The following is a 72089-nucleotide window of genomic DNA, read 5'->3' on the forward strand; positions in this document are numbered from 1 at the left end:
AGGTGACATGCAATCTGAGTAAAAGGGCTGTAAACAATGGCTGAAGCTGTTACTGGTAGGGGCCAGGCCTTGATAACTTCTTCCAGCAGGAGACCTCCTGCTTCTGGAAGATTTATGTTGGCATCTGAAACTACAGAGACACTTACCCACTCCAATCTCCTTTAAAGAGTGAGCCTTCCACGGGACTAGCAAGAGCCTGGAGGAAGATGTGGAAGGTAACAGATTCTTGGAATATGGAGATTAGATACCATGGTGATAAATGCTATGTACAAAATTAAGGTGGGGTGGGAGCTCCACATACAGCTACTATGGAGTTTAAGGAGAAAAATCTCTAGTGAAATTCAGACAATTTCTCCATAATCTGTTCCAGAGACACACATGTGTGTGTGTGTGTGTGTGTGTGTGTGTGTGTGTGTGTGTGTGTGTGTGTGTGTGTGTGTGTGTGTGTGTGTGTGTGTGTGAGAGAGAGAGAGAGAGAGAGAGAGAGAGAGAGCGCACGTGTGAGGGTGGGAGGGAGACGCACATGCGCACACACATCCGGATACACACAGGACTTTTTCCATGAAGGGCCCTCAACTCTAGAAAACTCAAGACTTCTTTGTGTTTTCGTTATTCTTTATATAGCACTGTAATGGGGTATGCTCACCTCTCGCGAGCGCCCCTGGTCAAGTGTATGCATGCCTGCAATTTTTCTCAATTTCCTTTGCTCATAGTGTCCCGTCGGCTGCTGTGCTCATCAGGCGGATCTTCGGTGACTCAGCCCTCCGGCCAAGTAACACACTGTCCATTTGTGAAACAAACAAACCCCTTCCAGGGCACACAGTCCAAAATGTCCTCAATGTCCTGCAGCCCTCCCTAGGCTCACTCTTCTAAAACAGTCGAACAGGGTCCATCACGGAACCCTCGCTTGGTTCGGCTAGATTGCAAGGCTCCTTCTCTGGAACTGAGCAGCGCCCCAAGGGCTTCTTCCCTGGGGACTCCTTGCCTCTACTTGAGTCTTCAACGACCCCAGCCTTCCTGCTGAGCCACCCTCTTGGGCTCAGTTTGCGGACCATAGTTCCCCGCTGAGTCAGTCCCAGTAACTACCTGCTTAGTCCCTTGCAGGGGTCCTGCATCCAGCGCTGCTAGCAGCTGCTCTGTCCAGCCTTACAGCTCCAGCAGCCAGCCAGGAGCAATTTTTGCTCCCCCGATCCCTGCAAGCAGACTGAATTCACTCTGGCCCAGCAGCTCCTTTCATATGAGCCTGTTGGGCCCTGACCCGGTGGCTCCTTGCAGCCCCTCTCCTTGGCTGTATCCCACACAGCTGCTCTAAGCAGCTTGGAGGACCTCTCTATTGCTCTTTTCTGGGGCAGGGTGAGGCGGGGCTGTGAGGCCTCCAGCAGGGGGCCTCCAGACCTAGTCCACCCCATCATAAGCAACCAAAATTGTACAAGAGGCCCTACAGCAGGGGTCGGCAACCTTTCAGAAGTGGTGTGCTGAGTCTTCCTTTATTCACTCTAATTTAAGGTTTCGCGTGCCAGTAATACATTTCAACGTTTTTAGAAGGTCTCTTTCTATAAGTCTATAATATATAACTAAACTATTGCTGTATGTAAAGTAAATAAGGTTTATAAAATGTTTAAGAAGCTTCAATTAAAAATTAAAATTAAAATGCAGAGGCCCCCGGACCAGCGGTCAGGACCCGGGCAGTGAGAGTGCCACTGAAAAAATCAGCTCGCGTGCCGCCTTTGGCACGTGTGCCATAGGTTGCCTACCCTTGCCCTACAGCCTTAAGAAAGGCTTCTGTCTCAGAGAGTTACATATAAGCCCTTTCGTTGTTCCCTTTTCAAATTTGTGATTTTTCACATGGGGCTGTTTATATATTGTATCTTCCAGGTGTGGTTGGGCATTACTCTCTCATGGTTTCAGATCTAAAGCATTTAGGCACATTGCCCTATTTATGATCTTACATTCAGACATTACTTTCCACCCAGCTGGATCCCAAAATCTTCAGAAACTTTACTAACTGTACAATCTAGGAACAGGAGTCAGTCCACCCACTAGTCAACTACAGCCACTTCTGGGATAGAATGCAGCAACAGCACTACACAGCAGTTTAGGACATGATAACGCATCCAAAAGAAACTTCACAGGAAAATGCTTGGGTGCTCCATAAATAACAATAAAAAATACCTCTGGAGGTCTTGGAGTGTTTCAGAGTCGAGGGCCCTCCACAGAGAAAGTCCTGAGCGTGTTAGGATGTGCATCTCTCTCACACATGACTAAGGGTAGGTTAGGTGACTCTGAATCCCCATACAAATGGTCAATATATCGCTACTGCTTTTTGTTTTTGCAAACTTAGCATCCTTTCCATATAACGTCTCTAGGGAGCATGCAAGCCTCAGGATCATTGTGAGGACAGATGAAGAGGAAAGTTGTAAATGTGAACAAGGCACACCTGACACCTTTTAAAGAGTGAGGCTGGAGGTGAAAATAGCAAAGGGCTAAAATAGATGATATCACAGAACCAAGAGGCCATTAGAATACCTGCAGGGGACCTAGCCAGGGCAACAGCAAGGAGCATTTACCTTACTGCAGTCAAAAGCAAGGCCTTTCAGCTTCAGGCTTCAGCATGAGCACAGAGGTATCTAGGAGAAGGTGGGTATAAATCATTGATTAGAAGGAAGTACGTCCAGTGGCTAGAGAAGGAGAGACTGGCAACTAAAAGTACTCTGCTCTCTTACTTGCCTTCTCCTTAGCCAAGTCACTCCACCTTCCGGACTCAGCTTCCCTACCTGGAAAATTGGGATCAAAAGACTTACTTTCAAAAGTGACCTGAGACTTTTGGGTGAAAAGGTGCCATCTAAATATTGTTATTTATTACAAGAGAGTAAATTCCAGCGCTCAAGGCCCTCCACTGAGAATATCCTATGCCTGCCATCAGTGCTTTAAAATCTTTATCAGTTTTCAGGCAACTACAGATGGCAGGCCTCTTCCATTTCTATTAAGTCTCTCTTTTCATCCAGTTCAGCACTGGCCCCTTCAATATATTCCCAAGAGCCTTGATTTGTAACAATAGCGGGATATTTTAGGTAACTATCATGCACAGGCCACACTGCTCATTGCGTCAATGCTGCTATTGTAGTGCCACACTTCTCCTCCTCTTGTAAAGCATGTGGGCAGATACTTAGGGGATGCAACATCCCTAACTCAGGAAGGCAAGAACAATGCTATTCTATAGACCAATGCATCAGGATTCTCCAATTTGAGGGAACAGCAATAAGGAAGTGAAATAAATCTCGCCTCCATTACAAAGGCTTGGTAAACTGGAATCTTAGGCCACTAATGCAGCAGTCTGATACCTGGAAGAGATATTTTGTTAAATGTGCATCATGAGAACAAATCTGTTGATGCAAGAGAACCCTGAGCTTCTTAAAGATTAAAGTTCCTAAATTAAAAAAATCTACTGCAACAATATAATTGGGTCACAGCTACAATACATGGGAGCGTGCAGTACGGTACCAAAAGATGCACCGAGAAATTTAGATGCCTTCTTTTAGGGAGGGCATCTAGCCTCCTGCAATAGCAGCAATGGACGAGACAATCTGTTGCTGCAAGGTCTCTCTCACCACCTATTTCTCGCCCCTATTAACATGCATACCTGCCATACCAGCTTGGCCTGCAGCCATTCACCATGTGCAGCGATCCAGTCAGCTCTCAGCAGGGTCAGGCTGCATCAGTACATGAATGGGGGAATTGTAACAAAACACTTCTATGCAGCGGAAGATAGTTCTGGTGGTTTAACAGGTAACATTTTACCTTCTGTAAACGCACTGATCCACTGCCCTAATGGGGATACTAGAAATCGAAAGTGCTGTCTTTCAGATGAGCCCTAAAACTGAGTTCTGATCCCTTCTGCTCACGAAAAGATCCCACGGGGTTTTTGTTTATTTGCTTGCTTTGCAAGAACAGGGGTATTAACACTGGTCTCCTAATAAATGTACCCCTGAACTGAAGTTCTCCTTGCAATTTAAATTGAGTAAAGCCATCCTTACCTTCTGTCTTCCGTCGTTATGTAATGTTAGTGTGGAGATTTTTTCCAAAGGCAAAGGTATCTCCAGGTGCCCAGCTCTCACTGAAAGTCAATGGGAATCGGATGCAATACGCCAGCTTGCATCTTTGAAAGTCTCCTCTTGAAAAGTAGGCTTTCTACATATGCTTGGCGTAGGGCTAGAATCCTCTTCTGTCCTATCATGCAAGTTGTTGACGTTTAACCAGGAATGATTTTTCAGCCTAACGTGATCCTATCTTTTATATATAACTCGAATCCTTTTTCCATGAAAAACAAAACTAATAATGAAGACAGGAAGTCCTCAATCACTCTATATAAAACTGGAGTCATAATTAAACAGGTTATGATACACGTGCAGAAAAATAGAAAGTTAGCAAACCGAAAGCAGCAGTTGTATTTGACTAATAACATAATAAAAAGATGCAAAGAAATATAGGAAATAATTTCACTAGGTTTTTCCTTCTAGTGCCTCTTGATGCAGAACCTGGTTTATTATATTAATTCTTTAGTGATAACAAGCTTTTTGGAAAGAAGTTAATCCAAATTAAATATTTAAACTAAAAAGAAATTAGCTAAAAACTATGAATGGTAAACCTGTTTATCTGGGCTAAGGCAACTACAAGGGGAAAAGCCAGTTTATTAACATTTGTCCCAACAATCTTTTTACAAAAGTGGTCTAAAAACAAACTACATCATGTACACGGGCACAGAAACAATGCATACCAGGTAGAAAACAATCCATTGCTGTAAAGTTATTATTAAGTTCAATGAAGTGATTGTTCCTGAATATGCAAAGCACTCACACACATTGCTGTAAAGTGCTGGTTCTCAACCTTCTCCATATCATAACCTGATGTTAAAACAGAAACAAGTTTTGAGCCATCCCCCACACCTTATTATCATCTTGCCATAAAGAAAGAGCACTCCCTATAAAGAAACAACTGCAAAAAAGGCAAGAGAAATTAAGGGAAAAGACAGGTTTTGCAAAATCATGCCAACATTTTTCATCAGGACAAATTCATCATAAGCTAATTCTGATTATTTTTTAAACCTTGCTTTTTCACACTGAGGCAGAGCTAGCTTACAGGGAAACATGCTCAAACTGGGACAAATCCACAAAGCACTTACACATGTGCTTAAGTGCATTGTTGAATGTGGACAGATTTAGGCATGTGCTTAAGTGCTTTATTGGATGGGGACAGCTGTTTGTTCAAAGTACCCGCAGCATTTTGTGATTATCCAAGACTGCAAGAATTTGGGGGCAGGGATTTCTTTTTTATTATCCCATGTTTGTATAACACCCAGCACCAAGCGGTCCTGCTGCTGAGGCCTTTAGAGGCTTTCACAATACAGATAATAGACACTGAAATAATTATCTCATCCATCTTTAGTGCCTTCGATTTGATTTCACGTAGCACCGTAAATGCTCCCTGCTCCAAGGAGCTTACCCTCCAAGCTTAGAGATGGCATAAGAAGTGAGAGCAAACACGGTATAAGGGGAGAAGGCAGGAAATAGAGTTGGGGGGCAGAGGATAAAGGTAATAAAGATCCCAATGTTATTAAGTTTACCTCATGCATGTCATTTATTTGTATCTTTTGCTCTAATTGCCATTTACCTCTGCCCTTGTTATTTGTTGTCCTGATGAAAGCAGTGGATCTTTCAGATGGATGCAGGTGTGGAGTGGGAAGGATTATGAGATTGTTCTGCCCACAGGAGGTGGCCTGGCAGTAGGGATCAGAATGGAAATGCTTGGGCGGGCATTCAGGCTGGCATCACAAGAGCAGGCCCACGTTTCCAAGACAAGGCAGGCAGGATCAGAGAACGAAACATGAACAGCATTTCACCAGGCCCCCACAAGCTGTTCTTAGCATCTTGGTAAACATCCAGCATCCTGTGACCCTGAGAGGATTTGGGGGAGGGAGCTGAAGTAGAAGAATAATTTTTTTTAACCTCTCACTGAAGTTATTAAGAGAACCTTAGCAGCCAGAATTACCAGCCAGCCTACACGGAAGCAAACAGCAGCCTCTGCTAATGCACAGGAGCTGGGCTGGAGAGCCAGACCTCCTGACACAGCTCCACTCTGCAGCTAAGCTTCACAAGGAGGTGGCGCTTCCTCCTCTGAACTGGGGGCATGATTTGCATCATCATTTCATGGCTGCTGTTGCCTCAGTAACCGTGACAGTGCGCGCACACAGACAACAGCGTAGAGCACAGAACAGAACGTTTCCCTCTCACTATCTGATGGGGTTGTTTTTTTTTTTTTAAAAAACAGGATGGCTCAGGCTGTTCCTGTCTTTTAAGCAGCTCCACTCATTCATCCATTTTAACTGGGTCACCGTTTGCATAAGTTGAATGACCTCTAATTAGAAACAAAACACATTCCCTGTTGTCTCTGCACCCCAGCCTGCCATTAATTTTTATTTCCTTCCAATTTGCTTGGGTTATATTAATCATGCCAGCGCTTATGTATTTGAATATGGATACAGCTGTCTCGGACACACCCAGGCATTTGAACTGTTATTCCTACATTCCCCCCTCCACCGCCACCACCAACCTGCCACACAAAGTGCAAGTAACAGAGGTGCCGTTTCTGTAGAATTGTTTGCTGTCTGAAAAATGCTCTCAGCTCCCAGATTTATATCACAATAATAACCCTTTACACTCCCCTTGCACCTCTCATCCAAGGATCTTAAAGTTCTTTACAAACATTAAGCCTCCAGGCACCCCAGTGAAGCAAGGATAAGAAATTGGCACTAACAACATGTGGCATATAGATGCTGAGGGTGCAAGAGTTTCTCTTACTAAATGCGGCACTGGAATTTTGCTTTTTTTACTTGCCTTATTTTCGACCCCATTTTAGCCGTGCTGGTGATGGGATGTCTCCGTCAGTACTGCAGTGTCAAGTTCTGCTACATCAGCTATTCTCACATCTTTAGCACACGCCCCTTTCTTTATCTGGTCTTCAGCCTGGAAGATTTTCTAGGGTAACAGCTAGTCTGTCTACTGGTGTCACAAGGGGTTTGCTTCTGCCTTTTTAACATGTCGACATGTGAAGGTGAGGGGCAGATCATGATGAAATCTGCAGCAAGCATCTTCCGACCTAAGCACAGAGCTTCCTTCCTCCCACCACTCCCTGAGCGTGTTTGTTTCAGGAATGAAAAAGTCCTGCAGAGGCTCCCAGCCCTGCTATTGGCTCTGCCAGATACACCTCTGCATTCTTATTTGCTGAGCAAAGAAAAGGAAAAGGGAGGGGGGGGGAATAAAGATATCATCTCTAAATGGTCTTAGATTCAAAACAAACCCAGGTTCCAAGGAGCAGACATTCTCAAAGACATCAATAGAGAATCTGGAACTAAAAATAAAGATATCCAAAGCTCTCTTGCATGGTGTCAAGTATCAGGGGGTAGCCGTGTTAGTCTGTATCCACAAAAACGAGTCCGGTGGCACCTTAAAGACTAACACATTTATTTGGGCATAAGCTTTCATGGATGCATCTGAAGAAGTGAGGTTTTTTACCCACAAAAGCTTATGCCCAAATAAATCTGTTAGTCTTTAAGGTGCCACCAGACTCGTTTTCAAAAGATCTGTCTCTCTCACACACACAAGAAAATAATCTGATCTTAGGTCTGTGCTCCCAAGAGGATGTTGTGTTTGTGGATTATGAAACTACTACTCCACATTGCACCAAATTGTTGGGAGGGCACGCCGCAAACTCTCTGCATGGGCAGGCATTTTTTAAAAAGTATTTTGAGCTTAAACTCAAAGGACAGCAGTGGAAAGACATGAGCTGCCGCTCAGTGAATGTAGTCTAAATCAGTGTCTCTCAGCTTTTCCAGACTACCATACCCCTTCCAGGAGTCTGATTTTTCTTGCGTACCCCAAGTTTCACCTCACTTAAAAACTACTTGCTTACAAAAATCAGACATAAAAATACAAAAGTGTCACAGCACACTGCTCCTGAAAATTGCTTACTTTCTCATTTTTACCTTATAATTATAAAATAAATCAACTGGAATATAAATATTATATTTACATTTCAGTGTATAGTATATAAAGCAGCATAAACATGTCATTGTATGAAATTATAGTTTGTATTGACTTTGCTAGTGCTTTTTATGTAGCCTGTTGTAAAACTAGGCAAATATCTAGATGAGTTGATGTACCCCGGCATTGAAAACCACTGGTATATGATAACAACACTTAGCTCTTTTCATTCGTAGAGCTCAAAGTGCTTTAAAAGGAAGCTAGTTGTCATTATTCCCATTTGCAGGTGGGGAAGACAAAGCCCAGGGAAATGAACTGACTTGCCCAAGGTCATCCAATAGGTCAGGGAAAGAGCCAGGAATAGAACCCAGGGCTCCTGGATTCCCAACCACGGCACTACACTCTCTTCAACACACACACACAAATTACAGCAGAACCTCAGAGTTATGAACTGACCGATCAACCACACACCTCATTTGGAACCGGAAGTACGCAACGAGGCAGCAGCAGCGACAAAACAAAAGTAAATACAGTACAGTACGGTGTTAAACGTAAACTACTAAAAAAAAAAAAAGTTAAAAAAAAAAGATTTGACAAGTAAGGAAACAGTTTCTCTGTATTTCATGTAAATTAAAATGGTTAAAAGCAGCATTTTTCTTCTGCATAGTGAAGTTTCAAAACTGTATTAAGCCAAGGTTCTGCTGTAAACTTTTGAAAGAACCACCATAATGTTTTATGCGGATTTCCCTCTGACCAAACCACATGGTGTGTCATGGGAGTCACATGACTGTGCACATTACAGGGACATGTAGTCTGGCCAGGCAGGGAACTTGGCCTAATGGGGAGCATGGAGGTATCAGCTAGGGTGACCAGACAGCAAATGTGAAAAATCGGGATGAGGGTGGGGGGTAACAGGATCCCCATATAAGAGAAAGACCCCAAAATCGGGACTGTCCCTATAAAATAGGGACCTCTGGTCACCCTAGATCAGCTTCCGAACTACAACTCCTACCGGGAGTGAGCCATTAGGGGAAAATGAAGTTTAATATTAATCTAGCTCAAAAGATCGGTTCAAGAAACCAAAATGAAAAATTTCAATTTCTGAAACTTTTCAATATTTCTAAATTTTTCTTTTAATTTCTGTTCTGCAAAACATCTTGATTGAGAATGAAAACAAATGTTTAAGTGTCATAATACTGTCGCATGGGAAATTCTGAATTTTGCACTGCTCTAGTACTATGGTATATATAGAGTCATACCAAGAGTAGGGTTATGTATACAAGAGCGTATGGCTGTATGCATACAGAGGAGCAAGCCCTTCTGGGTAAATCTCATAGAATTTAATATGGATGAAACCCATAAGGTTCTGAGAAAATTACTCAAAGCCCTCTAGAACTGAAGAAACAATGAAATCCATTCTGGAACCATTCTAAAGAAAACAGTAGCAGGGATAGCAGGCTATTCATGACTCTTAAAGTTGATTTTAAAATTCTGTTTCTAAGATTACCACTGTCTTCAGTTCTATAAATTTCATCTATTGATGTAGATGGATGTCAGTGGATCTCAAAGCGCTTCTCAATCACTAATGGGATTTCTCCTCACAGTCCCTTATGGTAGGGAAACATCATCACCCCGTTTAAAGATGGAGAACGGAGGCACAGGGTAGGTATAGTGATTTATCCAATATCACAAAGGCAGTCTGTGGCTGAGCTGGGAAGTGAACTTAGAGTGCCAGGTCCACTAGACCAAGAGGAAGGATGGCCCGGCGGTTAGGGCACTATCCTAGGACTTGGGGAAACCTGGATACAATACCCTTCTCCGCCACAGATTTCCTGTGTGACCTTGGGTGAGTCACTTGGCATTCCTCTGTCTCAGTTACCCATCTGTAAAAACAGAGATGATAATACTTCCCACTCTCACAGGGTGTTGGGAGGATAAATACATTGTGAAGAGCTTTGAGATCTACAGATGAAAAGCATTATACAAGAGCCAGGTATTACTGTTATTCCTACTGCATCATTTCCATAAGGGTAGCTATGTATTGGAGGACAGTATTCATATATGGATGTATCACTTAACATAGTATTCATTGGTCTCCACACAGTCGGCATCACAGGCTGGTGTAGCCAAGCATGCATTAGCATGGACACCTACATTCATGACAAGCATGGGTGCCAGCATAGCTGAGTGCAGGGAGACATGCTGATGTGGCTGAATGCTCCTCTGCTCACAGATACCGGATAAGCATTGCATATGGAAGCAGAGAGATCAGTGGAAATTTCCCAGAGGAGTCGGCCTAAGAGGAATGAAGCAGCAGCTTCTACCTTTATGAAGCAACCAATGGGCACTCTTGGCATTTCAGCAGTGAGCCTTTGCAGAGGATAAACTGGAGGAAGGAGAAGGGTAACCACCAGTACTGAGCTAAAGAGGGAGACCATTGCACCTGCCCCACCCTCCACTCTATACCCTGAGCTCTTTGCATGCACCGTCAATAGCAAGGCAATCATGCATATGAGGCATTTTTTCAGCCTGGCACATACTAATCTGAATTGGACCAGCCTGCCCCAGGCAGTAACCTGCTGCTGGGCTGGACTGGACTGCGCACTGGATTTCTGCACTGTTACAAACACCACAACAAACTCTAGAATCTGAAATAATTAAAACAAAAAATGCAACCCAATCTAATTTACTGTGTGTCATTTGTGTTTTATGCATTTGCATTTTCAAGCTGTTTGAACTGTGAAATCAGATTACTTAGTTTCACTTGGTTGGTGCTTAAATGCAAAGATGATATATAAGGTTTGTTTATACTCAAGACTAGAGCAGGGATGTTAAAAAGAGCCCAGTGAAGTTAAGCATCCAGCTCCTATTGAATTCAATAAAATCTGGGCCCTTAATTAGGGTTACCATATGTCCTCTTTTTCCCGGACATGTCCGGCTTTTCGGCAGTCAAACCCCCGTCCGGGGGGAATTACCAAAAAGCCGAACATGTCCGGGAAAATGACGGCTCTGCTCCTCCCCGACTCTTCGGCTCTGTTTAAGAGCCGGGCTGCCCGAGCGCTACCGGCTTCGGGCAGCCCCGTGCCTCCAGACCCTGCGCCGCCAGAGCCCGGGAGGGGAAGTGCCCGGCTGGGGGCACAGGGTCCGGAGGCATAGGGGCTGCCCAAAGCCCGAGCGCTACCGGCTTCACGGTTTGCCAGGCAGCCTCCAGACCCTGCGCCCCCGGCTGGGCGCTTCCCCTCCCCAGCTCCAGCTGCGCTGGGGAAGCGCCAGCTGGGGACGCAGGGTCTGGGGGCTGCCCGGCAAACCCTGAAGCCGGTAGCACTGGGTCAGCCCTTTCCCCCTGGCTGGGAGTGGAAGGGAGGAGGGGGCGGAGTTAGGGTGGGGAAGGGGCGGAGTTGGGGCGGGGCTATGGGTGGGAAATGGGCGGGGCCAGGGCCCGTGGAGGGTCCTCTTTTTTTATTTATGAGATATGGTAACCCTACCCTTATTTCCTCCTGGAGAATTCTCTGAAAACCCCAGCCCTAGTTCCTGCATGCCAGGGCTCAATGCTATTGCCTCCAACACAGGCAACTCCTTTTCTAAACCTGTTAATTTATTTTTCTTTAAAAACAAAGATTTCTATTCATGATGCAACAAAACCATAAACCCTTAATGTCTGTTCCCTTTAGCACAACTAGAAAGAACATAAATTATGTTGCACAACAAACAAAAGTATCTGAATCATTTTCCTGTAATTGGCTACTAAGAACTTGTACCACTAATTAATCTATTAATTAGGCATCTTATCATCTTCAACATGTTAGCAAGTTGCCAAAGCAGGAACTAGCCTCTGGGGCAGGCAGGTGATAAGGAAAGCAGAAAGATTCAATATATTTTTTTTTTTTTAGTTGTTTGTAAAGTAGGAAAAAAGTGCCTCAAGTTAGAGACCCAGAAATAGGTAATAAATATAAGTGAAGTTCCTGAAACATCTCAAACTAATTTACAAGAATAAAAATAGAACCTAAAAATGAATGTATCAGGTGCATCAGCAGGTTCCTGTAAGGTATCTTGCACTAGAAAATAAGAGGTGCACAGAGTCTACAGAGACATATCCTATAACCATTTCCATGATCTGAGCACAAGGCTACGTTTCTGTAACAACTAAGCACCTGATCCAATCCACTTTAAGTGAATGGGAGATATTTCCTCAGTGGGAGTAGGACTGTGCTTCGAGTGAATTTCATAAATGCCAACGTTTGACACATTTTAGGCTATGCTGGAATGCTTAAGAGCATGGATGGATGGATGGAGTTAAAATAGGAACTTTCCCTGGGTGACTTCCATAGCAGTTCCTGCTCATGAAAGGAGCTGGCTTGATGACCCTGTCGACTGAATTTCACTTTATCCATAACAACACACTGGCTAAGAGCGAGTCTGCTCTTTGGTATCTAATCCACAGCGAAAAGAGCCTACCAGTGCTGCCAGCTAAGGGAGTTATACAGTAGAACCTCAGAGTTACAGACTGACCAGTCAACCACACCCCTTATTTGGAACCAGAAGTACACAATCAGGCAGCCTCAGAGATGACCAAAACAAAAAAAAAAATTATATATATATATATATATATATATATACACACACACACACACACACACAGTTCAGTACTGTGTTAAACGTAAACTACTAAAACAATAAAGGGAAAGCAGCATTTTAATTCTGCATAGTAAAGTTTCAAAGCTGTATTAAGTCACTGTTCAGTTGTAAACTTTTGAAAGAACCATAACGTTTTGTTCAGAGTTATGAACATTTCTGAGTTACGAACAATCTCCATTCCCAAGGTGTTCGTAACGGAGATTCTACTGTACTCATAAATGGAAAGACTCTCACTGCCTTCAGTGACAATTGGCTCAGGCCCTATCAGAACAAAATTAAAATATATTTCAGAATAGCTACAGGAGTTTGAGGAGTTTTACAGCAGTTATGGTGGGAATATGGAAGGGTCCATTGCCTTGCAACATACCAATCTCAACAGTATAGTCTCAGATAGTGGAGACTGCCTAGGAAAAGTCATGTCCCCTGGGAAAAATCTAAGGAGTTATAGATAAATTAAATTCTGGGAAGTCACTGGGCCTAAATGACTTTGCCATGCAGAGTCAAAACAACTTGCTATTTGTTGACTCCAGTTTATTTATGACTCTCTGTACTTTGCCTGCAGCAAACACCTGTTTCAGGTAACTTTTGCCATCCAAGGATATAAGGTTGAGATTAGTTTGCTGAATTATGGGTAAAGAACTTGTAGAAATCAAGGATTTAATTCCAATCTGTAGGATTTTATCCTTGGTTGAGCTCCTTGATGGCATCTATTTGGTTACCTAGCAAAAACCTATCACTATAGGCTAGACCTCCTTTGAAATCCTGCTCTAGTTCTATCTAATTCCGTTAGCCTGGGCAAATTCTGTTACTATGTGTTTTATGTAACTGACATTTTATTTTTAAATCTCTCATCAAGTTGCCTACTTTAGAGCTGTATCTACACTAGGGACATTTTTTTCAAATATGTTAGTGCCAGTTCATTGCCATTGATGTTAGTAACACTGGGAGCCCTAATCTATTTAGTCTCTAGTCCTCCAAGGAGTCATTCAGAAAAAAAGCAGGGGAGGGCAAGACATGTCTGATATTTCTAACATAAAAAAACCAAAGCAAAAAATTCGCCTTGGAAAAAAAAAAAAAAAAGGCCTTTGCGGGCCTTCTTTCTATACAGTAAAGAAGCAAAAAGGGACACTTCTTTCTGTCTTTGTGGGTCACCTTTAAATAATTTCTCCAGAGGATCCAAAATGGGAAGGGAAGGATATTGCAGAGACTCAGTGACTTGAGTTTAAGGGAAAAGGTCAAACCCACTATAAGCAGAACGAAAGAAATTGCATTGCTAAAGTATCAGCCCCGAGGGACTTCTGGAAGGTTGAGAGAACAATGTAAGTTTCAGATGAGATAACGAGTGATGGAGATGTGTCTGCTCAGTCTCAAAGGCCTGGTCTACATTAGGAAATTAGGTCAGTGTAACTACCTTGCTTGGGAGCGTGAAAAATCCACACCCCTGAGCGACACCGAATTCTCCCATCAACCTTGCTACTGCCTGTCAGGGAGGTGGAAAACAACCCCCCCGCCCCAAATAGCGTTTCCACTTGCAACAGTCTGCAGCCATCTGGCTACTGCTACTTTTGACATAAAAGCTTTGATTTGTAAAAGCCTAACTTATCCTACTGCTGCTAAAATGGAGATTACTTACCTGTAACTGGTGGTTCTTTGAGATGTATGATGCCTATCTGTATTCCACACATTGGATAAACATGCACAATACATGCCAGAGTCCAGAATTTTTTGCAAGCAGCATCCGTTGGCCCACCTATGCACCGTAACTCTCCTCGTGCTCTGAACCAAGGGCGTAAAAAGCAGTGGGGGCTGACATCTCTCCAATTTCCCATTCTTACCGCAGTTCAAACAATCCACAGCAGAGAGGACACAGGGTGGGTAGTGGAATACAAATAGGGACCACATCTTGATGAACCTCCAGTTATAGGCAAGTAACCTCTTTCTTCTTCAAATGATGGTCCCTATGTTAATTCCACATGTGAAAGATTAACAAGCAGTAGTCAGACAGGAGATGGGTGCAAAGACACAGATGCAATACCGGACTGTAGTACAACTGGACCAGAGCATATCATCTTGTGAACGTATGCAAGGAGTTCCAAGTAGCTGCCCTATGTATCTCCCGGGGGGGGGGGGGGGGGGGGTGTCAAAGCTGCAGCCAAAGTAGTTTGCCCTTTAGTGAAATGATCCCTCATCTCCTCCAGAAGGGGAACATTAGCTACTTAGTAAGAAAGGGTAATACCACCCGAGATCCATTTTGAAAGTCTCTGCGTTGATATAGCTTGACCTCTGGATCGCTCTGCTATGGGAACAAATAGCTAGGGGTCTTTCTAAAATCCCTTGTTCTCTGTAGTTAAAAGCCTTTCAGACATCTAGAGAACACAGCCATCTCTCTTTATCTGAAGCATGGAAAAAATACTGCTAAGTGAATTGCCTGACTCTCATGAAACTCAGAAATTACTTCAGAAATTAATCTAGGGTAGGGTCGTAATACGATCTTTTCTTTATAAAAGTTAGTATATGTTATGTCTGTTGTGAGTGCTCCCAGCTCACTGACTCTTCTGACTGACATTATGGCTATTAGAAAGGCCACGTTCATGGATACATTGGCCATAGAGCCTTTGGGTGCTATTCCTTGGACTGCTCTGTAACCGCCTGCACCACCAGGGAATTTGGCGGAGGGTGAGACAACAAAAACTCTCCCCTCTGGGATGGAACAAAATACCACTTCATGGCCCTTTTAGGGGTGGGAGAACGAGAAGCAGGAATGTTCCAAATTGTCTTCGTTGGGTCCACGATGGCCTCATTGATGGGCAGGGCAACTCAACTGGAACCGGAAGACTGCAGAACATCTAGTAAACTGTGCTGAGGTTCCTGAACTTCCTCAAGCTGATTCTGTAGCTCTGCAGCCACTCTGTGAATGAGCTTTAGATATTGTTTAAAGTCACCTGGAAGAAATGGAGAAGAGGAAGGAACTACCTCATCCGGTGAAGCTGACGAGATTGCTCCCGGAACCATCAGCTCCAGCATACCTTCCAAAGGGGCCGAGTGCGGCTATCTGGGCAATGGCAAATAGGACACCTGCACCGATTCTGGGTGTCCAGAGTAGGTCTCCCATGGTCCCAAATATTGCCAGTAGGATGAATCAACTGGCAAAAGAGGACCCCAAGGTATAGGGTACCACCTTCTCTTGGGCAATTGTAACTAGTCAAAGGCCAGAACCCTGATTTTCTGGGGCTCCTGTCTGATGCTGCAGAGACTACTGTGGGGCCCATGTTCCTAAGCTTGTGTTCAGAGGGACGCTGCCTGCATGTGGAGAATCTGACTGGGGCTTCACTACCGTCTCCTGAGATGTTTTCTGAGTCTCAGTTCCCAATCATCACAAGTTCTCGGGGGCCAGGGGGAAGAGCAGCAGATGCTGCACTCAGCAGAAATATGTACCTCGCCAAGGCAGCAGAGGGCAGCACTGCTGTTCGTCACTCACCAAAAAGGAGCAAGGGCAGGAAACACAATTTTTGAACCTGGCACAATCTCAATCTTCTCAGGGGGAAAAAGTCCCTGGGTGGGGAAGAAAATGGGGACACCACTTTCTAACTATTCTATGTAGACTATACTATCAAGACTACCAAAACGATGTATATACAATATCTTACAGCAATGACTCAGCAAAAAAGGAGCTGAGGATACTGAAGATTCCGACTCAGACCCATGCAGCAGTAAGAAGGAAATGGAGAAGCATTGGCCAGCACCACCTTTAATTCCCTTGGTTTGGAGTACAAGTAGAGATATGACATGTGTAGGCCAAAGGACACTGCTTGCAAAAAAATTCCAGACATAGGCACATGGCGCATATGCATATCCCACACGCAGAATACACAGGTGCAATACACATACGGACCATAACTTGAAGAAGAATGAGCCTTTACATATGTTTTCATCCCCAGGTTTAAATCGAGGCCATATTAACATGTTTGTAGAACCCAGTTTCTCAGCTCTCATTTTTGAAAGCTTATCTCAAGGGACAGATAATCTCATTTACCTCTGCTACCACAAATCAAAGCACCAGCAAATGAAATAGATTTGCAGTCTAAGATTAAAGAGCTAGAATTAGAACTCTTGCAACGAGCAGATAATGAAAACAATTTTAAATATAATATTTCTGGGGGGGGGACCCCACACAAATGTTTTTGTCTTTACCTGGAAAATAAAGGGGAATATATAATTACAGGTAGATTGATTACACACATACACACTACACCCCGTGCTTGTCCAACAGTTAAGAAAAAAGAGGAGAATAGGAAAAGAAACCTATTTTTGAATGCTGCCAATTATCTATTATGGTAAACATTTTATCCATTTAGATATTAAACAGGTTGTTGGATGACTCTGAATAAACACAATATTACAGACCTAAGTATACAGTTGGGTGGGATAAAGGGGGATTCAATGAGGAAATTGTTCAAGCTTAAATTTATTTGCAGGCTTCCAAGCAGGGGAAAATTCCCCAAGCCAGAGAACAACCCATCCTTCAAATCAATGCTTTGCTAGTTTAACTTTTCTTTTCGGCACCGTTACAGTTTCCATTCACCTTAGGTTTGTCTAATATAATATAATATGTGAGTGTGTATTTCACTTTGAGCAAAAGGTGCAAGGATCCCTGAGCTCGTAGGACATATACAAACATTCTATAATAGAAGGTTATATACACTGAGGGTATTCCTGGCCCTAATGAAATCAGTAGGAAAAGTCCCATTGACTTCACTAGGGCCAGGCTTTCACCCTAAAGAGTCAGGAGGATTGGTTTTGTCCAAGAAGACTAAAACTCAATAGCAGAATGACACAAGCAAAGGAAAACTTAGACTGACTATCTGGAAGCCATGAGAGGCAGGTACTGCTACCTCAGCAGTTAAATGACTTGCCCAGTGTCACACAGAGTCAGTCTCTGAGAACAGAGGGGTGAAATCTAGGCCTTGTTCAAATCAATGGCCATTGACTTCAGTCAGGCCAGGATTTGACCCCCGGAGTACCACTTGATCTCTCCAGTTCTGGTCTCCAGATTGGTGTGTGACTTGGGAGGGAGTACAATTTTGGAAAAAGAGAAGCTTTACAAGCAAACAAGAAGAGGACTGTTGCATTAATGGACCCCTGATTTGAATGTTCCCCAATTCCTGTAGTTTGTGTCACTAAGGCCCCTGTGTTTATCACATATTTTAATGTTTCTAACATTAGAGAGACATCTGTTGGCTTGGTTGCCATGGTCACTGAAATTTAACATCATATCCCCAATCAACGACCACTACACGAAACTCAAACTGCTTCTGATGGGAGTCACAGCTCTGTATAAATATTGTAGCCTGAAGAGAAGTATTAAATCTGTATTAGCCAAGTAAAACCAGCAGGTGGCAGCCCTGTTACACATAATCTATCCCGAGCTACTCATGCTTCAAGGGTACATGGATATCTGAATCTCCATCCATTTTATTTTAGGTAGCTGATTATTTAAGGAAATTAATTCAACTGCATTTCTAAGCACAAAAGAAACAATGCACATGATACAGTGAATAAATCTAATAACTTAGGTTAAGATTGCCAATGCATTCCAGGGAATTTAGACACATACACATCATCTTGTTAATTGTAATGGCAGGTATCTAAAATTTCCATTTAAAAAATTCAAAGAAACAAGAACGTTTTTCATTTGCACTGAAATTTTTCAAAGAATTGTTTTTTGGGGGGTGGAGGGGTCAAAAAAAAAAAAAATCAGAAAACTTCTGATTTTGATAAATAACAAAAAAAATCTGGTTTCAGTTGTTGAAAACCAACATTTTTTGGCAGTTTTCTAAAATGATAGACACGTTCTAATGAAAATTCCCATTTAGTCAAAAAACATTTTTTTTGTCAAGAAAAATGTTTTGACAGAAATTTTACGCCAGCTGTACTCTAGATGGCTTTGAAAATCTATATACACCCTCTTTCTTCTTTCTTGGGCTTTACAAATTAATTTGGCAATGAACTGAAGTCCATCCTCTCTGATGGCTCAGTGTGAAATTACCAGATGGTCCATGCCTAAAGGAGATGTGTCCACATCATACTTGCTACCAGCAGGACTGGCACTAAATGGCAACTTCGGGGGCATCATCAGAGATGCTGGGGATTGAATGGACCATTGAGATTTTAGCATCACTCAATAGAGAGCAAATTGGAGCGGTTGCTGATATTCTATTACAGTGGTTCTCAAACTGTAGGTCGGGACCCCAAACTGGGTCATGACCCGATTTTAATGGGGTCACCATGGCTGGCTTAGACTTGCTGGGGCCTGGGGTGGAAGTCAAAGCCTGAGCCCCACCACCTGGGGCCAAAGCCAAAGCCCAAGGGCTTCAGCCCTGGACAGCGGGGCTCAGGTTATAGGCTCCCTGTTCTATTGCATCTGTTTGAAGGCCACTGAAAAGCAGTTTGCTGTTAAACTAGATTGTATAAATCCTATGTTTATAGAGCGCCCTTCAGGAAGAAATGTCCAAAAATACTTTGCATTTAATCAAAGGTGATTCAAGAGCAAATCCACAGATAAACTATCCTAAGTTTCAGGGTGGAGGGTGACAACTGACCCGATCTTTTCTCTCTAATAGGTGAGCCAATCTGGTTCCTCAAAAACTTTGAATCGGAACTCTAATCCACCTTTGCACATTGTAACTCTCTCTCTCTCTCCCTCCAAGTTGTACACATTGATCACTTCACCCATCACTGAAATGCAGACACTTTAGGCTGGAACGTGGCAGCTAATTAACAGCTTATAGCTACAGTGCATTTTATAAAGTTATTAAACCTCTCCGGAGCACGTGATGGTGAGAGGTACACCCAACTATTTGAGACTGGACTGAAGACCTCTGATCTCATACCTCAGTCACAACACACCCCTTCATGTTGGGGTATTTCGCCCTACATGGAATTACTGCACCCCACTTTAACACCTTAATTGCCTAGCAGACTAACTGGCATGTAGCTGATGCAATAAATGAGCTTCAGTTCTCTCCAGTCTCTACATTATTGCATCTGAAACCATACTCCCTCAAATTCACATCAAATGTCCCAGTGGTTCCAAATGCCTAAGTGCTTTTAATTGGGCACTCACAGAAAGGACTGGGGTTGAAACATCTTATGAGGGACCAGCTGAGACAGGTCACCAGAACATCTGCTACAGGATGAGCTCTCATCCCACATCGATATCTGAGGGAAAAACAATGGGTACCAGTCATGTGGCCACATAGCTTTCAGCTGCCAAGCAAAGGGTCTGTGCTTTCCAGCACCAAGACATTAGCTCCATTGTGAGAGGCAGATGTGGGAAGTACCTGGGGCTCTCCAGGTGCAAAATGAGAGACCTGATCCCACTCTCACAGCTGAGCCCGATTCAAAACCCAGTAGTTAATATCACATGCCCCTAAGAAGGTGCCCTTCATCTTAGAATCTGATGGAGCATAAACAAAGGTCCCATCCTCACATCTCATCCCACTTGGACTGCTGAAGGGTGAAGTTAGGACCTATGGGAAACAGTTCACAAGAACAGTGGAAAGTGGAGCAGCAGAGAAGCCAGAGAGAGATGAGGAACTGTTTTTAAGTTAGCTGTCAGCTCTTCTTGCCAAAAGGCAGTAAAAACATCAACTCATTTCAGCCTTTCACTCTGTGGGTGGGCAGAACTGAATGGAGCCTTAAGGTAAGGCCAGAACAAGGACTGCAGGCAGCATGGAAACATTTACCATCAGCTTGTTATTTTCTTAAGGGAAACCTCATATCCCCACACACACCAGCCAGGGGAGGGTTGTTTGTGGCTGAATTAATTAGTTCCAGGCTGGAGAGAATGCAAGACACCATTTCGTCAGTCTCTCACACATACAAGCATGCCCTGGTTCACTCCCTGGTGTGTCAGCCAAGACTGTGGCCAGCTCATAAGGATAAAACTGAGTGCCAGGAACCAAGACTTCTAACCCCAGGTCTGTCAACAATGCCCTCTGCAACTACAAGCAAATAATTTAAACACTGCCTCAGTTAAAGTGGAAGTAGTAATGCTTACTTAACTAAATTCTCCTACCTCCATCCCAGTTAATATTTATGTGATATACTTATTAAGTGTTTTATGTCCCACTGCAATGGTTGGTCCACAGAAGAGGATAATGCTGAGATCACAAAGACCCAGGACACTGTGGCAGGCTGAATGCAAGATTGCAGTACAGCAGTCTTCGAGATCAAAACCATGACTCAGATCCCCAAAATCACGAGATTGGCCCCATGACCCATGAGATTTTAAAATCACCATCAAGCCTGGTCTGTCTTTTGACTTTTAACTCCACTCTACTCTTCTGGCAGTGTGTGCGTAGGATAATTTCACCCTTTAATGCACACAAAAAATGCATGCCTCTCCCCAACCGCTCAGAAGGAGACGGCACTTGCCTTCTCCTCACCCCACAGACAAGGGAAATGCCATCCATTTCCCATTACGCTCATGACTCCCTCACTCACCTTCCCCGGACAGGGCAGCACCATCTCCCCAACTCCCCTTATCCACCACCCACCCCAGGCTGGGGGAGCGCCCATCTATCACCTCCCTCTTTCCCCCACACCCTCTGCACCTCCCCTCAGCCTCCCCCAAGCCCTCAAATCCCCCTACACACTCCCACCTGCCCCCATATCCCCCTGCCCCTTTCAGCCTCCCACATCCCCCAACCTGCCCCTTCAGCCTCCCTCCTCCCACACCCCAGTGCTTACTCCCCCTCATTCTCCCCAGCCACCTTTCACAGGGTCTCTGCTGCTCCTCACAGTCCCTGAGTCCTGTGCAGCCCCAAGAACCATACAGTGGCTGGCAGCCATGTTGCCTGGGGACGTGGCTTTCAAGCACATTGAGACTAGGGGAGGAGTCAGACATCTTTCTTAAGGGCAGCCTGCCTGCCTCTGCAAGAGACAGAGGGGAAAATGGCAGCCATCTTGCTGGCTTCAGCCCTGCTGCGAGTAATGGCCGATGGCGGCCATTTTGAATAAGGGAAAATTCCTGAGCTGGTGCCTTGCATCATGTTTACATGAGACAAGTGAAAAAACACCCCAAAATCGCAATACTGCAATTAACACCACAGATAAAGGCACATTACTTCTGCCAGCTAAGGGACATTATTCCTTTGGCTCAAGTAATTGAGGCTTATGCTTTGGAGTGGGCAGTCCCATCCACGTCCACTACCAGCTAATTACCATGGGTGGGGATTTGTTAAAGTGCATTTAAGTTTCCCCATCTGTAAATTGAGACTAATTTTATTGATCCCCTTTCTACAGTGCTCTGAGACCTGCTGATGAAAAGCACTATACAGGGGCTAGGTACTGCTATTGTTAAATCGTTAAGCAATGTAGAACAACCAAGTATTACTGGACCTGCTGCAACTACCTAAGCTTTGCAAATAAGGATCACACCATTGTTCCAGCTAACCCGATGTCCTGCCGCCTGCAAATGTAGCCAACACCAGTGTCCTGCCTCCAAATGCAGCCAACACCCTCCTGCCTAAGGGGAAGGCAAGAAGTCCCATAAATTATTTGACACTGTAGGCCTCTGTGTGCGCGTAAAATAAACAGCACCGCAGCATGCCACTCAGTTCAGCTTGCCTTTACATGCGCACTAACAAATGTCATACCATGTTGCTGCTCCTTTGATTAAGGGAAGGAACCTAGCTCTGGTATTTTGAACAGCGGAAGATGATGATTTTAGTATTAAAGGAACTATGGGGCTGTGTCCATGACACACACCGGCAACAGCACAAAACCCAAACACCTTTGCCCCTCCCTGCTCACTCCATCCCACCTCCCTCGGTCGGTCGGTTGCTCTCCCCCACCCTCACTCACTTTCACTCGGCTGGGGCAGGGGGTTGGGGTGTGGTAGGGTGTGATGGCTCCGGCTGGTGGTGCAGGCTCTGGGGTGAGGCTGGGGATGAGGGGTTTGGGGTGTAGGAGGGGGTGAGGTCTCCAGCTGGGGGTGCAGGCTACAGGGTGGGGCCAGGGATGAGGGGTTTGGGGTATAGGAGGGGGTGAGGTCTCCAGCTGGGGGTGCAGGCTACAGGGTGGGGCCAGAAATTAGGGTTCAGGGTATGGGAGGGGGTTCCAACCTGGGGCAGGGGCACAGGAGGGGATGAAGGTTCCAGTCAGGCAGCACTTACCTCAGGTGGCTCCCGGAAGCGGCTGGCATGTCCATACAGGGCCCCGGCCGCAGGCACCGCCCCCGCAGCTCCCATTGGCCCTGGTTCTTGGCCAATGGGAGCTGCAGCGCCAGCACTCTGGGGCAGCACATGGAGCCTCCCTGGCCGCTCCTGTGCGTAGGAGCAAGAGGGTGACATGCCGGCTGCTTCCGGAGCTGCGCGGAGACAGGGTAGGCAGGGAGCCTGCCTTAGCCCCGCTGCATTGCTGTCCAGACTTTTAGAAGCCCAGTCAGCAGTGCTGACCCTAGCCATGAGGGTCCCTTTTTGACTGGGCATTCCGGTCGAAAACTGGATGCCTGGCAACCCTAACTTTCAGTCAGCAAGGGATTACTGGAGGCTGCGGGTGGTTAAACTGTTATTGGCAATGATGTTCTCAAAAATAAGATCTTGTAGTGGGATCTGCAAGGAAGGAACCTACGTCATTTGATAAGGAGGGAATAACAGAGCCTTTGTTTGGCTTGAATGGGACGTGCCTGCGTTTACACTCACAGAAAAAAATTCCAGATGCTCCAAGCACAGCCTTTTCCAGCCTGGACCTCACTGCAGGTTTGCACCCCAACCTCCCCTGTGATCTGCATTTCCTTTGGTCTTGGCTGCTCTGAGGAAAGCTTTTATTTTGCCAGTGCAATTTACTCTCTGGGTTTGTTGTCTCGGCTTGGCTGCAGAAGGTGTCCTGGTATCTGAGAAACGCACCCCTTATAGATTAGACCTCAGACACATCGGGGCACATGGCACAGGCTCATTCAAAAAATCAGCTGCTCTGTAACATATCACATTTATAGTGTCTGTAAGAGAGATTTCCTTGTGCCCTGTGGAAGGGAAGACGGAGCCCAAATCTGAGAAAGCCATTCACTTTTCCTGCATATATTTTATCTGCAGGATTCGTTACTGCAGGAGATCAGAGAACCAAGAACTGCAGAGGAGCTAAAAGGAAGCATTCATTGTTAGAATGAGGGTAGCAGCTAGAGGCCCCAACCAAGATCAGAGGCCCATTCTGCTAAGCCGTGTACTTACACATAGCAAGAGACAGGTCCTGTCCTGGAAACACAGGGAAATGGAACTGAGACCCAGAGAAAATAAGTGAGTTGCCCAAGTCATACAGGAAGTCTGTGATAGAGCTCGGAATAGAACCCAGAACTCCTGAGTCCTGTGTTTCAACCACAGGACCAACCTTCCTTCTTCCTTGGCCTTGCTTTACAGTGTGAATGTAACTCACCCATGTTGGGATGTGGGAAGTGGGTTAAAATGAAGAAACAAGATCACTATAAATAGCTAAAATAACTCCTATTGAGTCCCTTGTGTGTGCAAAATTCCCACTCTAACACAAAGGGTCTGAAGAATAGGGTTTAAACTGATCTTTTGACACCCATGTTAGCTGCAGAAAAGATGAGCCCGAAAGAGATTACATGAGTTACTTGCCCAAGGTCACTGTGCAAGTCAATGGCAGAACTAGAGATAGCCACTCGGAAGTCTGGGTTGCCCTTCCCATGTTCTGACCACAGGACAGCACTGCCCTCACGAAAATGCAAAGTTTTGGCAATGAAGATTTTGGAGTCGCTGTAATACTAAATATAATAACCTACCTCTTAGAGCGTGCTTTTTGTCAGTAGATCTCAAGGAGGTCAGTATCGTTATCCCCATTGTACCAAGGGGGAAACTGAGAAACAGATCAGGGAAGTGACTTTCATAAGGTCACCCAACAGACCTGCACAGAGCTGGAAACAGAACCCAGATATTCTAGGTTCTGTCCAGCATTGTGTGAGCTCTATCCACGAAGCCGCACTGCCTCCCCAGACCTTTCATGTTCTCCACTGAGAGGCTGCAGAGTTGAGGATCCACTAGCATTCCCACAACAAAGCCCCATAATATTTACCTAGGGACTTTTCTTGTCTCATCAACATGCAAAAAGGAACAAGATTTTTATTTTCACCTTCCATATTTAAAACATAGTCTATGCTCTGAGACCCCCGGCCGAACAATGCAGCAGGCTGAGTGGGTACCGGGGATCATTTTTCCCAGGCTTCTGCAGACAGCTAGGCATCAGTAAGCAACTTAAGGACTGAGAGATGTCTTAACTCTGAAATGCTTTGCTTTTGCTTGTTTGAGTCAAAGCCATAATCTATTTAGATAACGTTGCTAATGCCTCAGTTCAACATTCTACCATTTATTCTGGCCCCAGAGACCAAGGCACAGAGCAGGGGAAACATTTTTCAAGGGAAACCTGAGTTTTTACTAGTTGATCAAAAAAGAAACTGGTCTATGGGGGATGGGGAAAGGAGGGGAAAAGAAAGTTACTTAACATCTCAAATTAACAGAAATTTGGTCCCCTCAGGCAGCTTTAGCACTGTCCAGCAATCAGCATCTAAATCAGATTTGTTAGACAAGACTAGTCCAATTCACCCCTGGTTGTTGCCACTACAGAATATAAAAGGTTGCCTATTTTAAAAATGGACAGGGCACTAGGAAACGTGCAGTAGGGAGCAACACCTCAATGGCAGGAAGATGGATTTGGGTGGCCCTATAGGTCTTTCGAATCGCGAGCTTTCATGAGTCCATGCAGACGGCTTAGATAGTAATATGCTGTGCATTTCTGTAGCGCCTTTCAGTCAAAGCATATGCCAGACTCTCTGGGCACCCCTCTGCTCTGGATATTATAGCATCCACATCAGAGATGAGCAAACAGGAAGGGAAAGGTTCTGCGGCTTAACCAAAGCCTACCATGTAGAGCAGAGGTAGACAACCGGCAGCACGCAAGCTGATTTTCAGTGGCACTCACACTGCCCGGGTCCTGGCCACCGGTCCGGGAGGGCTCTGCATTTTAATTTAATTTTAAATTAAGCTTCTTAAACATTTTAAAAACCTTATTTACTTTACATACAACAGAAGTTTAGTTATATATTATAGACTTATAGAAAGAGACCTTCTAAAAATGTTAAAATGTATTACTGGCATGCGAAACCTTAAATTAGAGAGTGAATAAATGAAGACTCGGCACACCAGTTCGGAAAGGTTGCTGACTCCTGATGTAGAGCAAGTTAGAGGAACAACCACAAATGAAACCCCAGAGTCCAGACTACCAGTCCTTTGTTCTAACCGCCCATCCTTCATGAACCCCAAGAGCTAGGCGCTACGAAGGAAAAGCTCTACGGGCCTGGCAGAGAAAGTTGCCACACTGTCTTATCCATGCAGGGATACACAGTACTATTTGCTCCACACCCTTTGGGGAGATTCCAAAAGTGAAGCTCACTCTAGGATTGCTTATGCTGTGTGGTGATATTGGGCAAGAGCACCTGTGATTTGTTCCGGCCCTGTTGGTTCAGCAACAGCCATGGTACAGCCTGTTCTTACCTTTCCTTTGAAATTCAGCCTTTTATGAGCAGACACTCGGTCACTTCTGTCCTTCCTCTGTACCGTGCCCCACTTGCAGCAGAGAGAGAGTGAGAGTGAATTTCAGCTGTGGGGCAAGTCACTGGGTTGGGGCTCACCAGTTCTTCTTTTCTGAGGGTTACTGTTTTGCTCCAGCCATACATGGGCACAGAGGAGCCATCTTCACTGCTGGTCAAAGCTGGGTAAAGTGGAACCAGACCTAGCAACGCTTCTGGTGCAGACACATGGGGAGTTTTAGAAGCTGTTGGGCTGGGCTTATTGCTGTGCAAAGAGCAGAGGGGAGAAAGGAACACTTTGCAGCCTACACCCTGTATGAGCTGCTAGAGCAGTGTGGCAGCTCTATCAGAAGAGCCTGCCCACGGTACGTTTTGTTATCGGGATCCTTTGGGTGAAGCGGTTCAGAAATAAACAGAGTTGAAGAATGTTTTAAACCAAAAAGGTCATTCAGGCTAGAAGCCCTGCACTGAGTGTCTTAGGCAGCAGCTTCACCTCATTACCACAACCCATTCCACCTGTTTCTGGTCAGCAGCACAGCCTAGCAAAGATTAACTCCTTATCTGCCAGTGCTGGGGCAGGCCTCTGTACCCTAAGATACCTCAGAAAGCACCATTGCCGATCATCAAATAGGCTTTCCATCAGCCCACAAGCTGGTGTTTCTGCATAGGAAAACTTTAAAAAACTAATGTCTCCTTACCCATTTAGGTCCCCAAGCCTTCAAAACTGAAACATGGGAATTACTTAATGCAGTTGAAGACAATGGGACATGCATAATTTTATACAGGTCAGCGGATATTAAAGGTTACAGGATTGGCTGGAAGCTATGTTCTTTATCCCCAAAGCAGGATAAGCAGCAAAGATTGCTGACTCACCCATGCATGGCCTTAGGACTGGTGTTACAAAAGATTTTCACTGGCTTTGCATTTCTCTCGCAGACATCATGATTTCTCAGCACAAATAAATCCATATTCATTGTAACTGAAAAATGCACATAGAAGACCCCTGCTCTCTGGGATAAAATATACATTTGGATAATGAAACATGATGATCTACACATGTTTCTCATGCAGATAGGACAGCTTGGTCTTGGGGACAGGACTGGGAATCAGGAGCCCTGGATTCTATTTCTGGCTCTATCACTGACCTGCTGGGTGACTCCTGGGCAAGTCATTGCATTTCTCTGTGCCTCAGTTTCCCCTCCAACCCTTTATCTGTCTTGCCTATTTAGAATGTAAACTCTTTGAGGCCGGGACTGTTTCCAATTATTGTATAGTGCCCAGCGTGATGGGGCCCTGATCTCAGCTGAAGCCTCTGGGCAGTGCCATATTACAAATAATAATAATGGAAAAGGCTACCTTTATGCAGCTTGAAATTAATCCTTAGCAAAACACACAGGTGCAATTACATCGGACTCAAATCTAAAGCCCCAGTCCTGCAAGTCAAAGGGGTGCCCCTGTGGATCAGCTTGCAGCATCCAGCCTAAGACATTTAGCAAGGAATAATATGTGCATTGTAGACAGCAGATAATCAACCATTAAGAGAGTGTGAGACTTTAATTCGGGGGGATTTTTTTAACATATGATACATGTTTTTCACTTGCTCTGAATGCATTTGCTGAAAGAAAGAGAGAGAGAGAGAGAGAGAGAGTGTGCAAGCAAGCAAAGAATAAGAAACATCTTTTACTTATGCTATTTCTACTGGAAAGCAACTTCTTAGAGGAAACACATTCTTTTCTTTGTCCAGGCAGTTAACTGAGCCAGACACAGTTGCCAATGGAATAAACAGTCCATTGTTTCAAGAATACAACAGAAAAGTTGGATTCAATTCTCAGCTCTTTTTACTGACAGTATTTACAGATCTGGTTGTAAAAAAGAAAACAAACAAAACTTAAAATCAATAGTTTTTGTATTTTTACTTGACTTTAGTGCTGGTGAAAAGGGCCTGATTGACAGAAATTGAAATCCTTCTCACTAAGCATAGTATGATGAGGCAGAAAGCAGCCTGTCCCCACATCCCAGGCACCTGTGAGTCTCAGTCTTGACAAGGAATGGCAATAACCTTTAGTAGTGAGAGGGTATGTCAGTTTTCCAGTCCTATTAGTCCTCAGCCCCAATGCCGAAGCTGCCAAGAATGGAGTCTGTTAATGCCAATGGTGATGGTGTGTCCCCTACTCATTGTACACGGGCCACCAATACATGGATCATATAGCAATGTCTTTGGTCAGCCACCAACCTGGGCTTCATTGGAATCCGTGACATAGAGGTGAAAGCCAGTGAGCCAGCCAGTCCCCTTTCTTCAATTAAATTTCTTTTCCCTTTACACATACCTGCTCCCCCATCCCGCAAGGCTGTGCCCAGGGCAGGGCTGTAACTGCTACAACACTGGTCCTACTGATAGAGGCCTCCACCTGCAACTAGCCAAACTGTGGCCTGCCCGGTCAGGAGACCAGGAACCACACAGGCTACAGGCAGCAAATATTCATGGGGACTGGCTCCATCCTACAACGTGACATAAGTAGGTCTGTTGGACTTCACCCTTTACTGAATGATATGTGACTCCTGACCCACACAGAATGGGCTTGGCTTAAACCACTTTTTCCAAGAGAACAATCTCAAGCTCACGAGGAGGTAGAGATTGCTCCTGGCCTTAACACTTCAGTGTTGCTGAGAGGCCTTTTCTTTGTTCTTAAGAGTGAAAATCTTTCCCTGTATGTTTTTGTTTTTTTATATACAACCCCCTATTACTAGGGAAGGCCAAACATCTATTAGCAGGACTGAGGTTTCTTTCCTTTATGGCAATTTTTTGGATTCTTTTAGGAATGCTTTGATATCTACATATTTCCAAGGCCTCATGGTGGGTAACAATGCCAGCTCCTTCCACGTGGCTTGACAATACTGTTGCAAGCACTCAAAGTGAGGTGAGTTGTCTAGAGCAGTGTCATATGCTCTTGTACACACACACACACAGATTGATCACTCCCTTCACCTTCAACTAGTGCCTCCAGTCTATGGGAGCCAGATACCAGAGGATTCACTGCAAAACAACTATACACATGCTGAGGGATGCGGGGGAGAGATAGTAATTCAACTCCAAGTCTGTTCACATCTCAATACCAGACTCCACCTGGAAAGCTTTACATACAAGTTCCACAAGAGCATTAAACATTGAGGCCTTGGCTACACTTGGGGATTCACAGCGCTGCCCCCAAGTGTAGTCGCGCCACCAGCGCTGCGAGAGCTCTCTCGCAGCGCTGCAAGTACTCCACCTCTCTGAGGGGAGTAGCTTGCAGCGCTGCGAGCGAGCGTGCAGCGCTGCAGGTGCTGATTACACTGGCGCTTTACAGCGCTGCACTCGCTGCGCTCGGGGGGGGGACGTTTTCACACCCCTGAGCGCAGCAAGTTACAGCGCTGTACAGCACCAGTGTAGCCAAGGCCTAAGAGGATATAAAGCACAAGAAGGGGCATTAACTTACTAATGTTGCTGAGAGAGGAAAAGGCTGCACTTAAATACAAAGATGAGGCTAAACCAAACTATCACAGCGAAAGACATTACAACTTCGGAGGTGATGATAGTCAGAACCCAGATCCCTATATTGTAATGGGCCCAAGCCCCTGCTGGAATTTGAGTTGTTTGTAATCTGGATCCAGGTTTTTCTGGCTTGAGCCCATATCTCATTAGAAGCAATTCAGTTGCTATATGGCACTCCTTATTTTTTACATATAACAATGAGAGCACAGAACCAGAGTAGTGGTACATGGATGGGACTTGCAGTTTTGGGGCATTCACTTTTGTAGTTCAGAGGATGGTAAGGGGAGGCCATTTCCCCACTTTTTGGAAGTGTCTCTCACGCAGACAGCCCCTGATTCTCCACTGGGAGGCCTGGAAGCTAGGTTAATAGCATGTGTCTTTAACAAGAGACAGTAAAATGCTCCATCGGCTCATGAAGAATTAAACTCCCTCCCTGCTCCCTTCCCTTCCAAGTAAAATCAGTATCAAGCCAATTTCTTACAAAGCTACATAGCTCTGAATTTCCAAATATCTTCCCCAGCCCTTGCTTGGGTGGTTTGACTGCTGATCACATCCCATTCTCTTCTGCTAAAGGAAGAGCAAAGAACCCTAGCCCACAACCCTAGCCCTGTATTAACCCCTAGAAGCTCCTTGCTAGGAAAGGTCAACACTGTACAGCACAGTGGAGTTCTTCAGATAAAAAAGGGTTATATTTTCCCAGCCCTCCAAGGGATAATCTCTCCCTTACCCCCTGCTCCTGTCACTTCTCCCCCACCCCCCTTCAAATCATGATAATAAGACAGTCCCCCTGGCACATTTCACAGTTCAGTGTCAGCCACAATGTGCTGCTTGGCTGAATGTCCATTTTTTGAGGATGCCTGTCCAGTCCCATTCTTCTGAGCCCCTCTGTTGAGATTTGGCTTCTCCTGCGGCTCGGAGTGCTCTTGGGAGGCCACGGTGATCCCTGTATTTCCCTGGCTACCGTTTTCAGTGTAATAGAGGTCTTCATCCTAAATGGGTACATAGATAACAAATGCAGAGTTAGCAAAAGGAAAGGATGGACAGCAGCCAGCTTAGATGCCAAGCAGGAGCTGCAAGGCTGTGAACACCTGCATGGCACATAATAGCAGCAGGCAGGGATACCAGCTTCTGTCAACAGGTAGGTGGTAGGATACAGGCCTGAACTGTGGCATTGCAGTACTAGGGTTAGGCCCAGTCAGAGAGTTATTTCTTCTCAATAACCTAAAAAGCAGAACACCCTGGTTTTTGTGCTGTTCAGATAAACAGGACTAGGCTCTGCCTTCCTTGGGAGTTTGCACACCCAGCCCTGGTTTCTCCAGCTCTATTTTCCACCTGGGTCAGGTAGGAAACATTTGGAATATATCCTTTCCTATCTTCAGCCTGCAACTCAGATAAGCAGCTTTCAGTAATGAGATAGCAGGGGCTTAAGCCACACATTCGACAACTTAAATTTGGATACCTGTGGTGGTCTACACAGACACATATTATTATTACCCAACTAGTCAAGTGCATTAAGAAGCAGAGGCAGGTTTCACCTGCTTCTGAAGCAGAAGGTACGAGACAGTGTTGTAGATCAGACTAGATGGACCACTGCTCTTGTTCTGCTGTGACAGCTCTGAAGGCCCTAAGTGCAGCAGATCTGACAATAAGGCCAACAAGAGCCAGGGGCATGGGGCTGTAGGTGAAGTACACTTGCCAATAGAGTGTATCAGGAAGGAGATGAAGGCTGTCAGAGTCTGAGGCCCTCTATTTGCCCACAAAGCCATGTACAGCATAGGCGGCAGGAGGGCAAACTTCCCACCCACACAGTCCCCTCCCAATATGCCTCAGTCCTGCCCTGGAATGGATATCTCTTACACATAAGTGGAGTTCAGGATCTATGGCCCAATTTACTTTTTGGCTTCTTTGGTGAAACTGTCAACTGTGGTGATGGTGGTGTTTGAGATGGAGACACCTGTCCACTGGAAACTGGATTAAGATCACCAGGCTTATTTAACATAGGGAACACCAAATCACCATTAGATACCAGTGACTTCCAGTCACGGCCAAGCTGGGCCAGGAGGTTGGATCCAGTGCCCTAGAGGTGACAAGCTCTGTATCGCATTACCAAGCCCCTGACCATATCATCCACTATACATGCACTGTCATTTGCATTCATGCATTTGGCAGGATCCATCCCAGAATACTGAACTCTATTAGCCTCCCACTGTATAACTGCTCATGTGCAACTAGATGAACATGCTCTGACTGCACTTCATAGAAAGATTCAAGTCTCCATAAATCAGTGATAAAGAAGGAACCCCCGGAACTCAGCAAAATCTGTAAGAGGAAAAATATATATAGGAAAATATTTTCTTTCTTTCTTGATATTCTTTATTATCCCCATTTGTTAAATGGGGGAAACAACCTTTATTACAGCATAGATACAAGTCAGATGTATAATTTGATTTTTAAATGTAATGATTGAAGAAAAGTATTTCATTTTCAATGGCAAATTCACAAGCTTTCAGAGTCTCTGGAGGAGTCTTCCCAGATGAGTTCTTACTGCCAGGCCAAAAAAAGTGTTAGACCTGGAAGTGATAGGGAGCAAAGGGTAGTTATCCCCAAATGAACAGTCACGGAATATTTAATATTAGAGAGGAAGAGAGATTTCCTTTCACTCTTCATGATCTGGGCTCTAGCACAGCTGTTTATGCCTCTCTTATCTCCATCTCCCCATTCACCACTCTCAGGCTGGATCAGTCACAGGCTCACCAAGTTTTCAGTTTCCCTGTCAGCCTGCCTGTAGTGGCACTTGTTAAGGGGCTTATTTTTTTTACCCTCTTACTTCCCTGGTCCTTCTTGCATGAACAGAGAGCAACAATACTCTAAGCCCCCTAACAGGTTGACTAAATTTCCTTTTACATGTTCTAGGCTCTTTCCTTTCTCTGAAGGTAATAAAAATATGAAAACAAAATTATATTCCTAACAGCCCAATAGCACCTTATTTTTATGTAACTAGTTTAAAATGTAAAAACGTAACCGTTCACGTCTCAGTTTATGGCTGCCTCTGCTGCTTAACCAAAGACCTTACTTAAACTAAAAACAAAGCCTCAGGCTTTTGTCCCTTACACATACAAAGAGTAATTTTAATTCTTTCTTTTATACCTCTATAACTAGCTAAGTAATAAGAATACACCTACATTCTTAAAGTATAGGCCTTTACAAACAGGCCTGAATAACTATATCCTAACAGCACTCAAAGCAACAAGCCGTCTTGTCGCACCTATTGATACATTCATAAGCTATAGGCAACTTGTACAGAACATAAGCGGAGCTTCTCTCTCCCCCCAAACAGAGACTCTTAGTGGTGCTTAGAGGTCTTTGCCAGTGGGTCACTCCCTTAGAGAGCTTGTGACTCAGTTGCATTCCCTCCTCTGCATTCCTCCTGTATTTTGGTTTCTCTCTACTTGTTGTTTTGCCAGCTATAAGCACTAACCAGCCTCTCTCCCCTGGGGCTCCAACTCCGTCGTTTCATAAGGAAGTATCCAGCCAAACTCAGAAACGCCAGCAAGAGTCCAGATGTGACCAAGGCAATCAGCGTGTTCCGGGGAATGTTCTGGTGGCGTTCAATACTCTGCAGTTGATGGGATTTTATTCCAATCTGGAAATATACCAAACATAGCCAAGAGTCTCATAAACAGGAAACCCGTGCATGCACATCTGCTGAGAGCACTCCATATTTTAAAGACACAACTTTGTCTTCCACTCCAGTTCTTTTTAAATATATAAGTAAACACACTGTATATATATATACACATATACACACACACACACTGTATAAACACACACACACACACACACACTCACAGGGCTTGACCCATCTCCCAAGGAAGCCAGTGGAAAGACACTCATTAGCTTCAGTGGGAGTTGAATCAGAGCGTTAGAGCCAGGCTGACAGCCCCCAAGTCCAAGATTCTCCCTCCCCAGGTCAGCTACAGCACAGGCCAAAGCAGTGCAAGCTTTCCCCACACTGCCCCACCACTGTGCCTTACCCCTGACCTGCAGGCACCAACTCTAGGGGTAAGAAATCCACTGGGCATTCAGTCCTTGGCCCCTCTGCTGAGACTGACAACTTTTCTGGATGAGAAGCAATGCAGAAGCACACAGTTTTGTATAATTATTATTCTCTCCATCTCCTGGACCCTGTCTTGTGCACTTTGCTGAGCCTACGCACCCAGGATTGAAGGACCTCACAGCTCATTTGCATTCTAAGCATCCTCCTCAGTTTAGCTCCCCTAAAAGGAGTTTTTGCCCACCATGAGAACGTTATGTGCTTGAGACTTAGAGCACAGATGCAAGAACTTAGTTCATGTTTAGCTGCTGGGTGCCATTTTTTACAGGCACCTGGAGTTCGGCTTTACAAAGTATTGCAACCTCAGTGGTGTATAGGGAAGATTAATGTCAGTATAGCACTTTGAAGAGTTATTATTGGTACCCAGGTCCTTTAAAAAAAAAAAAAACTACAGTACATGACAGTAATCATCCAAAGCACCGCAGCAGACAGTAGTGATACCGGAGGACTCTGTGGTAATGGTTGTAGAATGCTATAGTGAGCGTGTGCATATACATACACACATATATATATAGACACACACACACCCTGAATTTTCAGAAGTGACAAGTGATTTTCGGTGCCCAACTTGAGACACATTACAAGGCCTTGATTTTCAGAGGGTGGGTGCGCAACTGTTTCTAAAAATCAGGCTCCTGTAAAGAGCCTCAAGTTAGACACCCAAAAATCACTAATTACTTTTGAATATTTAGCCCCCCTCTTTTTTTTTTTAAAAAAAGGGATACACTGGCAATGGGTGTTTCATACATATTTTGAAGTAAATAAAGTAATAAGAGATTCTGCTACTGGGCTTAGAAAACACTTGATAGTGACTTCAGAAAGTTCATGAAAAAAGAACAGGAGTACTTGTGGCACCTTAGAGACTAACAAATTTATTAGAACATAAGCTTTCGTGGGCCCACTTCATCGGATGCATATAGAATGGAACATATATTGAGGAGATATCTATACACACGTACAGAGAGCATGAACAGGTGGGAGTTGTCTTACCAACTCTGAGAGGCCAATTAAGTAAGAGAAAAAAGCTTCTGAAGTGATAATCAAGATAGCCCAGTACAGACAGTTTGATAAGAAGTGTGAGAATACTTACAAGGGGAGATAGATTCCATGTTTGTAATGGCTCAGCCATTCCCAGTCCTTATTCAATCCTAAATTGATTGTATCTAGTTTGCATATCAATTCCAGCTCAGCAGTCTCTCCTTGGAGTCTGTTTTTGAAGCTTTTCTGTTGTAAAATAGCCACCCGCAGGTCTGTCATTGAATGGTCATTCAATGACAGAAAAGCTTAAAAAACAGACTCCAACGAGAGTGCCACAAGTACTCCTGTTCTTTTTGCGGATACAGACTAAACACGGCTGCTACTCTGAAACCTGTCAGAAAGTTCACTGTCTTTCCAGAGGGAAAATGCTGAAGTGATTCTGGTTCCAGGATCCCTAAACAGATGTGGCTTCTGGTTAGGTCTACAAAGCCTCAGGAATTCCCTGTCAGAAGATTTCTACAGGATGAGTGTAGGGCTGCCATCTGTTCTGGTTTTCCCAGGCTCATCCATTTTTGAGGTAGCTGTCCCAGGAAATCTGTAAGGGTGCTCAGTATGCACTGTCAGCTGTCCAGTTTTATGGGGTCAGGATCATCCCAGAAATGTCCTGTTTTATGTACCTCAGAGGTGTCAACCCTAGACGACTGGCTCATTCAACATTTTGAGCCCCTTTTGTACCAACCTGTGTGTTGCAATAGAATATGGCAGCATTCTTTGAAGTGCCACCTTGTTAGTATTGGAGGACCTACAAGGCACCATCGGAGGTGTATTATTCCTCACGTACCAGGGACATAAATCAGTGCTTAGATCAAAATATGTTTAGAGCACATAAACAATTTGATTAGTGCAGACAGTGAAAGATCCCCTTGTTTCTCCCCAAAACAGATACAGCCTAGTAAGCCTCCTCTACACATTGACTGACCTCTGACCACCTCTAGGGAACAAAGGGATTTGATCTCTACAGCCCATTGGTGTCTGTGTCCTGTGACTGCCAGCCAGAATGCCCATTAAAGCGGCGTGGTGCTGTGAATACCTATGCACTGGTATCTGGACTGAAACCATCTTATTTACATTTGGTCACCAAATGCCCCTGAGATAGTGACAGTTTTCAGTTACCACCAACCTGGGCTGGATTTGAACTATCATTAAAAGACTACTTTATCCTAGCCCACAAAGCCATCCAGTCTCCCATGCTTAACTAGCTTAAAGCATTTACCTTCATTAGATCAGGCTGCCGTACTTGGAGGAGCTTGTCTATTGCATCTGCATCTGCAGTTTTCAAAACAGAAAGGTTGTGACACAAATGCCAACAAGTCAATACCTGCAGTTTACATCAGTATTGAAGAGACAAAGGAGAAGCTGTGAACTCCCCACTCATTCTGCAGGAAATGCTGTGACTCAATATAAGCCAAATAAATCTCTGGTTAAACTCACTTAATAGAGAAAGGAAAACACAGTTACAGAGCTGATATGTTCTCTGAGAATTCTGTTTTCTAATATGTGCTTTAGTGTTAGCATATGTTCAGATACCCCCAGCTCTGCCTCCACAAACAAGTCATATATCCCCACCGCCCACCAACAGTTAACCTCCCTCTTTCCCACAGAAGTCCCCACTTTCCTTCCTATCCCCCATAAACAGACACAGTGATCACCACAAAATCCAGAGACGTTGGTTCCACTAACCTTTAATGCCAGCCTGAATGAGCAGCATGCAGGAAGGATCCACCTCAGATTTGGCGAGTTCAATGTGGCATGGGGGAGAAGAGACGTGATTGTAGGATGAGGTTGTGTCACAAATCACCATACTTAAATTTGCTCCCTTTGTCTTTAGAAAATTATTCTGCAAAATTTCCAGAAAGAAAGCGTTATTAAAAGAAACCAGACAAACCCACAAATGATCTCCCTCAATGATATCTAAAATATATCACTACCTTGTATTATTGTTATCAATCTATCATTTATATTGCAATAGTGCCTAAGGCCTTCTAACCAGATCTGGACCCCATTGTGCTAGGCATTGTACAAACATATAGCCAACACCAGTCTAACATCAGCTCAAACTGGGAAGCAGTCTGATCCAACAGACTGAGCAATGGACTAGGAGCCAGGGACCGCAAACACCAATTCTTCCTCTTCCACTAACTTATGTGGCCTTGGGTGAGAAATGTCACTTCTCTGTGCCTGTTTTCCCATCTGCCAAATGGGAATTTTGATACTTACCTACCTCACAGAACAATTTTATGCTTGTAAAGTAAATTGTAAATATTAACAAAATTTTAAAATTTTATTTTTACCAAGCCTAAATTTGGGGTCTAAGGTGCTTAGGTGTGTCCCTTTAAATCTCAGAATGAGAAAGAAGCCAAGGGGGCCTTTATTGTTTTGAAATTGCAGGCACTGTCTGCCCCATTGTCATCAACTAGGAGAAGAGGGAAATAACAAAGAAACATTGGCCTTCCTGTTTAGGAAATGCGTTTAGTATTTCTGATGGGTTGTTGATCAAAGACCGAGCAAAGAATAAAATCTTCTCGCTTTGAGCATTAAAACGACCCCTCTACTTAAAAACAATAGTGGCTCTTGGGTGGAGGAAGGGAAGAGTGGATTGCAGCTTTTTCCTCCTCTTGACCAACTTGTACACCAAACAGGATGGACCTTCTCCTGAAACCTGTGTACACACATACTCGGGATTGGGATTAGGGCTGGACTTTGCTAAAACAGGGTCACCATTTCTTAAAATACTCTATCATGGAGAGGGCTGGACAGCTCAGAGTGGCTGCTTAGCACTTTCTAAAATCAGGCCCCTCAAATGTGTGTCCCATTGGGGACCCAAAAAATGGAGGCACCAAAATCACTAGCCCAGTGGTTCCGAAACATTTTCCGTGCATGGCCCCATTTTTAGCTATATTGCTTCCCGTGATCCCAAACAGCATGGAGGGTGCCATTTAAAAATGACAGGTTTCAGAGTAGCAGCCGTGTTAGTCTGTATCCGCAAAAAGAACAGGAGTACTTGTGGCACCATAAATTTGTTAGTCATTTAAAAATGGTGTCTTCCATGCAGCATGACCTTGCATGCAGCAGAGATGGATTATGGTTTTGTGAGGCCCTGGGCCAGAGCAAGTGGGCCCCTCCTTCCACCTGCAGTCCCCGCAACCCCTCTGCCCCCGTGACTCCTGTCAGGGAAATGGGGTTAGGGCATGGGGGCTTGCTCCCCTCCCCGGCAGCACTCCTGCCAGGAAGCAAAGTTGGGGCGTGGGGGTTTGCCCGCCTGGCAACCCCACTCCCTGGCAGGAGCACAGGCAGGCAGAGCGAGGCAAGCCCCTGAACCCCAACCCCGCTCCCCGGCAGGAGTGCCGGCTGGCTGGAGTGGATCCAGGTGCGAGGGTGCCCATTTTTCTGGGGGCCCCCCAATTGGCCAGGGCTCCTGGGCACAGGCGCCATTGGCCCAGTGGCTAATCTGCCACTGGCATGCACATACGTGTGCAAGGTGATGCTGCATGGAAAGCATCATTTGGTAGAGCAAAATAGCCTCCTCCATGCGGTTTGACCTTGAACGTACAGTACATGTGACATCATGCTGTGTAGAGGACACCATTTTGTAAAATGTACACTTTGAATTGCCGCAATCACATTTACTGATGGAGCTACCCCACTTGGGGTTGCAACCCAAGGTTTGGGAACTGTTGCACTAGTCACTTTTTAAAAACATTGGCCTAGCTAAGCGCCAAACAATACAAAACCTCCCAGTCACACCAGTAAAACTATTTATACTGGCTTGTTGTGAAAACAGAAGGTTTAAAACAACCAGTTAGTACTATTTCCATATAGTTTGTTTTGGGGTTGGGGGACTGAGATGGGAGGAAAGACCTGTGTATTTTCTTTTGTCTGCTGTGGAAAGAATACTTGAGAGTGTTAGAGTTTCCTTTGCATTTAATGAGACGGACACCAGATTATTGCATGCGTGCCTTGGGAAAGGCCAGCAGGAAAAAGGAGAAACGACTCAGCGCCCTCTATCTACTCTCCTCTCAGACAGTTATCTGGTTCCCAGGTTCAGCAGCTAACCCAGCTTGGAGGCCAAATAGTTTTTTCCATGCAATGATTAGTTAGGTGGAGGCATGAGGAGAGCCCTGCCATGGGATAAGGGTTTCTGGAAAAGCCATTGTTAAAACTGGTGTGGTTTAAAGCATTTCATATTTGGGGATTCCAAGTATATGAGCAGTCAGATGCGACTTGCTAGAGTAGCTAGAATCCAAGGGCAGAGGACATGTGTCAGACATACTGAGTGATTTGCCCAAGGTCACATGAGAAGTCAGTAGCAGAAGCAGGAATTGAACACTGAGTCCCAGTCCAGTGCCTTAACTCCAATACCATGCTTTAAAATTTATTTTTATTATTTTATTTTTAGTTTTTTAGATTTTTCAGCATTTCATTCAGTCCTAAGGGTGAGCACAATTAACAGGACTCATTTACTAACTTACCTTTAACTAAATACACCCAATTTCTTGGACAGTGAATCTCAATCAGAATATAGAAATATATAAAACCTCATATCTGACAATGCTGTCTGTTTACTGCCCACTAGATGGCATCTGTGTTTATGGTCACTCAATCCCATAGGGGTTTCAACATGAATTGTTGCTAAAATACTTTCAGCATGAATGTAAACAGGCAGAAATGCCAGTTAATAGGTAATTTACAAGGAAAAGTCAATAGAATAAGAATCTAGCTCCCCCCCACCCCTCCAAGTGATCTCAGTGTGGCTGGCTAGTAGAGGTAAAGTTAATCACTGTAATTTCACACCAGTTGGCAGTAGGGTGACCAGACAGCAAGTGTGAAAAATCAGGACAGGGGGTGGGGGGTAATAGGAGCCTATATAAGAAAAAGACCCAAAAATCGGGACTGTCCCTAGAAAATCGGGACATCTGGTCACCCGAGTCAGCAGTCCCACAAGATTCTTTACCATCTAGCATTTGTCTCAGGTCTTCACTTGCTGCACAGTGAGTTTATTCCCCTCCAACTGCACCTGAGCTGATCCTTCCCCATTAATCTCATCTTAGTTTTACAAATAAGTAATTGCGCTAACAGTTTCCAGTTGGACCAATTCAAACAGACCTGGGATACCCTTCAAAGCCATTGAACTGGGGCAGTGAGGCCTAGGTTCCACTGTACCCCCCTCGTCTGACCCAATTTCCTCTCCATGCCAGCTGGCAGTAAGGGGAGAGGAGGATGGTGAGGTGGAGGAGATAACGTGTGCAGGACTGGTATATGTGTGTGTGTGTGTGTTTGTGAATGGTGGTTTCCTGTTAAATAGGAGGAGACAAAGGAAGTTGAGGTGGCCCCAGGTTGCACCATGATGGAGGGGGACATGACTGAATTCCTCCTGGTGACTCTTGTTGTCTCCGCTGTGCTCAGTCAGCAGCAAGCGGTTTGCATTCCCCACCCCATGGGAATGGAGCACAAGCCGTAAATACCACACTAACACGCCAGGCACCATCAGCTTTGCTGGCCCCTTGTGCCTGCAAGTTTGACATGATGGTAAGAACCTGCCCCCAAGACCTCACACTGTTCCCACGCGGCTTTAAAACAAGTGGCCATTCAGCCTACCTGCAAAGATGCTACTTACACATGTGTCGGGCTCACTGAGATGCAAGCAGATCACTTTGGGCTTCTTCACATGTTTAATATTCTGGCAAGCAGAGGTGTCGTAGGGCTAGAAAGTAAAACAAAATACTGCTGCATTTGTAAATTGCATAGGTACAGAGAGACAGGTCAGGACACATGGCTGCATCTCTCAGGCAAGTCTTTGAAGTTCCTAGATAACAGGTGTCTTTCTATTTCTATATTCAGAATGGTTGGGATTATGACCCCCAAACCCTATTTTATCATGGAGTTTTCCAGGCCACCTCTTGTAATTACACTGCAGAAGATGGAGTGGACAGGCAGTCTCTACAGAGCTGTTCTCTATATGACCTGCATGTATCCAGGTTCCCTGCAGTGCATCCTGGCCCCTAGGTGTAGCATAACTGCACCAGCTCTGCTGTCTGCAGCCTTTACTTGGATTCAGCCCATTATGATTCACATCCTTAGGCTGAGGTTGCTTGCTCTGCTCCCCAGCTGGTTGCTAGTCCTTAAAAACTCTGCAGAGAAAGGTTCCAACCCCACCTCTCTGGCAATTCTAGCCCTGTAACATCTATTGCCAAAACAGCCCTATTGAACCTATCCCCTGTAGCCTGCTTGTTTCAAGTTGAAAAGCATCATTGTGGTAATAGACATGCCCTTTGAAAAACTGTTTTAATGGCAAACCTCACTGTATCAGGAAGGCAGGACAGAACAAGCAGGAACAGACTGAACTGCAGCAGGGAAGATGTAGCCAAAGGACATGAGATCACTATGGCTGGAGATACTCCAGACTAGGCTAGAAATTCATCTATTGGGGATAGTTTGAGGAGAGTGAGAACAATTCTGCAGCAATGTCAGAGGCAGCCCACTGTAGGTTCCTTGCAGCCCAAAGAAATCTATGATATTCACTGCCCTACCAGCCGTTCCACTAGAAATGTGTTTGTATCAGTTGCTGAATCCCTTATAATACACTCATCAATCCGAGAGGTGTGTTTGGTCTGATGATGTGCTATATCTAGGCATTCTGGCAAGGGGTCCCATGAAAGACAGCACCAACCAGTAACCCCTGGCAATTCTCTAATGCCTTCAGGGGATCTCAGAACCATTAATGAATATAGCCTCAGAGCACCTGAGGGATAGGGCAGTCTCATTAGCCCCGTTTCACAGAGAGGGGGAAAGTGACCTGCCCAGTATCACAAAGGGAGTTTTTGGGAGGGCTGGGAACAGAATCAAAGTCTCCTAACTCCCAGTCCTGTGCTCCAGCTACAAGGCTCTCCCGTATGTGTGCAGCACTGGTTCTGGTTTAACACAGCATGGTACGAACAAACCACAGCTTCTGAAGAAAGTCTTCAGGAACAACATGCTCACCATAGCTCATCAAATGCATAGTCAAGCACTTCCTCCTACCTTCACTGTGCTACTAGGTGGGGTTCCTGTGGTAGCTGAGTGGGAAGTTTGCTCTGTGAGGACAGTAGTAGTGGCTGTCGAAACCATTTCCAAAGTCATGGCTTGTGCTGTCGTGCTGAAAGGAGCTTGTGATGTGTTCGGCTGTGAATCGGGAGATGTTTTCACTGACACTGACTGGTCTGACACAGCCATGTGTGTTTGGGTGGGTCCTGCAGAAGTCGCAGGGCTGGTGTCTTCAGTCACTTTGGTCATTTCAGTAGTACTTGCTTTTCCTACATAGAAAAAAATAGGAGTATGCTTAAGGCCTCTCGAATCAAAGCTTGTCATTGTAGTGACTGAACTGCAATATTGATTTGTTATAGTCAGTGGTACTAGAATGTATTATCGGCTGTAGAAAACATGCACATTAGATTTGCTTCATAGTTACCGAATTGTTACATGCATATAAGCTGCTTACAGTAGGCTAATAGTCTGTGTGTATTCTACAACAGTGTAACGCTGCTATTGCCTGGCTCACCCCCCAACGCTGACCTCCCCAGTGCCACCCCTGCCTTCTCACTGCACTCAGAGCCCTCAAACAAATAGATCTGTTGATTTAAAAAAAAAAAAAAAAAGGAAGAGTATGTGTCTCTTTTTAAGATCCTTCAGCTTGAATCCCCTCAAGCCCCTGGCCTATGGCAGAAAGGCAGACATCTTACCTTTAAAGATGCTGTATGCAGAACTCAGAAAGGGAGCGCAGAGACATGTGAGATAACCAGGGCATCTGATCATTATAGTTTAGCCTGCCTGCAGTCCCAGATCTAGTGATCAGACCGCTCCTCCTAAGCATTCACTTTAAAGCAAAGATGGGTTCAAGCTGCAAGTCTTGGATCTAAATCCACACTTCTCTAAAGAACAGAGGTGAGTGGATTTGGGTCCACTATAAAGATAGGAGCTGGAAGCAGCCTCTGGAATACTGAAGTATTTCAGGAGCCTGGGGACAAGTTGGGGTTCACATCCGTGGTTCCATACTGGACTCATTTCTAAAATATCATTTTGGTTTAATCATGAATTAAAAGCCCATTTTGATGAGACAGCCTGTTCTAAATCATCCTTTCGGTGCCTGCTTAAAGCAAGTTTCATTTTCACATCTTGTAAATTCAATCACTAAAGCACATCAGCAAATGGAAATTGCAGAGAGCATGGAGAACAATTAGCAAGTTCAAATCAATTTCCCATACCTTCTGGTGTTGGTGAAATAGTTTTAGGCGCCATCGTTTCTGTGAGAGTGACAGTTGTTATTGCTGGTGTTACACTGGTGATAGTAGCATTCATCGCTGAAGGTGAAGTAGTGACTGATGAGCTGTGGTTGTTTCCACCAGAAACTTTATTGTCTGCAGGGGGCAGGAAGGAGTGTTAATTTATAGCTAAAAACACGATATGGCATCTGTTCTAAGAGATGCAGACTGACAGGACTCTGATATTTCACTCACATGCAACATGAGAGTCTCTTTCTGAGAAGAAATAAGTATGATTTTTGCAATGTTTCTTTTGTTTGTTTGTTTGTTTTTACAAGGGGGTTGGGTTTGGTTGCTTCTTCCCCTTTTCTGTTTGAAGGCTTCTGATCCTTGGGCTGCCCTCTTGGCACTGACTGTCCTTTTGACACTCGGAACTTGGGCAGCAGATGAGAATGGTTTAAGCCCCCCCCATCCCACACAGATACACACTGTCCCCTAACCTTCATGAAAGGATGACAGACACATAGACTTTAAGGCCAGAAGGGACCATCATGATCCTCTAGTCTGATCGCCAGCACATAACCCACTCCTATTATAGACTCATAACCGCTGGCTGAGTTACTGAAGTCTTCAAATCATGGTTTAAAGATTTCACATTACAGAGAATCCACCATTTACACTCTTTTAAACCTGTAAGTGACCCACGCCCCATGCTGCAGAGGAAGGCAAAAACCCCAAGGGTCTCTGCCAATCTGACCCAGGGGAAAATTCCTTCCCGACCCCAAATATGGAAATCAGTTAGACGCTGATCATGTGGGCAAGACCCAGCAGACCAACACACCCAGGAAAGAATTCTCTGTAGTAACTTAGAGCCCTCCCAATCTAGTGTCCCATCACTGGCCATTGGAGATATTTGTTACTAGCAGTCGCAGATCGGCTACATGCCATTGTAGGCAGTCTCATCATACCATACATACTCTCCATTAATTTATCAAGATCAGTCTTGAAGCCTGTTAGGTTTTTTGCCCCACTTCTCCCCTTGGAAGGCTGTTCCAGAACTTCACTCCTCTGATGGTTACAAACCTTCGTCTAATTTCAAGTCTAAATTTATTGATGGCCAGTTTAGATCCCTAAACCATTCCCTTCCGCAACAGGATCACTGTACCAGGACTGCCCTGGAGATTGACCACCACTGAGCAGCCCCATGCCACCTTGTGGAAAAGCTCTCTCTGCTATCCTCTGTTAATTATTTGGCTTTGGAAACATTTATTACTTATTCTTTAAAGGGGAGAAAAGGGATTTTTAATAGCTCTTTTCACAAGTAGACAGTTCTTTTCCTTTCCAAAAAAGCTTAACAGCCTTATAATTCATATGGAAGAAATTCAGAGACCAGACAATCGAACTGGGGCACATCAAAGGCTCAAATGTTAATCTAGTCTCTGTTTGCAACTTTAAACAAGAATGGAGCAGCAACTGGACATGCTGGTCCTGATCCTACATTAAGCCCATGGGAATACAGGAGTCCAGCTGTGCAGAGCTCAGTGCAGGACTGGACTGTACATTGGCCTAAATTAATAGGTTTGAGAGGAAAGATTCAGCATTTGAAAAAGACCACGTGTGTGCTATAGGAAAAAGAAATGGAAATTTCAAATATATTCACATTATTGCAGGTACAAACTCCTTCAGGGCTTGATCCAAAGCCCAGTGAAGTCAATAGAAACATTCCCAAAGGCTTTGAATCAAGTCCTTGTTGACTAGAGATGTTGCATCTCTTTGAGGTAAAATGGAACATTTAGAGACTCATCAAATATTCTAATGTAAAAGTTTGTATATTTCGTAGTAATCACATGCTGCGAGACAAATATGCCACCTTTGACTTTGCTTATGTGATATCTGAAGCAAGCCTTAAACATTGTTGAAGACTTTTTTCCTCCTGTTTTTCAGGCTATTTTATTCCTCTCTGGAAACCTATTTCTGTTTTCCACAAACTGGTTCAATACCTACTTCACATTCAATGTGTTTTTAGATTCTTGTAAAAAATACATTGATTGTCGCATTAGTTTCTATCCAGTAGTGACTGAACTCTAAAACTTGCAAGATAAATTATTTCACCATTATTCATTTTTTCAGAACCTAACAGAGATATTATTAAGTTCTTTATCAGCTGCTGAGTATTCTAGCCCTGATCCAACAAAACACTTGAACTTGTGTTTAACTTTAAGCATGTACGTAAGTCCCATTGAAGTCATGCTTATATACATGCTTAAAGTTCAACAAATGCTTACTGTTGTTTTAAATGGGAATATTTTCCTGAACTGGAGCCTTAGTGCTTTGCTGCATTGGGCCCATAATGTTCAGCCCCTGGGAGGATTGAGCCCTAAATCACTTTATGGGATTGATTACAGAAATGGGCTTAATCCGTGCTGTTGTCAAGCTAAATATAAAGGAAATATTTTACAATCCAGATTAGGTAATAGACCCTTTAAGAAAGAAAACTGACCCTTGTCTTGTAACTTCATTAGATGAAAATTGCCAACTGTTGATACTGGAAATTCTAAAGTCTGAGTATAGGGTTATGTTAAGAAATATAATTGTGATTGTGTGTGCGCACATGGGAGAAATATTGGAATGCCGAGGAGTTGCCAGCTACACAAGCAAAACACATGAGGAGGTAGATTCAGAAGACCGTGTTGAGATGTCTCTGGCAAGTGTTTGGGAGCATGTCAGTCCTCCACGATTCATGCCTCACGTGAATCCTTCATAATCTTGCACAACATGCAGTCAGTGCTGAGAAAAACTGGAAGGATTTTGTCATGAGACAATGAAATGATTGGAAAAGCATATGAAGAAGGGAGAGAAATTCATTGCAAATAAGAATGACACAAATGTTACAAGGAACCCACTACAAGACAGACTTCAGGGGCAGGAATCGTATTTCAAGTAGGTCTTGCTAAAATAATAAATAAACTAATGAAAAGATTAATGTATGTGATGCCTTTCATTATAGGATGGAGTCAGATTAACCAGTTAGAACATAAAAGAGTGGGTGAACTGGGATTCAGTTTCTGCCTTGAGAGCGTATCTGATGGCGAACTGACACTACTCTCAGTCATAGGTAAAAGGCAGAGAAGAATTTTGAGGCCAATGTAAAACTTTCCATGGAAACCCAGAGAGAATTCTGCATAATGGGAGATAATATAGGAGGGCCTTACTACAGACTCCTGAGAATAGGCTTGGTACATACATTCATAGATTCTAAGGCCAGACGGGACCACTGTGATCATTTAATCTGACCTCCACAGGCCAGAGAACTCCCCCAAAATAATTCCTAGGGCAAAGCTTTTAGAATAAACATCCAATCATGACAATTAAAAAATGGTCAGTGATGGAGAATCCACCACAACCCCATGTCAATTGTTCCAATGGTTAACTACTCTCAGTGTTAAAAATTTATACTTTACAATTTACTCTCAGTTTGTCTAGCTTCAACTTCCATTATTATATATTTGTTCCCCATGTAGGTACTCATAGACTGGAATCAAGTCACCCCTTAACCTTCTCTTTGTTAAACTAAATAGACTGAGCTCTTTGCGTTTCTCTCTCTAAGGCAGGTTTTCTAATCCTTTAATCATTCTTGTGGCTCTTCTCTGAAACGTCTCCAATTTAGCAACATCCTTCTTGTAATGAGGGTACCAGAAATGGACACAGTATTCCAGCAGTGGTCACATCAGTGTCAAATATAGAGGTAAAATAACCTCTCTGCTCCTAGTAGAGATTCCCCTGTTTATGCATCCCAGGATTGCATTAGCTCTTTTGGCCACAGTGTCCCACTGGGAGTTCATGTGCAGCTGATTAGCCACATAAAATACCACAGAATTCACCCAGCAGCACATTCCAGGGAGAAATCAAATATTCCATTTTAATAATCAGTTGGTGTATTCTAAACATAAAAAAACTACTCAACTGCCATGTCAGGATGGATAAAGGGTCCATCTAGTCAGTTATTCTGTCTCCAGTCAAGGCTTGATGGTTCAGAGGAAGGGATAAACCCCTAAAATATAGCTAATTATGCAATACACAGGGTAGTGTTCAGCATTAAACACCAACAATCAATTCTATGAGAGTAGCTTCAGAGTGCAGCCCCCCATCTTTGAGCTTCACAGACCTTTGGTTCATTACTGAAGTTCAATTCAGGCAAAGTCCTGCAGTCCACATAGGCTGAAAGGACGTTGACATTAAAGGCAGTATTGTTTGTATAGGGACGGCATGATTGGCCCTCACACTTTTAGCCAAACTGATCTGTTAATTCAAGGCCCTCATCCGGCAAAGAGAACTGCACAGTTAGATCCCTGAAACCACGTTCAATAAAGTTGCAGGATTGGAGCAACTTTGTGTCTATGGATTTACTGCAACTCTGCATCCTCATTGAAGAAAACGTTCAGGCTACATTCCATGGCATCAACAACATAGAGGAAACTCACAGCGACCCCGCACCCTGTCAGATATTTCACACACAGTTCATAGTCTTTCCAACGCATAGGGGCGGCATTAACATCTGAACACTTTGTGTACCTTTTCCTCCTCGTGCCTATGTTCAGAGTTTCCTTCATGTTGGCAGCCTTAGTATATGGAAATGGTTACAATGAGGTAACTGTGAAGTCTATCCTCCATCTGTACCCCCAAAAGAGAGCGAGTACACACAATGTTAACGGGCAGACCACAGAACAGCTGCACGCTCTCTCCCAACCCCTTGCTGGCAATGAAGAAGACCCCTGCTTTATTCATCTGGAGCAGCAAAAAGCGCCTGATACACACAGATTGTACCAAGTCAACTGGTTGCATCTCCATGGTGCTTTCTCAAGTGCTTTGCATGTGCTAACATCACACCTTTAAATATTAGTCTATATGAGACCTGAAAAGGTTTGTGTCGTTTTAAAGATCTTCTCAGGAAGGGGAAGGTTTTCATAAAGAAGAGGAGGTATTTATGTGTAGATATTATCCCAACCAGTTATGTTCTCAAGAAAACTTATATCCTGCATTTTTACTTGTCTTCCAGTTAAGAAGAAAGCATAGATGACAATAAGAAATGTGAGAGGCATTTATTAGAAAACATAATATTGGGAATGTTAGCGTTAATGAAATAAGCCAAGCTGCCATCCCTGGATGAAAGTTTTTAGAACAGATACAGCCTGGAAACTGACAGTGCACGCTTTCTTCATATACAACATGCCTCAGACTTGCTCTGGAATGACTCCATCTAACGGCAAGAAGGAAGTTCAGTCTCCATGGCCCATTCTATTATTATCCCGTCTACTTGCCTGGGCCCAGATTTTCCAAAGAGCTCATCTCCTGTTTACTCACCAGAACAAGTACCCAGATTTTCAGGAAAGGTTATCATGCTGCATGTGCACTGGGTGCTGAGCACTTTTGAAAGTCTAGCCCCATGGAAGCCTACTGTGATACTCATTTTTCTGTATCCCACTACCAGCCTCTAAACTAACCATTCCCCCATGAAATGCACTTCCATGACACCTTAAAAGTAGAGATGGGACTGAATTACAAAGCTCACATCCAAATCTGAATTGTTCCACTGTTCAGCGGTGTTTGGATCTAGGGTTTTGGTTTTGGCCAGATTTCTTTTTAAACAAAAGAGATATTCTTTCCAGGAAGGAGCCCAATTCAAAAAAGTTAAATCACTGAGTTTTCCTGATAACAAATCACAACCAGGAGGTATGATGTCATGCCCAGAATAATAATTAACGTAATGTTAAATCTCTCCTTTTCACACGGCTTTGTGTTTACATGGACATCAGCAGGAAACTTTACCTCATTAGAATGACATAATTCCTTTTACTTGACTTCCCAAGGGCCGTAATCACCCAGACAAACACCTTTGAACTTTTCCAGATGTTTATAAAAATACAAGAGCTGTTTGGCCAAAATCTTTGCACCAACGTGTATCATAAAACAAGGACTGGATCTTCCTCCACCTTAATTTGCCTTTGGATTTGCTCAGTTTTATTATGACTCCTTTTCTCCCCTTGCCTCTCCAGCACATGCAACCATTTTAATACAAGAAGTATCAAAGTGTTTTGAAGCTGTAGGACTAAAAAAGTCTCTAACAATGCAGATGGGAACTGGGATACCACGCCTAAGTGGCATTTGGCTAAAAACCTCAATCATTTATTGCACAGCACATTCTCATTAGTTTTGCAAAACTTGTGTGAATTTTATTAAGGACTTGAGAATTAAAAGCAAATGAAACTTTAAGCATGAAGCAATCAAAGTCTAGTAAGGCTAATAGGGAAGGGAGTGATAACTTAGTTTGTGTGAGAATTCACCTCCAAATTAGTTGTAGGGGACACAATTTCACAAATATTTATTTTAGTCACCTTTTTACTACCCTAAAACAAAAGAGTATCCATCCAGTACTTTGGACATCCTTGACAATCTGATAAAACTAATTAATAAACAGACCTGGCACTTATCCCAGATCAAATAAAATAATCCAGCAACAACATAAACACAACAAAACTTAATTGACTTACCCTCGTCATCCACACCTGAGTTCTGCACCAGTGCTACCCAACCCTACCCAACACCCATCTCTTTACAGTAAAGGAACAGACTCAGATCAACAAGGGGCAGTCTCTGCAGTTTGTATCCCATTTTGTAGTATAAGGCAGTTAAATACAGGATTTTCTTCCTCTCATCTGCATCTTCACAATGACTAATGTACAACCTGTGGAAGTAGCTGCCTCTTCTATGATGACAATACTAATTAGCCTTTATATAGTACACCTCATCTTCAAATCACTTGACAATCATTTTGTCAAGTTCATCTCTGCTTTAATACTTTAGACTTCAACTAATTAATCCTTACAAAAACCTTGCAGGGTAGGTATTAGCCCAATTTTACAGATAGACAAACTGAGGCAGAGCTTAAATGACACACAACTAAAGCCACAAGGGCAGAACCAAAATGAGCACTGAGGAGTTCCTGGTCCTTTAAGGGTATGTCTACACTGCAATTCAACAGCACCTTAGCTTGAGCCCCGTGAGCCTGAGTCAGCTGGCATGGCCTAGCCACAGGCTTTTAATTGCTGTGTAGACATACTCTAAGACTACACTTCTGCAGTCAAAGTATACAGGTACAGTAAGTGCATTGGATGTCAGTAGGCTGTGATTCAGGACCTGGTGTGTTCGTCGGAATGGGGAAGCAGTGGAGAAAGAGGGCAGAAGAGAACTACAACAGTGTGAACCAGGTTTCAATGTTTGCCTTTCATTAAGCCAACAGCTACAATAAGCAGCACCTTTTGGGACTTTGAGCTACATTACTCATAAAGCTCTAGTTTTACTCCTCTCCAGCCATGTGGCAGGAATTCAAGTGGGTGGCGCTCCCTTTCCTCTGGAAATATCTGATAAAATCCCCTTTTTTTCCCCTTTTCCACACAGTCCCAGACAGGATATGGGTGTGGATCTGCAGTCACGAATGACACAAAGAAAAGCGCAAAGAGAATGTGGGGAGGAGGAGGGTTGACAACTCAAACCATTACATCACTGCAGCCAGCCGTGAGCAGAGTCAGCCAATCAACACTTAACCCTGCTCAGTCAGAGCCAGTAAAGAGGGATTTTGCTTTGTCTTGTAGCCTGACTTAAGTTGGCTCTTAAATAAGCCACTGACCTTAGGAGCCCTATTTCTCAGGTAGCTTCTATGATGCTTATGGCTTGTATATTTATGACAATCAGCCTCCTAGAAGAAGTTGAACCTGAATTATCGTTCCTCCTTGGCCTCACCAATTTTCAGCACTTAAACTCCTTTATTTTGCGGGATCTTGGTAAAAGAATAAGTACTTGAGGATGATCCCATGCAGAAACAGGTTGACATATGAAGCACAGTGATGCAGCACCACACTCTTAGGTACAAACACATATAGTTTGCATGAGGTACAAATACATACAGGGTCGTGCACTAGTGTACCATCTACAAGTTTTAATACATGCACTAATAGGACAATTCACTGCACTGTCCACCGGTAGTGCATACTTTCTAGCATATATACGTCATCATTCGTATGTATGCAGGGGGAGGGATAGCTCAGTGGTTTGAGCATTGGCCTGCTAAACCCAGGGTTGTGAGTTCAATCCTTGAGGGGGCCATTTAGGGATCTGGGGCAAAATCAGTACTTGGTCCTGCTAGTGAAGGCAGGGGGCTGGACTTGATGACCTTTCAAGGTCCCTTCCAGTTCTAGGAGATGGGATATCTCCATTAATTTAATTTAATTCTTGCAGTTAACATTGTAGCCATGTAAAAATCACGTAGAGCTGAATCTTGGCATACAGAAACATTCCTTAAATGTCAACAAAGGTTTGGTTTGGGTTTGATTAAAGTCCCAGGCAAAAGTCTTTATTTTAAACTAACAGGTTTGCCCATCTCTAGTGATTCAGCACCATATTATGATCTCCTGATCTACTCCTTTGGTGGTGTAGCTGGAATGTGCAAACCAAAGTAACCCCCCCCCCATCATTTTTAAAATGCACGTATCAATTGTTTTTAGCATTTAAAAATAAACTAGAAAGGCCAAGTAGATATTGTGGACAAATATTTCCCACTTAGCAGCTTTCACTCAGAAGGATCCCAAGATATAATGCAAGTTATATTTACATACAGCACTGGCTGAAATGCAGCAGTTCCTGGGATGCACAGCACCCTTGTACACCCTTGTGGGTAAGGGACATTTTGGCTTCTGACTCTAAGGCTATGTCTACACTACAGCCAGGATTGACACTCTGAGATCGATCCACCAGTGGTCAATTTAGCGGGTCTAGTGAAGACCCGCCAAATCGACTGCAGATCGCTCTCCAGTCGACCCCTGTACTCTACCCCCGACGAGAAGAGTAAGGTAAGTTGACGGGAAAATTTCTCCCATTAACCCCCCCGCGGTGTAGACCCTGCGGTAACTTGATCTAAGGTACGTTGACTCCAGCTACGTTATTCATGTAGCTGGAGTTGTATAGCCTAGGTCGACTTACCGTGATAGTGTAGGTATAGCCTTAGGCAAATGCTCAAATGAGAGGATAGATGGTTTTGAGGGGACTCAGGAGAAAAGGGTTCTACTCCTGCCTCTGCCATGGACCCACTCTGTGACCGTGGGTGAATCACTTTGGGATTAATTTTCAAAAGTGCTCAGACGGTGTGGTTCAAAGGTTTTAAAACTTCATAGGTTGACATGGTGCTAGGAATGCATCCAACTAGCTTAGTTATGAAATGTAGCCCAGCTGCCAACTATCAGCCCACAATAGTATTACTTAGCTCTTATATAGAGCTTTTCATACATGAACGTCACACACTTTGCAAAAAGGTATCATTGTCCCCATTTTACAAATGGGGAATTTGAAGCATCAAGGTGAAATAACTTGCTCAAGGTAACAAAACAGGTTAGTGGCAGAGCCAGGAATAGAACCTTAAGTACAATATCTAAAATGTATGAAAAGCAGTTCTTGGAAAGACAATAAATTGTTATAGGAATAAATCTGAATTATAGTTTAACATTTAGATTAGACAAGTACTGAATCACTCCTTATTAGCTTTCAAGTAATGTGTTTCATGATTCTGGATTTGCTTTTACCCTGAACCTATTCTAATCTTACTTCAGAGTCTGAAAAGATATGGCAACAAATTTTCTTTTGGAACAGCATAGACCTGCTCTGTTTTCATTTACTATATGTCAGTGGGAAAGAGGGAATTCTTAGCTTGCTATATAAGCCAATTTGTACATAGCTCTTAAAAGGCATCCTTCTATTGTTTAGCACGGAAGTGGAGAAATGTTGCTGGGAAACAAGATTAAAAGCCAAGGGAGAGATCAGCAAGGAAATTGATTAGGAGATGATTGCTTTGTTAAAGTTGTGCATCTGAGCTGGGTCGTGACCCAGAGAAGTGCTGAACACCTACAGCTCAGAGGTCAGTAACAAGTTGCAGGTCCTCAGAACTATGCAGGGACCTACACTTAACTATGACGTGACAGATAAATTATTCCACTAGAAGATGTTCCATCACCTTGCTTCCTAGTCTGCTATGGTGCTGGAATAGGACTGTCCCCAACTTGTTTAAAATCATGTTCATTAAGGAAGGAACAAGTGCCTTTACATCACTACAGCACCTACCGCAGAAGGTGTGTCTTTCTCTCTCCCGATAATCAACCTAGGTACTTATCTGGCCCATTGAAACAACATGAGTTCTGCATTATGTGCACATAGGTGCAAGAGCATGCTGAGTTGTAAATGCACAATTGACGTTACTGTTTTTTTATTCTAAAGAATATGTGAATTGTTTCACTCTCAATTGATGTTTTCATAGATATTATGGTACCAAATCTCAATTCTCTCTCTTAGGTAAAGATCCTGCTGCATTGCATGAAGAGATAAGAAACTGGTTATAACTGGGTTTCAGAGTAGCAGCCGTGTTAGTCTGTATCCGCAAAAAGAACAGGAGTACTTGTGGCACCTTAGAGACTAACACATTTAAATTTGTTAGTCTCTAAGGTGCCACAAGTACTCCTGTTCTTTTTGTGGTTATAACTAGTTCGGTGGTGTTGGGCAAGACAGACAGGGTCTCCAGAGTTACTATCCATTTCCAGGGAAGGGAGATTAGTTTAGCTATGGACTACGCGTGACTTGGTTGGAGGCTGCATGCCACTGACCCTTTGCTGACTGACCCATGGTACACAGGAGATTTTGGAGAAGTCTGTCAGTGCATATGGGCATAAACTTTTCATATGGTTTGTGATTTTATTGCAATGCTAGAACTTGGGCAAATTTCAGTGAGAGGTTGGACAAATTTGGAATGGGCTGGGGCCTAAATTTCAGGTAGAAACAAAGTGAAATTGGATGAGTTTGACCCCAAGGCAGGTGTTTTGGTTTGTTTTGTGGTTTCTGTGACACTCTGCACCCCACATTCAGCATAGTAATATGATTATGATATAATTATGTGGCATCTTGTACAAGGTATGCCTTGTAAGGTATCATTCTAAAAGTCTTGATCTGTTGAACATTATCTTGTTGGACTGTATGCAAAGTTATAGAAGCATAGAATATCAGGGTTGGAAGGGACCTCAGGAGGTCATCTAGTCCAACCCCCTGCTCAAAGCAGAACTAATCCCCAGACAGATTTTTGCCCCAGATCCCTAAATGGCCTCCTCAAGGATTGAACTCACAACCCTGGGCGTAGCAGGCTAATGCTCAAACCACTGAGCTATCCCTCCCTCCTGATTACATAGTTTTGCTAGGTACTGTATGTGTTACTGAAAGATGTTGTGAAGTTGAAAACACCCACAGCTAGCCTTTCAGGTACAACAATGAAGAAGCTAGACAGTGCTAATGACCCATCAACAAAGACAACTGACCTTGGAAAAGGTTTATCCTCACCAGGGAATGTTTTAGCCAGCGTATGAGTAATGGATGCTACGACTCAGCAAGGCATGCAAGGGCATGTGACCAGACCACATGACACTGAACTACATTTTGGTACCTGTATTTTTCTACAAGCTGGGCTGGGGACTTAGCTTGGAACAAAGGGTTCCCACCATATGGAAAAACTATATAAGGTGGGGAGTGACATCACCTCTTGGCCTCACTCCCCCCACAAGAGAACTCCTGGAAACATCTAAGAATCCAAGACTGAACAAGGGAAAGTGCTGGTCCCGGGCTAATGGGATTTCTAGCCTGTGTATGGAAATTTGGTGAACTGCTTGTATCATCAGTAAGGGTGAGAGATTGCTAATTCAAATCTTATCTATCTAGTATATTAGGCTTAGTTTGCATTTTTGTTTATTTGATAGATAATCTGATTTGAGCTGTTTGATATCACTTTTAATCTATCTTTCTGTAGTTAATAAACTTGTTTTATCTTAACCAGTGCGTCTTTAAGTGAAGTGTCTGGGAAAATCTCAGCTTGGTTAACACAGGCTGTTTTTTCATATCTTTCCCATATCGAGTGGGAAGTGAACTGTATTAATGAACTTGCATTGCACTGTGCAATGCAAGCTCATTCTGGGTTTATACTCCAGCAGCGGTGCAAGCCCAGGGAGCTGGGAAATTGTTGTGGTCCGTTATGAATCGATGAGAGGCTTAAGTAAGGCACTCAGGTAACTCAGTTGGGTGTGTGGTGCCACCTGCTGTTGTGTTGGGTGATAACAGGGCCTGGAGAGCTGGCTGAATCACCAGTAGAGCAGTGTGAGAGAGACCAGCCTTGCTAAATTGTTAGGGGGCACAGCGGTTCCAACGGCTCCCAGACGGCTCCCGGGGGTAACAACCTGTCACAGGTTCCCAGACCTTTATCTCCTCCTGACCAAAGAGGTTTGTTTGTATGAATCCCTGCAAATGACCAAATTTTGCACCGCACCTGCTATAAGTCTTCCTGAATGAAAATAAGGCCTTAGGAGCAACTTATTGTGGTAACAAGTGACTAGAAAGGCTAAGAAAGGATGAAGGGGAAACAACTTGTAGAATTAAGAGATGTGCAATAGAGCCTGTGCTTAGATGCTTGAAAACTGATGGCCAGAACCACTTCCTTTGCAGGAACTGGTTTTTAATATCATGCCACTGAGTTTATATATTCTTCTAGTTTGTGGACACCTGAAAAAGCTCATGTACTAGAAGCCACCAAAAAGGCAGCATTGTCTATGGACTAAGGTAAGTAACTAGGATATAGAACTCCTGGGTTCTGTTTTCACCTGTATAACTGATTCACTGTGGAACCTTGAGACATGTCACCTAGGGACTTATTTCACAGGTGCTAGGCACTCTCAGCTCCAACAGAAGTCAACGAGAAACACAAGTGTTCAGAATCTCTGAAAATCATGCCCTTAATCTCTCTGTGCTTTATTTTACTCTTATATGGAATGGAAATAATACTTTTCTATCTCACTGGGGTGTTCAGAAACTTACAGACTTGAAGGCCAGAAGGCACCATTATAATCATCTAGTCTGATCTCTGGCACATTCCAGGCCATAGAACCTCACACCCCTATGCTTGTAGTAGTGGGGCCACAGTCATTGGCTGAGTCACTGCAGTCCTCAAATCTTGATATAAAGACTTCAAATTACAGAAAATCCACCATTTACCCTAAGTGACCCATGGCCCATGTTGCAGAGAAAGGCAAACCACCCCCAGGGTCTCTGTCAATCTGATTTGGGGAATTCCTTCTTGACCCTAATATGACCATTAGTATGTGGGCAAGACCAACCAGACAGACATGTGGGAAACTAATTAACTATTTGCAAAGCACTGCAATATCCTGTACAAGTGCAGAGTATTGGCTTGGCTAATAAAAGATATCATATTTTACAGTATGTGCATTTTCTCTCAAAGTCCATTGCAGGTACAAAATTAAAAAATAACCCACCCTCCTCCCCTCCGCCCCCAAATCCTATCCCTTGATAATTTTGCCTTTACCTTTTTCCATCTCACAAGTGACTCAGATTTCTAATTCCAGAGGTATACTGTTGCACAAAAGCCTTGCTTACCACACACCTCGGACAGTCATACAATGCTGAAACACACTTTAAAGGTTTCTTCATACTGCACTTTCTGTAAGTGCATACTAAAGGCTGAGATAAAATGGCTCAAACGAGCAATATGTCATGCCAGCTTGATAGAGGAGTGAACCTGATCCTTTTTGAAATATTAGCAATGAAATATTTAAGAGGATCTACTATCTCACATTTCATTGATAAAGGGGAATATAAAGTAGGTTGGATACCTACAGGATCTTGGATGTTATTCTAAGACAGCATATTCAGACAAAAAAGTCCCCTTATAATTTATTACACCAATCTTCATTAGTATTAAGATTTTTGGTTTTAGATTAAATATATGAAAAATCTATCAAAAAGTTAAATATTGCTTAAAAAAAACAACTAAAACCCAACAAACAAAACACCCTACACAAAACAAAAACTTACACACCAAAAATCCTTAGAATTTCTCTCTCTCTTTTTTTTTTCCCCCCCTGGTGCTGAGTGTTACTTGTGGAATTAAGAAGGGTGGAGGATTCCCCATAGTCACAGAGAGTTCATCTGAGGAAGCAAAGGTTTATTGGAAGCAAGCAGATTTTTTATAATACCAGGTGTTGTAGTTACACTTGTTTTTTAACTAAATATTTAATGCCTATAAAATAATCATCACAAATTAGAAACCTCTGTCCTTTTAGGCTAATGCAGAGCAACAAATGACACACATTCATTAGAGGTACTCCGTACATTTACATCTTCCTTATAACATGGTTTCTAATGGGATGCTTTCAGATCTTGGTTCCCAACTCTGCTTAAAGCTGTAATAATTCCTGTTCAGAACACTCATTTTTGGCTGTTTTGGGGCAAATGGACTGGGGAAGTGTCCTTCCTCTACAGATAATGTCCTCAATATAATGCTCTCCACATAAATCTGCTCCAATTTTATTGAACATACATTATATCACACTTATAGTACACTGACTCTTTTCCCTACCTTGCTATCCAAGGAGCAGTAGTACAGAGAGGTATTTCCCAGTTCATTATTTCGCATCCACCACCCCCCCCAGCTACTCTATTTTGTGCTTAACGCATTTAGTAGCCATAAATGTAGCCTTTTTATGTTTAATACTCACCCATCAAGCTCAGAACATAGAACATTGTCCAGAAAAGCTGCTTCCTCTTCGTTGCTTTTAAACTCCCCAGTAACAACATCCCTGCTGATTACTTATAAGCAAAACTGGATATTACTTTAGTACTCTTGGGTTTTTAAGTTCTGCTGCAGCTCTGTTGAGACCGTGTGCAGCTCCCCTTTAGTTCAAATCTTTGAGGCCAGTAACATATGGGGTGGAATTCCCTTGCACGGGTTATGCTTGTGGTTCCAAATTATGAGGTGGCGATTGTCCAAAGCGTGATCTAGCTTTAAATAGTTCATAGCAATCTCACTATCACATTGTTAACTTTTTCCCCTCCCCTATATCCTTTTTTTTTTTTTTTTTTAAACATGACACATGCTTAACTCTTTCATGGAAGCTGATTCCTTTCACTTTAAAAATGAAGAGAGATGTACAATTTGCATTACACTGAAAGTGAGCATAATATGGCTTGTGTAGTTAAAGTAAAATTCCCCTTTTACCCTGATTTAATATAACTTGAAAGCAGTATAAAAATATGAAATTACATATCCACCCACACCCACCCCTGTATGGTAATATTGCAGGAACTTTGAAGGCGTTTAGAATCTGGGATTTTTTGAGTAATTAAATTAAGAATGAACCTGGGGCCAAACCCATCACTGACTGAAATAGGAACAATGCCGTTTACTTCAATGCTGAATTCACTTAGGCCAGCAGTGAACATGGTTCACAGATGAAAGGGCTTTGAAACTTATGGTCAGTATTGGGACTGAGTACCTTCTAGATAAAAACGAGTTCTGAAGCCTTGGAGGGAGGCCTAGACGCAACCTCCTGCAGCTTACTTCTGTTGATAACAAATGCAGCTAAGGGTGCAAATTCATGAATTCTAAAGGCCAAATATTTGGTTTTCGCTGGTACCCTGATGAGACTCAGGGACAAGTCATTTCTAGCAAGAATGATTTAACACACTCAGGGAAAAGGATGTCCTACATCAGTCAAGTAAATCCCCTCCTTACTCCTTTCAATTCAGATGGAGGGCAAGTTGCTTTTTCCTGCCCATTTTCTCTGTTTCCTGTTCTTCTCTATTTAGTTTGTTTCCTTTTCCTTTCCTTCGCAGCAAAAAATAACCTTAGAACAGGAGACCTCCCATTTTTCAAAATAAGGGTTACATCTTAACAAAGAATCTCAAACATCTTCCTTCCCAGTCATGATTGTGCCGCACCCCCCACAGCACCACTCCCCCACCTGTTTGTGCTAACTAGTTCTACTTAGGTAGAAATTTAGCATTAGGAAAGTATTTACTGTAATTTTAGCTGCCTTGATGAATTTTAGTAGGTGGAAAGATGAGTCACCACCTTTTGACCAACAAACTCTCCATGGGTCAACAACAAACACACACCAGACAAGTTTGGGAACTTTGTTCCAAGAATATATAATCCATAAACTTGACAGGCTGCTCTCATAGTCATCCTGTGGATGGTGAACTCGACTGAAGCCATAAATCTGAGTTCTGGTCCTGGCTGTGTCACTAACATTGTGGTCTTCACTAAGTCACTTAAACTCTGACTCAGTTTCCTCCCCCATAAACTGACAATAACCATTCGCTCCGTTTGTAAGGAACTTTGAGATCCTCAGGTAAAAAGACACTCTGTAAGTGCTATATATTGTTCTGACGTCACATTGGTGAGACTCAAAAGTAAATCGATCAGAATCAATGGAGCAGACTGAGGCACTAGACCCTAGAGCGCAATTTGGAGATTTGTCAAAGGTACAAATTGTTCCTTTAATATTATACATTTTAATATAAGAAGAAAAAAAACTACTGTTGTCCGGCTTTTCTATAAAAACTTCACTTTTCAAAAAAATCTATTTAATCTCCCAAAATTAACAGTATGGAAGATTAAGAAATATTTGTTCTGTTCAGTGTGACAAACTGCTGAAAAAGTAAACACTGAATTGACCTTAATTTTTGTTTTTGATGCTATAAAAACACACATTTATTTTACCAAAGAAGTCAGTCTTAGCAAGATGCCTACCTAACAGGTTGTACACAAAATAAAGAGGGCAGAGAGAGAGAGAAATAAAGGCACACTCCCCAATCTAATATTTTCTATTTGGATGCCTTTCATTCCTGTTCTGCCCCCAGACACCTTACTGCCATATCTGGGACTCCGCCACCCCGCCCCAAATGAAAATATAGTAGTGTTGCAGACTGTTATAAGCATTAAGAAAATACATCTGTTATGGAACTACCATGTGAAAGGAAATCCCTCAGTAGATTGTGTTTTAATTAGGGCTGTTAATTAATCACAGTTAACTCACGCAATTAACTCAAAAAAATTAATCGTGATTAAAAAAATTAATCGCACTGTTAAACAATAGAATACCAATTGAAATTTATTAAATATTTTTGGATGTTTTTCTACATTTTCAAATACAGTATATCGATTTCAGTTACATCACAGAATACAAAGTGTACAGTGCTCACTTTATATTTTTTATTACAAATATTTGCACTGTAAAAATGTTAAAAGAAATAGTATTTTTCAGTTCACCTCATACAAGTATGTCGTGCAATCTCTTTATCATGAAAGTGCAACTTACCAATGTAGATTTTTTTTGTTATATAACTGCACTCAAAAAGAAAGCAATATAAAACTTTAGAGCCTACAAGTCCACTCAGTCCTACTTCTTGTTCAGCCTATCCCTAAGGCTTGGTCTACACTACCCCCCTAATTCGAACTAAGGTACGCAACTTCAGCTACGTGAATAACGTAGCTGAAGTTCGAAGTACCTTAGTTCGAATTAGTTCGAACTTACCTTGGTCCACACGCGGCAGGCAGGCTCCCCCGTCGACTCCGCGGTACTCCTCTCGCCGAGCTGGAGTACCGCAGTCGACGGCGAGCACTTCCGGGTTCGACTTATCACGTCCAGACTAGACGCGATAAGTCGAACCCAGAAGTTCGATTTCCAGCCGTCGAACTAGCGGGTAAGTGTAGCCAAGGCCTAAGAGAAACAAGTTTGTTTACAATGTCACCTGAAAGTGAGAACAGGCTTTTGCATGCCACTGTTGTAGCTGGCGTCGCAAGATATTTATGTGCCAGATGCGCTAAAAATTCATATGCCTCTTCATGCTTGCCATCGTTCCAGAGGACATGCGTCCATGCTGATGATGCTCGTTAAAAAATAATGCGTTAATTGAATTTGTGACTGAACTCCTTGGGGGAGAATTGTATGTCTCCTGCTCTGTTTTACCGGCATTCTGCCATATATTTCATGTTATAGCAGTCTCAGATGATGACCCAGCACATGTTGTTCGTTTTAAGAACACTTTCACTGTAAATTTGACAAAATGCAAAGAAGATACCAGTGTGAAATTTCTAAAGATAGCTACAGCACTTGACCCAAGATTTAAGAATCTGAAATGCCTTCCAAAATCTGAGAGGGATGAGATGTGGAGCATGTTTTCAGAAGTCTTAAAAGAGCAACACTCTAATGGGAAAATTACAGAACCCTAACCACCAAAAAAGAAAATCAACCTTCTGCAGGTGGCAGCTGATTCACATTATGAAAATGAACATACGTGGGTCCACACTGCTTTGGATCGTTATCGAGCAGAAGCCGTCATCAGCATGGCCGCATATCCTCTGGAACGCTGGTTGAAGCATCACGGGACATAATCTTTAACGCATCTGGCATGTGAATATCTTGCAGTGCCGGCGACAACAGTGTCATGCAAATGCCTGTTCTCACTTTCAGGTGTGTAGCGGGGTGGACACCTGCTCCTGCCTAGGAAAGGTTAAATCCAGCCCTACAGAGGGCTGGGGCTGCGGAAGAAAAGCTACCTAGGCTGACTGGGGAAGTAGCCGCAGCTAGGCCACACCCCAATAAGCCTCAGCTGGCCTGTATAAAGAGGCTGGGAGCAAGGAGCTCAGTAATCTCTCTCTGCACTCAAAGAGAGAAGGGCCTGGCTGCAGGGAGCAGAGACACGGTACCTGAGTGGAGCAGGGCTGGGGAAAAGCTGGGGAGCTCCAGCCTGGAAAGCCCCAGGCTGTGGCCTAGCAGAAGGCCAAGGGGTCCTGGGGGTTGCAGAGGGCAGCCCAGGGGTAGGCTAAGGCAGCAGGTCCAAACCCAACCCTGCCAGTGATGAGTGGCTGATACTGCAGTCTGCCCCAGAGAGCGGGGGCTAGTTGGTGACTGGCAGTAGCCTGACACTGAGGTGAGGTGGGGTTAGTGGGTGGGGGTTCCCCTGGGAGGGGAGACCCAGTGTGTGTGGGTACTGCCAGGGGGCAGCACCCAGAGCAAGGGGCACTGGGGTCCTGGGAGGGACATGGGGGCCAGTGCGAACGACAAGGTGGATCACCAGCCTGCAGAGGGTGCTCCGGGCTGGATTGAGCTGATTCCCCGGAGTAACCAGTAGGAGGTGCTGCAGGGGTGAGTCCGACCCCTTACAAGGTGACATTGTACCCAAGAAGCAGGCAGCATTATCTTCTGCAAATGTAAACAGACCTGTTTGTCTGAGCGATTGGCTGAACAAGAAATGGGACTGATTGGACTTGTAGGTTCTAAAGTTTGATATTGTAGAAAATGTAGAAAACATCCAAAAGTATTTAAATAAATGGTATTATATTATTGTTTAACAGCGTGATTAATCACAATAATTTTTTTTAAAATCGCTCGACAGCCCTAGTTGAATTATATCCATTTACTGGTATGATAAAGTTGTAGTGGCTTTTATTTTTAATTTAGGACAGGAAAATGTCTCTGGGAAGGAAACATCTGTTGTGAAAATATTTGATCCAAGCTCTATATATAGGCTTCTTTTATGTTTTAACATTTTTAGAAAGTTAGCTGACAGCTCTACAGCTGTGATAAAAAGCAATAAAAAAACCCAGTAAACTATAGCATACAAATATATACACATAGACACACGTAACTCCTTGAGCTGGACATTACATCCCTAACCCTTTGCAAAGTACACTGGGAGTGAAGGAGTGTAAAAGTCTATAGAAGTGCTAAGTCTTCTTTAAGAAAGGCGGTGAACTGGTTTTATTAAAATAAGAAATTAGCCTGAACTGCAATGTTCAAATCCAAGCTTAACAGATATCAGTGTGCTCAAATCTAGGGCACGGGTTTGGCCCATTATATAGCTAGAACTATACTTAATGTTTTTAGATCTGGATAAGAATTCAGACTGTCTGCAAATCAGGGAATTGCACAGATAAAGGAGTTTGATTTGGGACCATCTCCTGTTAAAATATGAATCCACTGAGCAATCCTCCATAATTATAAACCTGGGCTGAACATTTCCTCAGCACATAAAACAATAATAAAATAATCAATCTGGAATTTCAGATGAATGGGAAGTATTTTTCCTGTTTTTCATATTCTCTTTTAGTTAACAAACAGAAAATACTTATTTATCTGAAGAAGTTGGATTTCATGCATATACTTCACAATGTCTGACTAATCTACTTCTAGATGCATGAACTTGTCTGCTGCTGGAGCTCAGAAAATACATTGGGTCCACCTTCTATATAAAATAAATTTACAGTGCATAATATGTTATGTTTTCATTTCTATTTTCTGGTAATGTCCACATGGAACATAAAGGGTAATGGAACAAGCTGGACAAAATAATATATGGTAACTGCCCTGAACAGTTTAAACTCTAGTGTGACAGGCAACAAGTGAGTTACAAACAGTAGAAAGGAACAGAAAGTGAGATGAATTGCAATTATGCACTCAAACAGGATGAAAGAATACACAATTTGTACGTTGAAACCACATTACAAAGATTTCCTGAGAAGTTTTATGTTCTCCTTTATTGATTCACTAGTCACTGTACACTAGACAGACAACTGTGGAGTCTTTTGAGTTATGCACTGATCTTCTCTGATTAGCCACAACAATACCAGAGGCAACTGAATTTTCCATGATCCTCAGAGAGGCTATTCAGACAACTATGACTGTGGCAGACAGGAAAAATTAAAAAAAACCCCACTAAGCATCCCCTTCAAATATGTTAGATACCCAATAAAGAAGTATCTAAATTAGTTAGAGAATTCACAGCTAAACAGCCAGGCAAGATAACAGAAAAAGAAGAATTCCAGTGTGACGTTGTGCAGTCTATATGGTTTTAAAAAACATGATAATAAGTGAATATAATGTAACTGGGATAATTTTAGAAAAATATGGTAAAAAGTGAATATAACATAACTGAGATATGCTTCATGCAAAAGGTCTCTTATAAGGTATCATTACAAAGCTTATAATCTACTGAGTATGATCCAATTTGTATAAATGTACCACTCTTGTATCTAAAACTAGAAATATAAAATATAACTCTGAGGGCCTATTGTAATTATGTAAAGTGTGGGCCATTAATGATGGTTTGGAATCTTGATGACTCCCATTGTCTGCAGATGGCTGGGTTTACCTGTGAGTCTTCCTGTACATGTGTGTGCTGGCAAGTGAGTAATGAAGTCTTGCAGTGACATGTGATCATGTCACCTGAACTGGAATCCATCTTTAACCTGGTGCTTTTCCAGTGAGGAGGGGTGGAAACCCAGAGGGACAAAGGGTTCCCGCCTTATGCAAAAGATATATAAAGGGGTGGAAGAGAACAAAGGAGGGAGAGGAGCCATCATGAAGAATCCCCTAGCTATCACCTGAGCTGGAACAAGAGCTGTACCAGGGGAAAAAATTGGGTCCAGGCCTGGAAGGTGTCCAGTGTGAGAAAAACTTACTGAAGCAACTCTGAGGGTGAGATTATCTGTATTTAGTTTGATTAGACATAGATTTGCGCATTTTATTTTATTTTGCTTGGTGACTTACTTTGTTCTGTCTGTTACTACTTGGAACCACTTAAATCCTACTGTCTGTATTTAATAAAATCACTTTTTATTTAGTAATTTACTCAGAATATGTATTAATACCTGGTGGAGCAAACAGCTGTGCATATCTCTCTATCAGTGTTATAGAGGGTGAACAATTTATGAGTTTGCCCTGCATAAGTTTTATGCAGGGTAAAACGGATTTATCTGGGTTTAGACCCCATTGGGAGTTGGGCATCTGAGTGCTAAAGACAAACACACTTCTGTGAGCTGTTTTCAGGTAAACTTGCAGCTTTGGGGCAAGTGATTCAGACCCTGGGTCCGTGTTGGAGCAGATGGGAGAGTCTGGCTCAGCAAGACAGGGTGCTGGAGTCCTGAGCTGGCAGGGAAAACAGGAGCAGAGGTAGTCTTTGCACATCGGGTGGCAGTTCCCAAGGGGGTTTCTATGATCCAACCCGTCACATCCAGTCCTAGAGGTAGCTCTGGATTGACAGGGATACATTTCTAGATCTCAAAAAACTTGTGCTTGAACTGACTGGAAGTACGCCATAGAGCAGAGAAATGATTAGGATGATGGTAACTAAAAGTATTGAGTGAGAAAAATTTCATTTCCACAAGATCCCCCCTTGAAATTAGCCCAACTCCCAGTCTTCAGCACCAACCTGTGGTATAGAGCAGGAGACCCTGAAGCAGCAGGATGCAGCGTTTGCTCGGTTTGGACTTGGTTGTGCGTGTGAGTAGGGCACAGTGACGGGACAGCTAGAAGGACAAACCCTTAACTCTGCAAAGAGGCTGGTTTCTATAACTAGCTTTCAAATGGGCGAGTAAGCTTGGGAAAGTTGCACACGCTAGTTACAGGGAGCTCACTTTGGACTTTGGCATTAAGAGGGCCAATGCGAAGAGGGGGAAAAGGAAGGTGACCCGAACCCCGATTACAGGGCGGTCACCCTTCCTTCACAAAAATCCTACTTTCTTTAAACAGGGGGAAAGAAGTCACAAATGTAAAAATGTCTGGAAATGAACAGGTAAGGGAGTCTCCCATTACCAGGGAATCCTCCATCCCTCACCAACACCCTTCCTGACTTACCTGTCTACCCCACCAAGAACATTACAACTTTGGACCCCCTACGCTTTTCCAAAACAGACATCCCTTACTTCTTCCTCAGTCCTGTTAATAGGGTTAGGTGCACCCACGTGCGAGATCCAACACCACGACACGTGTACCTACGCCACCAGATCACCAACACCTGTCATGAAGGACAGCTCTTTCAATCACTTCAAACACAGTCCAAAAATATAGCCTCAGTCTACCAGCAAAGAGACCAAAGGCCTGGAACTGGGACACCAGGTACGGTCCTTTCCCACTCAAGACAATTAACACTACGACAACCAGCAGTATGTTCCTGCGCAGAATAAAACAAAAGGTCAAAGCTGAGGTTGGTGGGGCAGTGTCAATTGGGCAGGGCAAGAGGAAATGAGGAAGGATTACATGGAAGTGAGGAGCTGAAAGGAGCCCCCCACCTCACCTGTTCATTTCCAGACCTGGGAACATTTGGACTGTTTGGGGGCGTTTCTTGGCTTTTTTGAAAAAAGGGTCAAATTTCTCACGGCCTCCGCCATCCCCTTACAGCCGCCCCTTCGCCATACCATGTTACCTCGGACCCCGGCTTGAATTCAAGAGGTCACAAATACGATTTGACTGCAAATTTCAAAAAAGCCAAGGAGAAATCTTTTCTAGGGCAGTTTACTAGGCCTAAGAGAAAGAGAGACGCTCAACCCTTCTTAAAGGGTGGTCCCTCGGCCACAGGCATCTAAAGGCCCCACTAGTTTAAGAGGGAGAGGGAGAAGACCTTACACCCTGCTTACAGGGCGGTCATTCTGCCTGACATGTCAAAGTGACCTGTGGCGAAAGCAGCATGGCAAAGCAGACCCAAACCCTCCTTACAGGATGGTCGTTAAGCATGGGCCAGAGCCTAGAGTGGAGAAAAGGAGAGACCTCTCTTCCCTCGGGAGAGGGTGGTCTCTTTGCCTAGCAAGTGCCAGCGGCCCAAGACAAGCTAAAAAGGGGAGACCTGAACCCTTCTTACAGGGAGAGGTCAACGGCACAGGGCATTTTAAAGGCTAGCTCCTAAAGAGCTGAAACCCGCAGGGACTGCCACCCTTTTTCAAGGGGGGTCCCTCAGCCACAGGCACGGAATGGCCCCACCAGTTTAAGTGGGAGAGGGAGAAGACCTTACACCCTGCTTACAGGGTGGTCATTTTGCCTGGCATGTCAAAGTGACCTGTGGCTAAAGCAGCATGGCAAAGCAGACCCAAACCCTCCTTACAGAGTGGTCATTAAGCATGGGGTATTACAATGGGCTAGAGGCTAAAGGGCTGAAAAGGAGACACCTCCGTTCCCCTCAGTAGAGCGTGGTCTCTTTGCCCAGCAAGTGTCAGCGGCCCAAAACAGGCTAGAAAGGTGCAGCCTGAACCCTTCTTACAGGGAGAGGACAATGGCACGGGGCATTTTAAAGCCTAGCTCCTAAAGAGCTGAAACTCCCAGAGACCGCTACCCTTCTTAAAGGGGGATATCTAAGCCTTAGCTACCTTATGGACCCCCTCAAGCATTTTTGCTGGGAAGGGATGGACCTTGATCCCTGTTTACAGGGAGGTCCTTTTACCTGGCACCTCAAGGGGGATGACGCTTAAGTGGAAGTCACGAGTCCTCATGACAGGGAGGCCCATGTGTGCAAGGTGTGTGTCCTTTTTCTCTGGCTTCTGCTTCCATTCTCTTTTCCTGCTGCTTCTTTGGTGCTTCTGTCTTCTTGTCCATTTTCTCTTTTGAGTTGCTAGAGAGAGAGAGAAAAGAGGAGAAGCAAGGTGAGGCGTGGGCTTCATACACACGACTACCACATCAGTTCAGATCAAATGGACAAGGCCCCTTCTTGAAATTAGCCCAACTCCCAGTCTTCGGCACCAACCTGTGGCATAGAGCAGGAGACCTTGCAGCAGCAGCAGCAGAAGTCAGGGCCAGCAGGATGCAGCGTTTGCTCGGTTTGGACTTGGTTGTGCGTGTGAGCAGGGCACAGTGACGGGACAGCTAGAAGGACAAACCCTTAACTCTGCAAAGAGGCTGGTGTCTATAACTAGCTTTCAAATGGGCGAGTAAGCTCGGGAAAGTTGCACATGCTAGTTACAGGGAGCTCACTTTGGACTTTGGCATTAAGAGGGCCAATGCGAAGAGGGGGAAAAGAAAGGCGACCCGAACCCCGATTACAGGGACCTAATCACATCAGCCATACCATCAGGGACTCATTCACCTGCACATCTACCAATGTGATATATGCCATCATGTGCCAGCAATGCCCCTCTGCCATGTACATTGGCCAAATTGGACAGTCTCTATGCAAAAGAATTAATGGACACAAATCTGACATCAGGAAACATAATACTCAAAAACCAGTGGGAGAACACTTTAACCTGTCTGGTCATTCAATGACAGACCTGCAGGTGGCTATTTTACAACAGAAAAACTTCAAAAACAGACTCCAAGGAGAGGCTGCTGAGCTGGAATTGATATGCAAACTAGATACAATCAATTTAGGATTGAATAAGGACTGGGAATGGCTGAGCCATTACAAACCTTGAATCTAGCTCCCCTTGTAAGTATTCTCACACTTCTTATCAAACTGTCTGTACTGGGCTATCTTGATTATCACTTCAAAAGTTTTTTTTTCTCTTACTTAATTGGCCTCTCAGAGTTGGTAAGACAACTCCCACCTGTTCATGCTCTCTGTATGTGTGTATAGATATCTCCTCAATATATGTTCCATTCTATATGCATCCGAAGAAGTGGGCTGTAGCCCACGAAAGCTTATGCTCTAATAAATTGGTTAGTCTCTAAGGTGCCACAAGTACTCCTGTTCTTTTTGTGGATACAGACTAACACGGCTGCTACTCTGAAACCATTCAATGAGCAGGCTGTCAGTTCCTGCCTGAAGCATTCAGAATGATTTCATTATCCCATACTCTGAGACCCCACCTTTACGAATAATCCTGTCCTTTCCTGGCTGCCTTGATTAGTCACTTGGGCTTTCTCTGTCTGTGCTGCCCCATTTCCTGGTATTCTTTTCTTTCACACATGAGCTTGAATGACAGAAAACAGCAGGGCCATCCAGGTTTTGGTTCCTGATCTTAACTTGGCCTTTGAAAAATTGGCTAAAAATAGAACAGTTGGCTAAACCAGTCTGCTACCCATTGGGGTGTGGGAACCTAAAAGTTTTTCTTTGGGAATGGCAGTCAGGACCAAATTAGATGAAGCCTATTTGTTTTCATGACACATTCATTTTAAAACTCCTTATTTATTCATAAGTATTTCTGTGACATTCATCACCTTGGTATCTCTGCTGATAGTTTCTTTTCTGTTTTAAAATCCAGATTTGGGAATGTATGTTTTATGTGGGCCCGATGCAAACAGGAAATTCAGCAACCACCCCAGGGGAGGAACAAAGGGAACAAATAATCGCTTAATAAAGAGGGATCTTTAGTTTCAAGCAAAAGCACAGCCTTACTTTAGAAGAGTTTAGGGAAAAAAAGGTTCCCATCAGTGCTATCACCAGTTCATCTGAACTGCTCTTAAGAAGCATCGGGCCCTAGTGTAGACAAAGGCTCTGTTAGCATCTGACATTTTTACCACTATGTCAATTCAACCTGCAGTTTTAAATTGGCAAGATAGCAAAAAATGGTCAAAGCTGGTGGAATCTCGTCCGATGAAAGCTCTCACTGCCCAGCAATAGAGATGAGAATTTTGTTCTAAAATTCCTTTGTGCAGACACCGCCTAATGATCAAAAAAATCACGTTAAGAACTGTAGCAGGAGATTTTTAAGTAATTGTTTTAGGGTTGCTGCTTATTGGAGGGGAGTGTTTGGTGCAAATCATATTGCTTAAAGAGAAAATTAGATTCCCCATACTTTCATCTCTGGGTTTGTCTATATTACTACGTTTTATTGTGTTCAAACAGTTGTGTTTATTGAGTTAGCTGACAAACAATGAACACAATTTGCCACTGTTTATACCAATCGGCCAGTAATATTTGGCCTCTTGGCAGCTAATTTGACTCTTCACAGTCATATCTGAATACAATAAGATTTTGTAATGTAAACAAGCAGTTGGGAGGGGGAGTATATGAGAGAGCACATAAGTGCGATTGTTTCTTTCCCTTTTGTCCTTTCCTATGTTTATTAAATTAATTCAAGAGGTGAGCTTTCCACCTTCATGACCACTTCCATTTAAAGTGACTTTATTACAGTTTTATAGGCTTACGTATTAACATTATTTTCTTCCTTCTCGCTCATCAAGATATGGTTGTGTAAAAAGGACCAAAATGATGGACACACACACAATCTTTCTGAAAACAAATAGTTTGTATACACAAGGTAAAGAAGTCTAGACTGAACTTTTTCAGGATGTTGGGCAAAGCATCCCAAATTTCACACGGCTCGGTGATGAAGGCTCACTCACATGGACTGTGATTTTGTCCAAATATTTAAGGGTAATTTGATTTAATTGTGAATGATGCAATAGACATATGGTAAGGAAGTTATCTGCCAGGAAACATATTGTCTGTAAGTATTTTAGCAGCACCATCAATACATTCAGCAGCCAGGTGGTGTACAATGATTTCGTATCCGTCATTTCCCCACCTTAAAAAAAAAGTCAGTGTTTTGGACAGACTAGATCCCTACATTCCTGCTATAATTCCAAGACACAAGAGCTACCGACCCAAGAAAACTGAACAAACTTGTATAAGAAACCTTGGCTAAATCATCACACTGTACATTCAACTAGTCACGTTCATCCAGTAATTTCAAAGCACTTTAAAAATATAATCCAGAATTTCTCAACTCCCATATGAAGCTGGTATGCATACCCCCATTTTATAGACTAAGAAACAGACACGCAGAGAGATGAAGTGACTTTCTTTGTGCCACACAGCATGTCAGGAATCAGGCTGGAAAAAGACTTCAGGAGTCATAGCCCCCACTATTACTGCCAAACCCACTGCCTCTTAAACAAACAAATACAACATATGATTCGTGGTTCTGCAGATGACATCCAAAAAATCCCTTATGTCCATAGCATTCGGACCTGATCTTTAAGTGTTACAGATATGCCAACCTCTATCCTAAATAGAAGACACAAGAAACAGCAAAGGAAGAAGCTGGGGGTCTGATGAACTTTCTTTTGTTAGTATGTCCCTATTCCCCTTAGTAAAGCTTTAGAGATACACTCATGACAAAAGGCCAGATTTCAGGGTATCAACTCACCAGTGCAAAAGGACACATGGGACCAAATCCTGAGAGGTGCTGAACTCGTATGGACACTAATGGGAGTTGGAAGTGTTCAGCAGCTCTTAGCATTTGGCCCATGAGGAGCAATATAATTGCTGTTCATCTTAAGAAAGGGATAGTTGGCCACCTCTAACTACTGCTCATGTTAACTAGCATTCCCTCATTGTTTCCTTGTGCTCCCTTCCCCCTCCCCTCCTTACATCAAGCTGTTATCAACAGCCTTATACTTCAATTGCAAGCTCTTTAAGTAGGAATTGCCTCTTTACACAGTACCTAGTGCAGGGGTTGGTAACCTTTCAGAAGTGATGTACCACTGAAAATCAGCTCACGTACCGCCTTTGGCACGCGTGCCATAGGTTGCCTACCCCTGGCCTAGTGCAATGAGTCCTGGCCTCTAGGCATTGCCACAATAAGAAATGATAAATAAAAATAATGATGTAGTCTTTTACCAAGGCCTGCTCTGTGCAGTCTGTTTTTGAGAGACTGACTGCCTGATTTCTAAAGCAGAGGTTCTGCCTACCCTCCAAAGAGTGGCTATTATTCCAAACCTTGTGATGTTTACCCACCACTTATTTTCAAAGGAACATCCTCCAGGGAACGTCTACCTAAACTGCAGCTAAAAGCGTGCCTCTCAGCTCAGGTAGACAGACACCACACGTTAGCTCTGCTTGACCTAGTGCGCTAAAAACAACAATAAAAAGAACAGGAGTACTTGTGGCACCTTAGAGACTGATAGTATCTAGTTTGCATATTAATTCAAGTTCAGCAGTTTCTCGTTGGAGTCTGTTTTTGAAGCTTTTCTGTTGCAAAAGTGCTTCTTGTCAAACTGTCTTAAATGGGCTATCTTGAGTATCACTGCAAAAGTTGTTTTTCTCCTGCTGACAATTGCTCATCTTAATTAATTAGCCTCCTATAGTTGGTAGGGCAACTCTCACCTTTTCATGTTCTCTGTATGTATATATATCTCTTCACTATATATTCCATTCTATGCACCTGATGAAGTGGGCTGTAGCCCACGAAAGCTTATACTCAAATAAATTTGTTCGTCTCTAAGGTGACACAAGTACTCCTGTTCTTTTTGCGGATACA

The 72089-nt window shown here is 43.6% G+C and overlaps 1 protein-coding gene across 2 annotated transcripts; it reads right to left on the reverse strand.

The window, feature by feature from the left end:
• Positions 1–29640: 29640 nt before the first annotated feature.
• Positions 29641–58121, reverse strand: CD34 (CD34 molecule). Of its 2 annotated transcripts, none has more exons than XM_034770555.1 (8): positions 57832–58121; positions 43190–43342; positions 41970–42241; positions 40567–40653; positions 36633–36789; positions 36166–36218; positions 33279–33443; positions 29641–30789 (listed from the first exon to the last, which is right to left on the reverse strand). In XM_034770555.1, the coding sequence occupies exons 1-8, from the start codon at positions 57908–57910 to the stop codon at positions 30598–30600; spliced, it is 1158 nt and encodes a 385-aa protein (XP_034626446.1). In that variant the 5' UTR covers positions 57911–58121; the 3' UTR covers positions 29641–30597. The 2 variants fall into 2 exon arrangements, with proteins under 2 accessions (XP_034626446.1, XP_034626447.1); XM_034770556.1 differs by lacking the exon at positions 29641–30789 and adding an exon at positions 32176–32370.
• Positions 58122–72089: the final 13968 nt, after the last annotated feature.

Source organism: Trachemys scripta, chromosome 4 (genome assembly GCF_013100865.1).
Source record: "Trachemys scripta elegans isolate TJP31775 chromosome 4, CAS_Tse_1.0, whole genome shotgun sequence".
Classification (NCBI taxonomy): Eukaryota; Metazoa; Chordata; order Testudines; family Emydidae; genus Trachemys; species Trachemys scripta.

Excerpts from the sequence above, each read along its gene's own strand:
- CD34 (XM_034770555.1), bottom strand. The coding sequence starts at position 57,910 with ATGTTGTTACTGGGGAGTTTAAAAGCAACGAAGAGGAAGCAGCTTTTC. Across the intron at positions 42,242-43,189 it reads TATTTCACCAACACCAGAAG|GAAAAGCAAGTACTACTGAA; the intron begins GTATGGGAAATT and ends TTTTCTATGTAG. Across the intron at positions 30,790-33,278 it reads GCCCCAGGGGAGAGAGGCTG|GATGAAGACCTCTATTACAC; the intron begins GTTAGTGCTTAT and ends GTACCCATTTAG.